Source organism: Ranitomeya variabilis, chromosome 3 (genome assembly GCF_051348905.1).
Source record: "Ranitomeya variabilis isolate aRanVar5 chromosome 3, aRanVar5.hap1, whole genome shotgun sequence".
NCBI lineage: Eukaryota > Metazoa > Chordata > Amphibia > Anura > Dendrobatidae > Ranitomeya > Ranitomeya variabilis.
In genome coordinates this window covers 16,605,882-16,677,970 of record NC_135234.1, presented here as the reverse complement: position 1 = coordinate 16,677,970, position 72,089 = coordinate 16,605,882, and the positions used below count along the sequence as shown (strand labels likewise).

Here is a 72,089-nt window from a genome sequence, read left to right as displayed (position 1 = left end):
AACTTCTGGAACAAGGTAATTTGGAGTGATGAGACCAAAATTTAACTTTTTGTACACAACGATAAACATTACTTTTGGAGAGAGGTCAACAAGGCCAATGATGAAAGGAAAACCATTCCTACAGTAAAGCACGGAGGTGGATCACTGATGTTTTGGGGATGTGAGAGCTACAAAGGCATGCTAGACAACCCAGGAATTTACAAGAACTGGAGGCTTTTTGCCAAGAAGAGTGGGCAGCTTTATCATCTGAGAAAATAAAGAACCTCATCCACAACTACCACAAAAGACTTCAAGCTGTCATTGATGTTAGAGGGGGCAATACACGGTATTAAGAAATGGGGGATGTGAACTTTTGATCAGGGTCATTTAGATGTTTTGGGTTGTCATTATGATTTACAAAGAGAAGACACAGTAGTTTAACAATAAATGGCTTCACCCAACCACTAAACATGAGCGGAGAAAAAGTTTTGGTGTTATCATTCATATTCTCTGAAAAAAGGCCAAGAAAGCCAACATTTTGCAGGGGTATGTAAACTTTTGAGCACAACTGTAAATGCTATGTGCAGCTTTGTAAGTTCATGACATTGTAATAGTGACTTACTGGCTACAATTAAAATGCCTTACTTTTCGTTCTGCAGACGTATATTACAATCATCTATGAATGAACAGTGCACTTTACTGTGTTACTTGAGGCCAGTTTGCTCTGAATCTTGCTTTCTGCTGCCTTCAGGTGTGTCCCATGTGTCTCATTATATCCCTCCGTTTACATGGATTTGTCATCTGGTTTGTCAGTAATACAGAGCCGGAGATAATGACAGAAGCCCTTGTATTGTTAGGAAGGACATGCGGTGACACCAGCTTCTATTATAACCTGCTCCTGCTCGAAATGCAGCAGATCAAAAGCTTCTTGTCACCAGAATAACTGACTTTTGAGGGCACAGCGACCTTTTTTCCTGGTCGCAAACTGGAAATATGCAGAAGATGGTATTTAAAGCAGCCTTTACCTCAATGACTTATTTATTTCCAATATTCTCTTGGATGAAAGGTGCTGAATTCTAATCATTGAATTTCTGATTTTTTAATTGCATTACAGGCACCTGTCTGGACCTCATGCATAATACCGCAATGTCCCCTGGGTGCTAGAGGATAAAATATTATTAAACGTTAAAGTAGTTTTATAGCATTATAGTAGTTATATCATTATACATGGGGTGGACAGTATTATAGTAGTTATATTCTTGTACATAGGGGCAGTATTATAGTAGTTATATTCTTGTACATGGGGCAGTATTATAGTAGTTATATTCTTGTACAAAGGGGCAGTATTATAGTAGCTATATTCTTGTACATAGGGACAGTATTATAGTAGTTATATTCTTGTACATAGGAGGCAGTATTATAGTAGTTATATCATTATACATGGGGTGGACAGTATTATAGTAGTTATATTCTTGTACATAGGGGCAGTATTATAGTAGTTATATTCTTGTACATAGGGACAGTATTATAGTAGTTATATTCTTGTACATAGGAGCAGTATTATAGTAGTTATATTCTTGTACAAAGGGGCAGTATTATAGTAGCTATATTCTTGAACATAGGAGCAGTATTATAGTAATTATATTCTTGTACAAAGGGGCAGTATTATAGTAGCTATATTCTTGAACATAGGAGCAGTATTATAGTAATTATATTCTTGTACATAGGGGCAGTATTATAGTAGTTATATCATTATACATGGGGTGGACAGTATTATAGCAGTTATATTCTTGTACATAGGAGCAGTATTATAGTAGTTATATTCTTGTACATAGGGACAGTATTATAGTAGTTATATTCTTGTACATAGGAGGCAGTATTATAGTAGTTATATCATTATACATGGGGTGGACAGTATTATAGTAGTTATATTCTTGTACATAGGGGCAGTATTATAGTAGTTATATTCTTGTACATAGGGACAGTATTATAGTAGTTATTGTCATGATCTCCATGGCCAGAGAACTAGCATAAGCCTCAATAGGAACAAGCTCTTGGAAGATGTAACTGTACTGACCATGAACTAAACCTACCGCATCATCTAGAAGTAGCCAGGTAGCATGTCCTACTTTTTATCCCTATATGCCCAGCGCCGGCCGGAGAACTAAATAATGCTAGCAGAGGGAAATATAAGACCTGACTCACCTCTAGAGAAATGCCCAAAAAGGAGACAGAAGCCCCCCACATATATTGGCGGTGATATGAGATGAAACAACAAACGCAGCAGGAAAATAGTTTTAGCAAATTTGAGGTCCGCTTTCTAGATAGCAGAAGACAGAAAGCATACTTTCATGGTCAGTAGAAAACCCTAACAAAACACATCCAGAAATTACTTTAGGACTCTGGCATTAACTCATAATACCAGAGTGGCAATTCCTGATCAACAAGAGCTTTCCAGACACAGTAACGAAACTGCAGCTGTGAACTGGAACCAAAATACAAAAACAAAACATGGACGAATGTCCAACTTATCTAGTAGATGTCTGGGAGCAGGAACAAGCACAGAGAGGCTTCTGATAACATTGTTGACCGGCAAGCATCTAACAGAGAAGCCAGGTTATATAGCGACACCCAGATCTAATCAGAACAGGTGAACAGGGAAGATGATGTCACAAGTTCAATTCCACCAGTAGCCACCGGGGGAGCCCAGAATCCAAATTCACAACAGTACCCCCCCCTCAAGGAGGGGGCACCGAACCCTCACCAGAACCACCAGGGCGATCAGGATGGGCCCTATGAAAGGCACGAACCAGATCAGAGGCATGAACATCAGATGCAGTGACCCAAGAATTATCCTCCTGGCCGTATCCCTTCCACTTGACCAGATACTGGAGTCTCCGTCTGGAAACACGGGAGTCTAGGATTTTTTCCACAACGTACTCCAACTCACCCTCAACCAACACCGGAGCAGGAGGCTCAACGGAAGGCACAACCGGTGCCTCATACCTGCGCAATAACGACCGATGAAAAACGTTATGAATAGAAAAGGATGCAGGGAGGTCCAAACGGAAGGAAACAGGGTTAAGAATCTCCAATATTTTATACGGACCGATGAACCGAGGCTTAAACTTAGGAGATGAGACCCTCATAGGGACAAAACGAGAAGACAACCACACCAAATCTCCAACACAAAGCCGAGGACCAACACGACGGTGACGGTTGGCAAAAAGCTGAGTCTTCTCCTGGGACAACTTTAAATTGTCCATCACCTGCCCCCAGATATGATGCAATCTCTCCACCACCGCATCCACTCCAGGACAATCCGAGGATTCCATCTGACCGGAGGAAAATCGAGGGTGGAACCCCGAATTACAGAAAAACGGGGACACCAAAGTGGCAGAGCTGGCCCGATTATTGAGGGCGAACTCCGCCAATGGCAAAAAAGCAACCCAATCATCCTGGTCAGCAGACACAAAACACCTCAGATATGTCTCCAGGGTCTGATTAGTCCGCTCGGTCTGGCCATTAGTCTGAGGGTGAAAAGCAGACGAAAAAGACAAATCTATGCCCATCCTAGCACAGAATGCCCGCCAAAATCTAGACACAAATTGGGTTCCTCTGTCAGAAACGATATTCTCAGGAATACCATGCAAACGAACAACATTTTGAAAAAACAGGGGCACCAACTCGGAAGAAGAAGGCAATTTGGGCAGGGGAACCAAATGGACCATCTTAGAAAAACGGTCACACACCACCCAGATGACAGACATCTTCTGAGAAACAGGCAGATCTGAAATAAAATCCATCGAGATGTGTGTCCAAGGCCTCTTAGGAATAGGCAAGGGCAACAATAATCCACTAGCCCGAGAACAACAAGGCTTGGCCCGAGCACAAACGTCACAAGACTGCACAAAGCCTCGCACATCTCGTGACAGGGAAGGCCACCAGAAGGATCTTGCCACCAAATCCCTGGTACCAAAAATTCCAGGATGACCTGCCAATGCAGAAGAATGTACCTCAGAGATGACTCTACTGGTCCAATCATCAGGAACAAACAACCTATCAGGCGGACAACGATCCGGTCTATCCGCCTGAAACTCCTGCAAGGCCCGCCGCAGGTCTGGAGAAACGGCTGACAAGATAACTCCCTCCTTAAGAATACCTGTGGGGTCAGAGTTGCCGGGTGAATCAGGCTCAAAACTCCTAGAAAGGGCATCCGCCTTAACATTCTTAGAACCCGGTAGGTACGATACCACAAAATTAAACCGAGAGAAAAATAATGACCAGCGCGCCTGTCTAGGATTCAGGCGCCTGGCGGTCTCAAGATAGATCAAATTTTTGTGGTCAGTCAATACCACCACCTGATGTCTGGCCCCCTCGAGCCAATGGCGCCACTCCTCAAACGCCCACTTCATGGCCAAAAGCTCCCGATTCCCAACATCATAATTCCGCTCAGCGGGCGAAAATTTACGGGAAAAGAAGGCACAAGGCCTCATCACGGCGCAGTCAGAACTTTTCTGCGACAACACTGCCCCAGCCCCGATCTCAGAAGCGTCGACCTCAACCTGAAAAGGAAGAGTCACATCAGGCTGACGCAACACAGGGGCAGAAGAAAAACGGCGCTTAAGCTCCTGAAAGGCCTCCACAGCATCAGGGGACCAATTAGCAACATCAGCACCCTGTCTAGTCAAATCGGTCAATGGCTTAACGACATCCGAAAAACCAGAAATAAATCGACGATAAAAGTTGGCAAAGCCCAAAAATTTCTGAAGACTTTTAAGAGAAGAGGGCTGCGTCCAATCACAAATAGCTTGAACCTTGACAGGATCCATCTCAATGGAAGAGGGAGAAAAAATATATCCCAAAGAGGAAATTCTCTGAACCCCAAAAACGCACTTAGAACCCTTGACACACAGAGAATTAGACCGCAAAACCTGAAAAACCCTCTTAACTTGCCGGACATGAGAGTCCCAATCATCCGAAAAAATCAGAATATCATCCAGATACACTATCATAAATTTATCCAAAAAATCGCGGAAAATATCATGCATAAAGGACTGGAAGACTGAAGGGGCATTAGAAAGACCAAAAGGCATCACCAAATACTCAAAGTGGCCCTCGGGCGTATTAAATGCGGTTTTCCACTCATCCCCCTGCCTGATCCGCACCAAATTATACGCCCCACGGAGATCAATCTTAGAGAACCACTTGGCCCCCTTTATGCGAGCAAACAAATCAGTCAGCAACGGCAATGGGTATTGATATTTAACCGTGATTTTATTCAAAAGCCGATAATCAATACATGGTCTCAAAGAGCCGTCTTTTTTTGACACGAAGAAAAAACCGGCTCCTAAGGGAGATGACGATGGACGAATATGTCCCTTTTCCAAGGACTCCTTTATATATTCTCGCATAGCAGTATGTTCAGGCACAGACAGATTAAATAAACGACCCTTTGGGTATTTACTACCCGGAATTAAATCTATAGCACAATCGCACTCACGGTGCGGAGGTAGCGAACCCAGCTTGGGTTCTTCAAAGACGTCACGATAATCAGACAGGAACTCAGGGATTTCAGAGGGAATAGATGATGAAATGGACACCAAAGGTACGTCCCCATGCGTCCCCTTACATCCCCAGCTCAACACAGACATAGCTCTCCAGTCAAGGACTGGGTTGTGAGACTGCAGCCATGGCAATCCTAGCACCAAATCATCATGTAGATTATACAGCACCAGAAAACGAATAGTCTCCTGGTGATCCGGATTAATACACATAGTCACTTGTGTCCAGTATTGTGGTTTATTATTAGCCAATGGGGTGGAGTCAATCCCCTTCAGAGGAATAAGAGTCTCCAAAGGCTCTAAATCATACCCACAACGATTGGCAAAGGACCAATCCATAAGACTCAAAGCGGCGCCAGAGTCGATATAGGCGTCCGTAGTAATAGATGACAAAGAGCAAATCAGGGTCACAGACAAAATAAATTTAGACTGTAAAGTGCCAATGGGAACGGATTTATCAAGCTTTTTAGTACGCTTAGAGCATGCTGATATAACATGAGTAGAATCCCCACAATAGAAACACAACCCATTTTTCCGTCTAAAATTCTGCCGCTCGCTTCTGGACAGAATTCTATCACACTGCATGTTTTCTGGCGTCTTCTCAGTGGACACCGCCAGATGGTGCACTGGTTTGCGCTCCCGCAGACGCCTATCGATCTGAATGGCCATTGTCATGGACTCATTCAGACTTGCAGGCACAGGGAACCCCACCATAACATCCTTAATGGCATCAGAAAGACCCTCTCTGAAAGTAGCCGCCAAGGCACACTCATTCCACTGAGTAAGCACAGACCATTTACGGAATCTTTGGCAGTAAATTTCAGCTTCATCTTGCCCCTGCGATAGGGACATCAAAGTTTTTTCTGCCTGAAGTTCCAAATGAGGTTCCTCATACAGCAAGCCCAAGGCCAGAAAAAACGCATCCACATTGCGCAACGCAGGATCCCCTGGTGCCAATGCAAAAGCCCAATCTTGAGGGTCGCCGCGGAGCAAGGAAATCACAATCCCAACCTGCTGTGCAGGGTCTCCAGCAGAACGAGATTTCAGGGACAAAAATAACTTACAATTATTTCTAAAATTCTGAAAGCTAGATCTATTCCCTGAGAAGAATTCCGGCAAAGGAATTCTCGGCTCTGATACCGGAGCATGAACAACAAAATCTTGCAAACTTTGTACTTTCGTGGCGAGATTATTCAAACCTGCAGTTACACTCTGTAGATCCATTATAGACAGGTGAACATAGAGCCATTCAAAGATTAGAAGGAGAGAGAAAAAAAAAAGAAAGACTGCAGCATAGACAGACTGGCAAGTGATCCAATCAAGAGCACACTAACTACTAGAGAAAAAAAAAAAAAAAAAAAAAAAAAATTTTCAGCAGACTTCTTATTTCTCTCCTTTCTCAGCCAAGGATTTTAACCCTTTAGTGGGGCCGGTCAAACTGTCATGATCTCCATGGCCAGAGAACTAGCATAAGCCTCAATAGGAACAAGCTCTTGGAAGATGTAACTGTACTGACCATGAACTAAACCTACCGCATCATCTAGAAGTAGCCAGGTAGCATGTCCTACTTTTTATCCCTATATGCCCAGCGCCGGCCGGAGAACTAAATAATGCTAGCAGAGGGAAATATAAGACCTGACTCACCTCTAGAGAAATGCCCAAAAAGGAGACAGAAGCCCCCCACATATATTGGCGGTGATATGAGATGAAACAACAAACGCAGCAGGAAAATAGTTTTAGCAAATTTGAGGTCCGCTTTCTAGATAGCAGAAGACAGAAAGCATACTTTCATGGTCAGTAGAAAACCCTAACAAAACACATCCAGAAATTACTTTAGGACTCTGGCATTAACTCATAATACCAGAGTGGCAATTCCTGATCAACAAGAGCTTTCCAGACACAGTAACGAAACTGCAGCTGTGAACTGGAACCAAAATACAAAAACAAAACATGGACGAATGTCCAACTTATCTAGTAGATGTCTGGGAGCAGGAACAAGCACAGAGAGGCTTCTGATAACATTGTTGACCGGCAAGCATCTAACAGAGAAGCCAGGTTATATAGCGACACCCAGATCTAATCAGAACAGGTGAACAGGGAAGATGATGTCACAAGTTCAATTCCACCAGTAGCCACCGGGGGAGCCCAGAATCCAAATTCACAACAAGTTATATTCTTGTACATAGGAGCAGTATTATAGTAGTTATATTCTTGTACAAAGGGGCAGTATTATAGTAGCTATATTCTTGAACATAGGAGCAGTATTATAGTAATTATATTCTTGTACAAAGGGGCAGTATTATAGTAGCTATATTCTTGTACATAGGGGCAGTATTATAGTAGTTATATCATTATACATGGGGTGGACAGTATTATAGCAGTTATATTCTTGTACATAGGGGCAGTATTATAGTAGTTATATTCTTGTACATAGGGGCAGTATTATAGTAGTTATATTCTTGGACATAGGGGCAGTATTATAGTAGTTATATTCTTGTACATAGGGGACAGTATTATAGTAGTTATATTCTTGTACATAGGGGCAGTATTATAATAGTTATATTCTTGTACATAGGGGCAGTATTATAGTAGTTATATTCTTGTACATAGGGGACAGTATTATAGTAGTTATATTCTTGTACATAGGGGCAGTATTATAATAGTTATATTCTTGTACATAGGGGCAGTATTATAGTAGATATATTCTTGTACATAGGGGCAGTATTATAGTAGTTATATTCTTGTACATAGGAGCAGTATTATAGTAGTTATATTCTTGTACATAGGGGCAGTATTACAGTAGTTATATTCTTGTACATAGGGGACAGTATTATAGTAGTTATATTCTTGTACATAGGGGCAGTATTATAATAGTTATATTCTTGTACATACGGGCAGTATTATAGTAGTTATATTCTTGTACATAGGAGCAGTATTATAGTAGTTATATTCTTGGACATAGGGGCAGTATTATAGTAGTTATATTCTTGTACATAGGGGACAGTATTATAGTAGTTATATTCTTGTACATAGGGGCAGTATTATAGTAGTTAATACTACTATTAGTATAGTTTGTCGCCACACAAAACTCATCTCACAAAAGTCGCTACATGCATGTTGCCACACGCAACTCAACACACACAACTTGACACACGAAACTCGCCCTAAAACACTCACAAGTCTGGTATTGTCCTTCAAAAATAAAAATCTGATTAATAAGCAGACAAACTACAAGAGCAACAAATGTACCATATAGGAAATACGGCAGCTGTCAGTCACATGACCTGTCTATTATGTGTATGTGTGAGCTAATATATACTGCCAGGGGGGAGAGCTTACTGTTGGCTGGGGATTTATCAGGCTGCCAATAGCAACCAATCACAGCTCAGCTTCTATTTTGCTACAGTTAATTAATCTGAGCTCTGATTGGTTAATATAGGCAAAAAAGACATTCTCAGTATAACAAAGCTAATATATGTTGTGAAATTCTTCTATTAGCTTAGTTTTTGCCTTTTAATAATTACATTTCTATCTATTTGTTTTGTGTTTTTTGCGTGCAGAATAAATTTTTGTTAACACATTCTATTTTGCTAACAGCAGTTATTAACCCGGGCGAAGCCGGGTAGTACAGCTAGTTGGATATAATTCCACACCAAATATAAAAAAGGGGGTGGACAAAAGTATTGGCACTGTTCGAAAAATCCTGTGATGCTTCTCTAATTAGTGTAATTAACAGCCCCTGTAACTTACCTGTGGCACCTAACAGGTGTTGGCAATAACTAAATCACACTTGCAGCCAGTTGACATGGATTAAAGTTGACTCAACCTCTGTCCTGTGTCCTTGTGTGCACCACATTGAGCATGGAGAAAAGAAAGAAGACCAAAGAACTGTCTGAGGACTTGAGAAACCAAATTGTGAGGAAGCATGAGCAATCTCAAGGCTACAAGTCCATCTCCAAAGACCTGAATGTTCCTGTGTCTACTGTGCACAGTGTCATCAAGAAGTGTAAAGCCCATGGCACTGTGGCTAACCTCCCTAGATGTGGACGGAAAAGAAAAATTGACAAGAGATTTCAACGCAAGATTGTGCGGATGTTGGATAAAGAACCTCGACTAACATCCAAACAAGTTCAAGCTGCCCTGCAGTCCGAGGGTACAACAGTGTCAACCCGTCCTATCCATCGGCGTCTGAATGAAAAGGGACTGTATGGTAGGAGACCCAGGAAGACCCCACTTCTTACCCCGAGACATAAAAAAGCCAGGCTGGAGTTTGCCAAAACTTACCTGAAAAAGCCTAAAACGTTTTGGAGGAATGTTCTCTGGTCAGATGAGACAAAAGTAGAGCTTTTTGGGCAAAGGCATCAACATAGAGTTTACAGTAGAAAAAAAGAGGTATTCAAAGAAAAGAACACGGTCCCTACAGTCAAACATGGCGGAGGTTCCCTGATGTTTTGGGGTTGCTTTGCTGCCTCTGGCACTGGACTGCTTGACCGTGTGCATGGCATTATGAAGTCTGAAGACTACCAACAAATTTTGCAGCATAATGTAGGGCCCAGTGTGAGAAAGCTGGGTCTCCCTCAGAGGTCATGGGTCTTCCAGCAGGACAATGACCCAAAACACACTTCAAAAAGCACTAGAAAATGGTTTGAGAGAAAGCACTGGAGACTTCTAAGGTGGCCAGCAATGAGTCCAGACCTGAATCCCATAGAACACCTGTGGAGAGATCTAAAAATGGCAGTTTGGAGAAGGCACCCTTCAAATATCAGGGACCTGGAGCAGTTTGCCAAAGAAGAATGGTCTAAAATTCCAGCAGAGCATTGTAAGAAACTCATTGATGGTTACCGGAAGCGGTTGGTCGCAGTTATTTTGGCTAAAGGTTGTGCAACCAAGTATTAGGCTGAGGGTGCCAATACTTGTGTCTGGCCCATTTTTGGAGTTTTGTGTGAAATGATCAATGTTTTGCTTTTTGCTTCATTCTCTTTTGTGTTTTTTTTCATTTAAGACAAATTAAATGAAGATAATAATACCAAAGAATTTGTGTTTGCAATCATTTTCAGGAAAAAACGAAGTATTATCTGACAGAATTGCAGGGGTGTCAATACTTTTGGCCATGACTGTATAGTAGTTATATTCTTGTACATAGGGGCAGTATTATAGTAGTTATATTCTTGTTTATAGTGGGCAGTATTATAGTAGTTATCTTCTTGTACATAGGAGCAGTATTATAGTAGTTATATTCTTGTACATAGGGAGCAGTATTATAGTAGATATATTCTTGTATATAGTGGGCAGTATTATAGTAGTTATCTTCTTGTACATAGGGGCAGTATTATAGTAGTTATATTCTTGTACATAGGAGCAGTATTATAGTAGTTATATTCTTGTACATAGGAGCAGTATTATAGTAGTTATATTCTTGTACATAGGGACAGTATTATAGTAGTTATATTCTTGTATAGAGGAGCAGTATTATAGTAGTTATATTCTTGTGTAAAGGAGCAGTATTATAGTAGTTATATTTTTGTACATAGGGGCAGTATTATAGTAGTTATATTCTTGTACATAGGAGCAGTATTATAGTAGTTATATTCTTGTACATAGGGGCAGTATTATAGTAGTTATATTCTTGTACATAGGGAGCAGTATTATAGTAGATATATTCTTGTATATAGTGGGCAGTATTATAGTAGTTATCTTCTTGTACATAGGGGGCAGTATTATAGTAGTTATATTCTTGTACATAGGAGCAGTATTATAGTAGTTATATTCTTGTACATAGGAGCAGTATTATAGTAGTTATATTCTTGTACATAGGAGCAGTATTATAGTAGTTATATTCTGGTACATAGGAGCAGTATTATAGTAGTTATATTCTTGTACATAGGGACAGTATTATAGTAGTTATATTTTTGTACATAGGGGCAGTATTATAGTAGTTATATTCTTGTACATAGGGAGCAGTATTATAGTAGTTATATTCTTGTATATAGGAGCAGTATTATAGTATTTATATTCTTGTACATAGGAGCAGCATTATTGTAGTTATATTCTTGTACATAGGGGCAGTATTATAGTAGTTATCTTCTTGTACATAGGGGCAGTATTATAGTAGTTATATTCTTGTACATAAGAGCAGTATTATAGTAGTTATATTCTTGTACATAGGGGCAGTATTATAGTAGTTATATACTTGTACTTAGGAGCAGTATTATAGTAGTTATACTCTTGTATATAGGGGGCAGTATTATAGTAGTTATATTCCTGTACATAGGGACAGTATTATAGTAGTTATATTCTTGTACATAGGAGCAGTATTATAGTAGTTATATTCTTGTACATAGGAGCAGTATTATAGTAGTTATATTCTTGTACATAGGAGCAGTATTATAGTAGTTATATTCTTGTACATAGGGGCAGTATTATAGTAGTTATATTTTTGTATATAGGGGCAATATTATAGTAGTTATATTCTTGTACATATGGGGCAGTATTATAGTAGTTATATTCTTGTACATAGGGTCAGTATTATAGTAGTTATATTCTGTACATAGGAGCAGTAATATAGTAGTTTTATTCTGTGCATAGGAGTAGTATTATAGTAGTTATATTCTTGTACATAGGAGCAGTATTATAGTAGTTATATTCTTGCACATATGAGCAGTATTATAGTAGTTATATTCTTATACATGGGGCAGTATTACAGTAGTTATATTGTTGTATATTGGGGCAGTATTATAGTAGTTATATTCTTGTACATGTGGCAGTATTACAGTCGTTATATTGTTGTCCATAGGGGCAGTATTATAGTAGTTATATTCTTGTACATAGGGACAGTATTATAGTAGTTATATTCTTGTACATAGGGGCAGTATTATAGTAGTTATATTCCTGTACATAGGGGCAGTATTATAGTAGTTATATGCTTGTACATAGGAGCAGTATTATACTAGTTATAGTTATACTCTTGTACATAGGAGCAGTATTATAGTAGGCATATTCTGTACATAGGAGCAGTATTATAGTAGTTTTATTCTGTGCATAGGAGCAGTATTATAGTAGTTATATTCTTGCACATAGGAGCAGTATTATAGTAGTTATATTCTTGTACATATGGGCAGTATTATAGTAGTTATATTCTTGTACATAGGGGCAGTATTATAGTAGTTATATTCTTGTACATAGGAGCAGTATTATAGTAGTTATATTCTTGTATATAGGAGCAGTATTATAGTAGTTATATTCTTGTACATAGGGGCAGTATTATAGTTGTTATATTCTTGTACATAGGAGCAGTATAATAGTAGTTATATTCTTGTACATAGGGAGCAGTATTATAGTAGATATATTCTTGTATATAGTGGGCAGTATTATAGTAGTTATCTTCTTGTACATAGGGGCAGTATTATAGTAGTTATATTCTTGTACATAGGAGCAGTATTATAGTAGTTATATTCTTGTACATAGGAGCAGTATTATAGTAGTTATATTCTTGTACATAGGGACAGTATTATAGTAGTTATATTCTTGTATAGAGGAGCAGTATTATAGTAGTTATATTCTTGTGTAAAGGAGCAGTATTATAGTAGTTATATTTTTGTACATAGGGGCAGTATTATAGTAGTTATATTCTTGTACATAGGAGCAGTATTATAGTAGTTATATTCTTGTACATAGGGGCAGTATTATAGTAGTTATATTCTTGTACATAGGGAGCAGTATTATAGTAGATATATTCTTGTATATAGTGGGCAGTATTATAGTAGTTATCTTCTTGTACATAGGGGCAGTATTATAGTAGTTATATTCTTGTACATAGGAGCAGTATTATAGTAGTTATATTCTGGTACATAGGAGCAGTATTATAGTAGTTATATTCTTGTACATAGGGACAGTATTATAGTAGTTATATTTTTGTACATAGGGGCAGTATTATAGTAGTTATATTCTTGTACATAGGGAGCAGTATTATAGTAGTTATATTCTTGTATATAGGAGCAGTATTATAGTATTTATATTCTTGTACATAGGAGCAGCATTATTGTAGTTATATTCTTGTACATAGGGGCAGTATTATAGTAGTTATCTTCTTGTACATAGGGGCAGTATTATAGTAGTTATATTCTTGTACATAAGAGCAGTATTATAGTAGTTATATTCTTGTACATAGGGGCAGTATTATAGTAGTTATATACTTGTACTTAGGAGCAGTATTATAGTAGTTATACTCTTGTATATAGGGGGCAGTATTATAGTAGTTATATTCCTGTACATAGGGACAGTATTATAGTAGTTATATTCTTGTACATAGGAGCAGTATTATAGTAGTTATATTCTTGTACATAGGAGCAGTATTATAGTAGTTATATTCTTGTACATAGGAGCAGTATTATAGTAGTTATATTCTTGTACATAGGGGCAGTATTATAGTAGTTATATTTTTGTATATAGGGGCAATATTATAGTAGTTATATTCTTGTACATATGGGGCAGTATTATAGTAGTTATATTCTTGTACATAGGGTCAGTATTATAGTAGTTATATTCTGTACATAGGAGCAGTAATATAGTAGTTTTATTCTGTGCATAGGAGTAGTATTATAGTAGTTATATTCTTGTACATAGGAGCAGTATTATAGTAGTTATATTCTTGCACATATGAGCAGTATTATAGTAGTTATATTCTTATACATGGGGCAGTATTACAGTAGTTATATTGTTGTATATTGGGGCAGTATTATAGTTGTTATATTCTTGTACATAGGAGCAGTATAATAGTAGTTATATTCTTGTACATAGGGGCAGTATTATAGTAGTTATATTCTTGTACATGTGGCAGTATTACAGTCGTTATATTGTTGTCCATAGGGGCAGTATTATAGTAGTTATATTCTTGTACATAGGGACAGTATTATAGTAGTTATATTCTTGTACATAGGGGCAGTATTATAGTAGTTATATTCCTGTACATAGGGGCAGTATTATAGTAGTTATATGCTTGTACATAGGAGCAGTATTATACTAGTTATAGTTATACTCTTGTACATAGGAGCAGTATTATAGTAGGCATATTCTGTACATAGGAGCAGTATTATAGTAGTTTTATTCTGTGCATAGGAGCAGTATTATAGTAGTTATATTCTTGCACATAGGAGCAGTATTATAGTAGTTATATTCTTGTACATATGGGCAGTATTATAGTAGTTATATTCTTGTACATAGGGGCAGTATTATAGTAGTTATATTCTTGTACATAGGAGCAGTATTATAGTAGTTATATTCTTGTATATAGGAGCAGTATTATAGTAGTTATATTCTTGTACATAGGGGCAGTATTATAGTTGTTATATTCTTGTACATAGGAGCAGTATAATAGTAGTTATATTCTTGTACATAGGAGCAGTATTATAGTAGTTATATTCTTGTACATAGGAGCAGTATTATAGTAGTTATATTCTTGTACATAGGGACAGTATTATAGTAGTTATATTCTTGTACATGGGGCAGTATTATAGTAGTTATATTCTTGTACATAGGGGCAGTATTATAGTAGTTATATTCTTGTACATAGGGGCAGTATTATAGTAGTTATATTCTTGTACATGGGGCAGTATTATAGTAGTTATATTCTTGTACATAGGGGCAGTATTATAGTAGTTATATTCTTGTACATAGGAGCAGTATTATAGTAGTTATATTCTTGTACATAGGGGCAGTATTATAGTAGTTATATTCCTGTACATAGGGGCAGTATTATAGTAGTTATATTCTTGTACATAGGGGCAGTATTATAGTAGTTATATTTTTGTATATAGGGGCAAAATTATAGTAGTTATATTTTTGTATATAGGGGCAGTTTTATGGTTGTACATAGCAGTATTACAATTACAGTATTATAATAATTACATGTTTATTCTTTTATATACTGGTCAATATGCTAGAAGAGATATACCGTTTATTTGTTTTCTCTTTAGAGAAGTATTATCACATTCTTACATGTTTTTTTTTGCCATTTTATATTATAATTTTGTGTATTCTCATATGATACTTTTGTAGTTGGATTGTTTTATATAGTAATTTGCATTTTAGTTTCTTTTTCTTGTAATTTCATACTGTATGATTTTTTACCTGATGACTTACGGTTTTTCTTGTCACATATTCGAGGTTACAAAGTTAAAACAAATTTTTAGCAATTTATTTTGAAATAATGTAGAAGAATAACATACCCAGTGTTTGTTCAGGATGATCACTTTTACTCTGTGGCTGAACATTTCCTTTTTTACAAATCATGATTTTCTTAAGTGCTCATATTAGCTTCTTTCATAGTGGAAATGTGTAATCTGGGGACTGACATTTGTAATGGGGCCGTGTAACAAAGGCTGCAGGACTCCATTATCGGTTATGGTAGATTTGTACATTGTTATGTAGGACAGGGCAGATGAAACGCGGCCGACCCCGGGCTATGTATGAGGAATGGATATACAGTATGTCATGTGCGCTAAATTGGAGCAGCCAGAATCTATCACTGTTATCTTTTCATTATTCTCAAAACTTTGCCTGTTTTTGCCATTCGAAATTTCCGTAGCCCTCTGTACTCCTAGAAAAGGGTACTCCTTCTGGAAACGTTGCATGTTTCCACCTGATTATGTTACTGTTTCTCATGAAGGATGTCGCTTCTCATTCCCACAGAGCAGAAGCTGGGAGAGATTTATTAAACCTTGACAGCTGTAGTGATCATTTCTTCCTCCGGGGGCGCTGTTGGTGGAGCTAGAGTGAAAAACTGAAATGTAGCAGCATTTATTGATAGGGAGGTTTCCTGACCCCATACTATATGTATATATATATGGTATATATATAGTATATATATAACTACTATGCAAGGGTCATTGATCAATATAGCAAGAGGAAATTTTATGAAAGTGGACTTTACTGTTGTGGGATTTTTTAGGACTATTTCGATGGATCGATGGTGTGTCCTTTAAATGGACAATAGGGGTTCAACTCCAAAGATTCTTCCCATATAGATGATCCCATTTTTGGGATTACCAGCCCCATAGATTTAGTAGCCGATCTTCCTATAAATGAGCCCCAAAGGTCCATGGGTTAGATGATAGCTAGTGGTCCTCTACCTATCTCACATTGATGATGACGACCTATTCTCAGAAAAGTCCATTAATACTGTAGTTTTAGAAAACCTCTTCTGATACAAAGCTCTAATTCTCCAAATGACCAGACATTAAATATTAGGATTCCGCCTTCCTGCAGCCACCACTAGAGGGCGCTATGTACTAAATATACATTGAACTCGGATATAACACTGGATACAGCAATTTTTTTTTCAACTGGAAGCTGCAAAAAAGCTGATATTTTCTGAGTGCTAAAAAAAAGGCATATAAAAAATGAATCCTGATAGATGTACATTTACAATGCATGGGGTGACTGGACTGAAATAAAGCATCTGGGTGAAATTCCCAGCAGCTGAATAGCTGCACTTCAGTATACAGCTCACGCTATCCTATAGAATTAATCCGGGTGACAAGTGCAGGGAAAACTCACAAGAGGTATTTTTCTTTCCGTGAGGTCGGCACATAAATACTTTTTAAATTTTTCCTGCTGTTTTGACTTTTAAAAAGCGAACTCTGCGGATTGGCGCGGGAGACGCCGCTGCAGAAATGATTTACTACCGAAGGTAATGGAGGCTCGAAAAGCGGCCATTAAATATTGAACGTGGACTCCGGGCTCGGCTCCTCTCCCGCTCTGATTAGCAGGTTTTTACAGTAACATTACGGCCGTGGATGGGAACGCTGTCACGGGGCGGCACTGGAAACAGATTACTATTTAGATTCTATTCTAGCTGCACGGAGGTTGCTAATTATTTACCAGACGTAGCAATTACTGGCCACAATGTATCCTCATTCTAGGGATTAGGCAGAGACTTCTAGATATTCGGAAGGGACATGTCTCTGTATTTTATTATATTATTCCCCATATCATTACATAAAGAACACCCTAGATCTGGTTCTTGAGACGCAATTTAAAGGGATTTTAGGCATTGACCAAGTTTTGTGACATTAACTCCTAAACTGGCATCATTATTTCGTTATTTGGTATTATAAACAGCTTGTCCTGAATTATAAATATTATAAATAATTATATATTTATTATTAATTATAATTTTTTTGGCTTTTTATTATTAAAACAGCGCCACTTCTGTTCACAGGTTGCGTCTGGTATTGCAGCTCAGCCCCACTCATTGCAATGGAGTGCAGGTGCAATACCAGATGTGACCTATGGGCAGGTGTGGCGCTGTTTTCGGAAGACCTTTGGAATAACTAGATCTTATTTATTATACTTTTAATCTATTCGAGGTGTTTTCCCTTCTTGTAAAGTGATGGAATAAAACTAGGATATATATGTGGATATGTATGTTCTGTGGGGGGCCAAACGGTGGGATCCTAAAAAATGAAGCATGGAGTTAATTTAAAGGATTTTTTGTATCTTGGCTCTTACTGGTTGTCCAATTACAAGGAATTAGGCGTGTGTTACACATCTCTTTACTGTACCATCATGGAGGACACACGGAGCTAAACGAGGGCTCGGACCCCTTTATTCTTGGGATCCATGAAGATCCTAGAGGAGGTTTGAGCCCCCGATAGTCATAAAGCAAATTTACGAGATGGGAATTTTTGCATTAAGCTGTCGTGTGCACATGAGGAACAAAGCTATCTCTTGCCATTATTATATGACTTGTATCCTTCAATTTCACCAGTTTCCCCTCTGCAGGCTCTGTGACTAATTTTCACTTGCCTCTGAGCTAGTGAGTAGAGACTAGCGGCTATATCTCCAATACACAGCACAAACAGACATGAGGGATTCCTGCTCTCTTTGTATTGAGCAGCATGAGCAGCATGTAGGACATTATACAGAAGTACTGAGCAGTGTAGCTGTGAATATAGCTCTGAGGTGAAATAAACACTTTGTGTGAGTGGAGACTAGCTGCTATGATGTCTCCCATACCTTTTACACAGACAAGAGAGATTCCTGCGTCCTGTGTCTATGTAGTATATGTTCAGAATAGCAGCAGCATGGAGGACATTATAAAGCGGTACTGAGCAGTATTGTTGTGAATCTAGCTTTTTGGGTGAGATAATACACTTAAAAGAAAACTGCAACATGGAGATTATTGTGCAACAGTACTGTGCTGTACAGTTGTGAATCCAGCTCTGGGTGAGATCAAAGGCAGAAATACCATTTGTGCAATCTTTGAGGCCCAATAGTTAAGTGGGACCACTTCCACATGCAAAATTATGATGTATTGGACTGCTATTCTTGCACTGTTCTGTCTCTGTCCATCCCTGTTTGAAATAATACTCTAATGAGAAAGCTGTAACAGAGACTATTATACTACAGTATTGAACAGTGTTGTTTTTAATATTCAGTTTTAAGGTTGAGATAATACACTTACCAGAAAGCTAAAACATGTAGGTCATTATACAACAGTACTAAGTAGTATAACTGTGAGTCTAGCTCTGGAGGGAGAAAACACACTTACTAGAAAGCTGCTGAACTATAGATATTATTATACAGCAGTACTGTGCAGTATTGCTGTGAACCCAGTTCTGTTGTGAGATCATACACTTACTAGAAAGATAAGACAAAGAGGTCATTATACAGCAGTACTGAGCAAGGTAGCTGTATATCCAGTTACCTGCTGAGAGAATAAATTTATTAGAATGCTGCCACAAGGAGGTCATTATACAGGAGCACTGAGCAAAGTAGCTGTATATCCATTTGGAGCGGCCCCCAGATGGAGGGCAGCGGGGTACTCGGTACCGGGTCTCTCGGTTCTGGGGATGTCACGGTGGCCTGACCCGGTCCGTGGCCCTGCTCTGGGGCGCCCAATTAAAGATGTAGGTGACGGTGTAGGTCGCAGTAAATGACGAGGACACAGGGTTGCAGTCTCTTTACCTCTTTACTGAAGGCTTCAGGATCCTCAATCCAGAGCACTGCTAACAGGGCTGGCTGAGACCGGCCGGTCCGAAGGCACATCCAGAGTTCCCTTTGCAGGTGGAAATCAGTGCCTACCTACTAGCGCCTGGGTGTTGTAGTACTTCCCTGCTGAGCACCATGGGATAGTCCTCACAACTGTCGTGCATGTTTCTGTTCTCTCTCCGTCCCCCAGATGGTTTGGATAGGACGCACCCGTATGACGGGGTAGGCCTGGAGTTATTTTATAGGGACCCTAGTGACGCCCCTCTCCCACAATTGCTTCTGTTGTCTTCATTAGGTGATTTAGGTGAGGCAGCCAACCTATAATTAACTGCTCTGCCGTTGGTTTGAAGTAATGCGTGGAGCCCAATACTTCCTCGGTGTTCCGGCCGCCGGCTACGCGCCTCAGAAGAATGTTGCCAATCTCGGGGCACGACTCCTTCTGGTTCTATCGCCTTTGTGCTGTGATCTCGTTTCTCACTTCTCCACAATATACTTTGCTTCGTGTCCTTTCTTAAGATGCCGCCGCAATGAGGTGCAGGCACGGCTCCGTAACGATCTGTCCTGTGCTAGGCCACTGTCAGGATCCCACCCCTGACAGGGACCCCCCTGTGTTTTTCCAAGCAACCTCTTCTCTCACTAGATGTTACCTGGGCAAAACCCAGTCAGCTTCTCCCTAACTTCCTATCCAGCCCCCAGTTTTACCAGAGTGTGAGGAGTGGCCTAATACATAGAACCTTTTGCTCCCCCTGGTGGCCGGAGTGTGAAGTGTAATGTGTGACTGTGATACCTGGTCAGGTGAACTCCTTTAGTGCCATCAGATGTACCATCACTCCCCTTAGCGGCGGAGCGACAGTACTGCAACGACCAGGACTCTGGGGCGCTGCACTCCCCCCCCCCCGTTAAATCCAGTACTCCCGAACTGGGAAAAGAAGAACAACAATACATGTTAGCAAAAGACATACAAAATTTTGAAACGCTGTAAACAAGTAAATTTAACAGTGCTTCCCTTTATGGGAGGTGAGAGCACTTGAACATTACAAACAGAAACATATTTACATTGTGTTGAAGATTTTAAATAACACTTATTAAATATCTAGCTATAAATAACTATCATTACCCAGCCGGGTATACTATCTACTATCTACTGAGTGCAACCTTTTCTGGAACAATAATTTAACTTCTCCTTTAAGGGCGTATACTGGACCCACTAAAGGTATACTATAAGACTAAAAGTGCAAATCAACATTTCTCTCTAATTCTCTTTCTCATATGCAGGACTCTCTTGTCTACCCCCACAGGCCTACTGCATCTTTCCTTGGCTCTCTATCATCAGTTCTAGTAATCACTTTAACTTCAGTTTTATTCAAATAACATTATCAACATTCCTATTTCTTATCACTATCTTTCTAACTACATACTACTACTATGTAAAACATTATTACGGTCTAACTACTTAAGGCACATTATGGTTTAAACTAAGTGTAACAACTAAACATTCCCTTTAAGAGGGACACCAAGTTTCTTCTGAGGTAGTGCAACCTCTCAAGTTGCAAGTCTGATTAAAGCAACAACTTCTGCGCTGTAATCAGGAACAGTCTCTTCAAAAAGCTCTTCTTTTTGTAAAACCAGTAGGGGGCACCTTTAAGAAGGTGCAAACTATATACAGCAACAGTTTGTGAATCATTCACCGTCCATGATTCGGCAGTCTTTTAGAACAATGATGAACTTGTGCAAAAACATAAAACAATAGGGATCCCGGGTAAACGAAGGGATCCCTGTAAGAACTAACCCTGGTCGGGTTTTAGCAGCAAAACAGCAGGAAAACAAACAGTTAACTATTTACATACTTGTGGTTCCGAGGTTTATTCTCATAGTAGGTTGCAAGGCATCAGTTGGTAGGGAACACTTTCTGACTGGGAAAGCTTCGATTCCGTGTCCTCATCTGATGCGGTGTCAGTACCAGTGGTTCGTCTCTCCGGTGCGGCCAGGTCACCAGGGGTCTGAATTCGAATGTCAGCTTTGGTAGCAAGTTCAGTAGCGGCAATAATGCACACAGTGGTGATAGTAGTAGAATTTGTCAAGTCAGAGTTAGCCATAGTCAGGGCAGCAGGTGGCGCCACTGCAGGCTCGCATCGTTGGACGTTCCGAGCGCACCACCCTTTGCTTACTCCGATGGCAAGTGTAGGTCACCTGGTCCCCTTTACATAGTAGTGGATTGTCACATCTGTTGCGGAACGGGGTCTTCACATTGTAACTGGTAAAGAAGACTTCAGTCGGCAGTCCCGGTTCCTGTATAGAGCCCCAGCCCTGTTTCGGGTGAAAGGCTAGTACAGTCCCCTGTTTTACCAAGTTCTTCTTACCGCGTTCAGTCTTTGGTTCTTGTACTTTCGGTGGGTCACTTTGTTCTGTCTCTTTTCAGTTTTTCCAGTGTAGAATTAAGCATTGTTTATATTGTTCCCAGGTGAGCACAGCAATGCTGAGGCCCTCCTGCCTGGCCCCGTCTGGCCCAATCCTTGGGGTATCCCATTGGAAGATCACCCCCTCTGAGCTCACATCTAGCGGTTCCCCCATAGTTGTCGGTAGCGGAGGCACAAGCTTCTCCATAGTGTCGGGGGTTATCACTACCAGCTCAGCGGCGAGAAATCGGTCATTGTTGGGACGGGGAGCGGTCACGGGAGCAGGATCGGTCGGTGGGGCAGGGGCGCTTTCCATACCTGCGTCTGATGTGGTTCCACCGATGCCGGTCCGTTCCATTGACGAGGACACTGGAGTCGGCAGCGGCTCGGACCGCAGTTCTTCCAATGCGACCCTCTGGGACAGCTCTGACTTCCATTGCTTCACGTCTGCTGGCTCCGTGTTCGGGATAGGTGGACTCGGCTCCTCTGCCCGTGGCTCCGAGAGGTCTGGATCCTCCAGCTTTGGTGGGTTCGGATCCGCCTCCGGTCGGCGGGGATAGTCCGGGATCACTTCGTCGTCGTTCAGGTACTCGCTGGTCACCCTCGCTGTTTCGCGATCGGCAGCTGTCACACACATGGTTCCGCCATTTTCTGAGGGTGGAGCTCCTTCTCTTCTTGGTTCCCGCCGTTGCAAATCAGGGGGCGGTTCTCCTGTACTTCGGGGCATATCGTCTTCTCGCAGCAGTAGTCGGAGGGGGCGGTCGTCACTTTCGGCGCCACTTGGGTACTTCCCTCCCATGGCACGCCCTTCTTCTTCCCCTGCGCTCCTCGTGGCGCTGTAATGGCGGTGGTTTTGGTGGGAATTTTTGGCGGCAAATAGCAATACACAGTCTTTGCAATAAATCACGATTCAAGCACAATTCAGTCACAGTTCCAAGGCACACATGACCTGATTCTCAGGCTTAAGTAGATCCTGTTCGTGACGCCAAGTTGGAGCGGCCCCCAGATGCAGGACGGCGGGGTACTCGGTACCGGGTCTCTCGGTTCTGGAGATGTCACGGTGGCCTGACTTGGTCCGTGGTCCTGCTAAGGGGCGCCCAATTAAAGATGTAGGTGACGGTGTAGGTCGCAGTAAATGACGAGGACACAGGGTTGCAGTCTCTTTACCTCTTTACTGAAGGCTTCGGCATCCACAATCCAGAGCACTGCTAACAGGGCTGGCTGAGACCGGCCGGTCCGAAGGCACATCCAGAGTTCCCTTTGCAGGTGGAAATCAGTAGCCTACCTACTAGCGCCTGGGTGTTGTAGTACTTCCCTGCTGAGCACCACGGGATAGTCCTCACAACTGTCGTGTATGTTTCTGTTCTTTCTCTCCGTCCCCCAGACGATATGGATAGGACGCACCCGTATGATGGGGTAGGCCTGGAGTTATTTTATAGGGACCCTAGAGACGCCCCTCTCCCACAATTGTCTCCGTTGTCTTCATTAGATGTAAAGGTGAGACAGCCAACCTATAATTAACTGCCTTGCCGTAGTTCAAAGTAATGTGTAGAGTCTATTACTTCCTCGGCGTTCCGGCCACCGGCTACGCGCCTCAGTAGGATGTTGCCGATCTCGGGGCACGACTCCTACTGGTTCTATCGCCTTTGTGCTGTGATCTCGTTTCTCACTTCTCCACAATATACTTCGCTTCGTGTCCTTTCTTAAGATGCCGCCGCAATGAAGTGCAGGCACAGCTCCGTAACGATCTGTCCTTTCGCTAGGCCTCTGTCAGGATCCCACCCCAGACAGGGGCCCCCCTGGATCTTCCCAAGCAACGCTCTCCTCTCACTAGATGTTACCTGGGCAAAACCCAGTCAGCTTCTCCCTAACTTCCTATCCAGCCCCCAGTTTTACCAGAGTGTGAGGAGTGGCCTAATACATAGAACCTTTTGCTCCCCCTGGTGGCCGGAGTGTGAAGTGTAATGTGTGACTGTGATACCTGGTCAGGTGAACTCCTTTAGTGCCATCAGACGTACCATCACTCCCCTTAGCGGCAGAGCGACAGTACTGCAACGACCAGGACTCTGGGGCGCTGCACAGTCATCTGCTGAGAGAATAAATGTATTAGAATGCTGCCACAAGGAGGTCATTATACAGCAGCACTGAGCAAGGTAGCTGTATATCCAGTTATCCGCTGAGAGAATAAATTTATTAGAATGCTGCAACAAGGCGGTCATTGTACAGCAGTATTGAACAGTGTAGCTGTAAATCCATAATTCAGGTGAAATAACCACTTACTACAAAGCACTATCACGGAGGACAATATACAGTAGTACTGAATATTGTAGCTGTGAATCCAGCAGTGGTGTGAGATAAAACGCTTATTGAAAAGTAGCAGCACAATCTATATATGTCTGTGCCTCTCTAAAGACTTCTTGAAGGGGCTGAAATCTAATCCCTCATTGAGCTAACAATTACTTTGTGTAAGTCTGACTTTAGCAGTTTTGAAACGGAATGATGAGTTCAGGAGAAGTGGCTCATAAATGGAGAAAGCAGTAGATTTCTCTTAATACATACATTACAAAGTTTCTTATTCCTGTGTGATCAATCCATTAGGTATATAATTGATAACATATAAAATCCAGTACAGAAGATAAACTCTCCACTCTACTTTTAAGATCGCATCTCACCACCTGTGCACTTGACCCGATCCCTTCCCACTTCATCCAAAACCTCGCCACAGTCTTCATCCCAACCCTAACCCATCTCTTCAACCTATCACTAACAACTGTTTTTTTTCCCCTCAAGCTTTAAACATGCCTCCATCACACCTATCCTCAAAAAGCCCTCTCTTGACCCATCCTCTGTATCTAGCTATCGCTCTATATCACTTCTCCCCTATGCCTCAAAACTACCGGAACAACACGTACATCTTGAACTGTCCTCCCATCTCTCTTCTTGCTCCCTCTTTGACCGCTTACAATCAGGCTTCTGGTCACACCACTCCACTGAAACTGCCCTAAATAAGGTCACCAACCGCCAAGAGCAAGCGACACTACTCTATCCTCCTCCTCCTGGACCTGTCGGCTGCCTTTGACACAGTGGACCATTCCCTATTATTACAGACCCTCTCATCCCTTGGCATCACAGACTTCCCTATCCTGGATGTCATCATACCTACAGACCGGACATTCAGCGTCTCCCACTCATACACCACCTCCTCACCTCGCCCCCTATCTGTCGGAGTCCCACAAGGTTCAGTCCTAGGGCCCCTGCTCTTCTCCATTTACACCTTTGGCCTGGGACAGCTCATAGAATCTCATGGCTTTCAGTATCACCTCTATGCTGATGACACACAGATCTACATCTCTGGACCAGATATCACCTCCCTACTAACCAGAATCCCTCAATGTCTATCCACTATTTCATCCTTCTTCTCCGCTAGATTTCTAAAACTTAACATGGACAAAACAGAATTCATCATCTTTCCCCCATCTCACGCGACCCCCCCAACGAACCTATCCATTACAGTAAATGGCTGCCCACTCTCCCCAGCCCCACAAGCTCGCTGCCTCGGGGTAATCCTTGACGCTGATCTCTCCTTCAAACCACATATCCATGCCCTTTCCGACTTCAAACTCAAAAATATTGCACGAATCCGTTCATTCCTCAACCAAGAATCTGCAAAAACCCTAGTCCATGCCCTCATCATCTCTCGCCTTGACTACTGCAACCTCCTGCTCTGTGGCCTCCCCTCAAACACTCTCGCACCCCTCCAATCTATTCTAAACTCTGCTGCCCGACTAATCCACCTGTCCCCCCGCTATTCCCCGGCCTCTCCCCTCTGTCAATCCCTTCACTGGCTCCCCATTGCCCAGAGACTCCAGTACAAAACCCTAACCATGACGTACAAAGCCATCCACACCCTGTCTCCTCCATACATCTGTGACCTCGTCTCCCGGTACTTTCCTACACGCAACCTCCGATCCTCACAAGATCTCCTTCTCTACTCCCCTCTTATCTCTTCTTCCCACAATCACATACAAGATTTCTCTCGTGCATCCCCCCTACTCTGGAACCCTCTACCACAACACATCAGACTCTCACCTACCATCGATATCTTCAAAAAGAGCCTGAAGACCCACCTCTTCCGACAAGCCTACAACCTGCAGTAACCACCGATCAACCAAACCGCTGCATGACCAGCTCTATCCTCACCTACTGTATTCTCACCCATCCCTTGTAGATTGTGAGCCCTCGCGGGCAGGGTCCTCTCTCCTCCTGCATCCTCACCCATCCCTTGTAGATTGTGAGCCCTCGCGGGCAGGGTCCTCTCTCCTCCTGTACCAGTCGTGACTTGTAATATTTAACCCCTCCTCACATGTAAAGCGCCATGGAATAAATGGTGCTATAATAATAAATAATAATAATAATAAAGTCCTCTCTTGGCAGATCTGCCATATCTTGAGCTCGACCTTCTCATTCCATCAATCGACACAAAACGTTCCTTTCCGGATTCTTTCTCGTTTACGTATCAGACATAATTACATCAGTTCCACTTTAATGAGCAGGAAATCCATGGTGCTAATTACTGGACGATCTTCTGATCTTGCAGACGACACCAGAACAAAGGCTTCTCGTGGACCGCGCCTGCTGGTCTGTGACAAGTGTGTGGTGCCACAAGGTAACTAATTGTGTCGGACAGACAATGGAAGCAGAGCGGAGAGGCGGTGGCTACATCAGTGGCTCTCGGGGAATCTAGGGCGACCTTTCCCCCATGAGATGAACAAAGCTCTTTCTTCCTAAATCAAACAGAATTCATATCAAAAATCTGAAAAAAAAAGACCAAATCTTTGAAGCGTTTTCTTCTTTTGGTGGCTGCCAGTGTTTGATGAGATATTTTTAAAGTGTCTGTCAGGGGTGAAGACGTTCTGTGCATTCTCCAGTCCCGCCGGCTCGGGTGCGTTCACATTGTGCTCTGTGTCCCCATCATGGCATATGTCCGAAATCCCCCACAAAACGGGGTCCGGACGGAGTTTACTACACGGTAGAGCGCACGTTGGCTCTGCAGTCAATATTTAAGTCTATAGCTCCATCAGCGCATGCGCCCAGACCCTGTTTTGCTGGGGATTTCGGACATATCCCCTTATGGGGACAGCACTCTCTTCCCTATGAATAGTGAGAACCAGCTCATACCGTCCTCCTCTATAGAAACTATTCTGATCTTTGCCAACCTTAAAGGGAATCCGTCAGAAGGTTTTTGCTATGTAATCTAAAAGCAGCATGATGTTGGGACAGAGACCCTGATTCCAGCGATGTGTCACTTGCTTGTCTGCATACTATCCTTTTGATACAATTCCTGTCTTCTCAGCTCAGAAATCTGAGCTGTATATCACCTCTCCCACACCACTGATTGGCAGCTTTCTGTATATACTGTGCATAGGAAAAAAGCTGCCAATCACTGCTCAGGTCGGGGTTACACAGAAGAGATGACCAGGAAACACGACCCACCTAGTCCAATAGTGATAATCTCCTGCTGATAAAACTATGACTTTTATTGAAACAGTAAAAAAGCCCAGTAAGCGACAAATCGCTGTTAGGCCGGGGTCACACTAGAAAGAAATACGGACGTATGAGAGGCGCATAAGCAACGCATTACACTCGGACCAACGATTCTCTATGGGGCAGCTCCCATCAGCCGTATATTTCTTGGCCATATTTTACGGGCATAGAAAATCGCAGCATGCTGTGATTGTCAGTGTACTCCGAGAAAAATCCGCCAAGGAAAGTCTATGGGGGCGAGAAAAATACGGATTACACACGGACCATCCATTTTTGGATTAATAATGGATAGGTGTCTTATTGACGCCTCTCCATTATTAACCAGGCTTAATGTCACCTTCCAATAGCAAGGTGACATTAACCCTTCATTACCCCATATCCCACCGCTACAGGGAGTGGGAAGAGAGTGGCCAAGTGCCAGAATAGACGCATCTTACAGATGTGCCTTTTCTGGGGTGGCTGGGGGCAGATGTTTGTAGCCAGGGGGGGCCAATAACCATGGACCCTCTCTAGGCTATTAATATCTGCCCTCAGTCACTGGCTTTACCACTCTGGCGGAGAAAATTACGTGGGAGCCCACGCCAGTTTTTTCCGTGATTTAACCCTTTATTTTAAAACCTAGAGCCCCCAAATTTTGCACATACACACACACACACTACTAACAGTAGTGAGGAATATGTAAAAATATAACGGATATGAAATGGTTAACTGCATGTAATCATGTCTCATATGCATATCCTGTCGGGTTTGGGAATTATTTAGCAAAAGCCAACAAATGAATCAGCGGCTTTTTTGCTAGCTAGCGCTGTATGAAATATAAAAATATATATATATATATATATATGTGTGTGTCTCACTGATATATATATATATATATATATATATATATATATATAGACTGTATACATGTTTTCACAAATATTTGAGCCCATAGATCCATTCTATGTGCATCTTGCAAGCCGGCGAGAAAATCTCGCATCTCGCAGTACGGATGCCATTTGGAGGTTTACATGTGCAAAATATGCAGCCACACCTTGCCAACGGATGACATACGGATCACTGTTCAGGGAACATTTCTGCATATTTGGTCTGTTAAAAACGGACTGTATTTTTATACGTTGTGTGTGACTCCAGCCTTATCGGGTCTCTGCCCCTCCATCATGCTGCTCTCAGATTACATGCCAAAAACCTGCTGACAGATTCCCTTTAAGAGGGTTTTCCTACACAGGCTGCTTCCTCCAGAATACCAATCCAAAAAACAAGCAGATTCCTCCTTGTTTGGCTGCTAAAGATCACGGAGGAGGGACAAGAGCAGAGGACAACCATACACCACATATCAATCAGTGGATAACTAGAGTCTGATTGACCCCAGTGCAATATGTTCACCTGGGCCCCCGCTTCCGTGTTGGCCAGATGTATGGGCCCTTATAGCATTCTAGATGTTATATACAAATACGTGTTCACCCTCCATGTAATAATGTCCCCAACCTGATGCATCCCTGCAATAATGTATCGCATCCTAGCCCCTCTCTGTAATAATGCACCCCAACCTGGCACCTTCCTGGTATAATTTCCTCTTCATTGACCCCTTCCTGTAACAATGTCCCCCATCCTGGTATAATGTCTTGCTTTCTGGGCCCCTTCCTGGTATAATGTCCCCCATCCTGCACCCCTTCCTGTAACATTGTCCCCATTCTGGTATAATGTCCTTCAGAAAGATAATGGTTGATCAGGAATGGTTTGAGAACATGACAAAGGAACATATCTCCGAACTGAACAGAAAAAATCAGAGCAGAGAATCTTATTTCTCATAGTCTGGGAGTCCTTCATGTGTTTTATAGCAAACTCTATGCGGCTTTCATATGTCTTGCACTGAGGAGAGGCTTCCGTCGGGCCACTCTGCCATAAAGGCCTGACTGGTGGAGGCTGCAGTGATAGGTGACTTTGTGGAACTTTCTCCTATCTCCCTACTGCATCTCTGGAGCTCAGCCACAGTGATCTTGGGCTTCTTCTTTACCTCTCTCACCAAGGCTCTTCTCCCACGATTGCTCAGTTTGGCTGGACGGCCAGGTCTAGGAAGACTTCTGGTGGTCTCAAACTTCTTCCATTGAAGGATTATGGAGACCACTGTGCTCTTAGGACCCTTGAGTCCTGCAGAAATTCTGTTGTAACCTTGGCCAGATCTGTGCCTTGCCACAATTCTGTCTCTGAGCTCCTTGGCCAGTTCCTTTGACCTCATGATTCTCATTTGGTCTGACATGCACTGTGAGCTGTGAGGTCTTATATAGACAGGTGTGCGCCTTTCCTAATCAAGTCCTATCAGATTAATTACACACAGCTTGATTGCAATGAAGGAGTAGAACATCTCAGGGAGGATCACAAGGAAATGGACAGCATGGGACTTAACCCCTTCCCGACATCGGACGTACTATACCGTCCGATGTCGGGTCCCCTGCTTTGATGTGCGCTCCGGCGGTGAGCGCACATCAAAGTCGCGACATGTCAGCTGTTTTTTACAGCTGACATGTGCGCGCAATAGCGGCGGGTGAAATCGCTATTCACCCGCCGCTATTAACCTGTTAAATGCCGCTGTCAAATGCAGACAGCGGCATTTAACTACCGCATCCGGCCGGGCGGCCGGAAATGAGCGCATCGCCGACCCCCGTCACATGATCGGGGGTCGGCGATGCTTGTATATTGTAACCATAGAGGTCCTTGAGACCTCTATGGTTACCGATTGCCTGTGGCTGTGAGCGCCCCCCTGTGGTCGGCGCTCACAGCACACCTGCATTTTAGCTACATAACAGCGATCTGATGATCGCTGTTATGTAGCAGAGCCGATCGGGCTGTGCCTGCTTCTAGCCTCCCATGGAGGCTATAGAAGCATGGTAAAAGTTAAAAAAAAAGTAAAAAAAAATGTGAAAAAAATAAAAAAAATATAAAAGTTTAAATCACCCCCCTTTCGCCCCAATCAAAATAAATCAATAAAAAAATAATCAAACCATATTTGGTATCGCCGCGTTCAGAATCGCCCGATCTATCAATAAAAAAAAGCATTAACCTGATCGCAAAACGGCGTAATGAGAAAAAAAATCGAAACACCAGAATTACGGTTTTTTGGTCGCCGCGATTTGCATTAAAATGCAATAACGGGCGATCAAAAGAACGCATCTGCACCGAATTGGTATCATTAAAAACGCCGTCTTGGCACGCAAAAAATAAGCCCTCAACCGACCCCAGATCATGAAAAATGGAGACGCTACGAGTATCGGAAAATGGCGCAATTTTATTTATTTTTTTTTTGCAAAGTTTGGAATTTTTTTTCACCACTTAGGTGAAAAATAACCTAGTCATGTTAGGTGTCTATGAACTCGTACTGACCTGGAGAATCATAATGGCAGGTCAGTTTTTGCATTTAGTGAACCTAGCAAAAAAAACAAACAAAAAACAAGTGTGGGATTGCACTTTTTTTGCAATTTCACCGCACTTGGAATTTTTTTCCCGTTTTCTAGTACATGCCATGGTAAAACCAATGGTGTCATTCAAAAGTACAACTCGTCCCGCAAAAAATAAGCCCTCACATGGCCAAATTGACGGAAAAATAAAAAAGTTATGGCTCTGGGAAGGAGGGGAGTGAAAAACGAAAACGGAAAAACAAAAAATCCCACGGTCATGAAGGGGTTAAATATGAGTGTCTGAGCAAAGGGTCTGAATACTTATGACCATGGGATATTTCAGTTTTTCTTTTTTTAATAATTATACAAAAATTTCTACATTTCTGTTTCAGTCAAGATGGGGTGCAGAATGTACATTAATGAGGAAAAATGAACTTTTTTGAATTTTACCAAATGGCTGCAATGAAACAAACAGTGAAAAATTTAAAGGGGTCTGAACACTTTCCGCACCCACTGTAGATATATAAACCCCCTGCACTCCAAAAGACCTGATGTATCCCGCATACACTCCACAAGACCCTCTGTATCCCACGAACACCCCGATACCCGATCACTCAGATACACCGGCCGTTCTGGAGATCGCAGTCATCACAATTTGACCCTTGACAGAATTGCTCAGTTCATTACATTTGCTCCTTTTTCCTGCTCCCAACACATCAACCCCAAACCTTTCCCATTCTCTTGGATTTTGCATTATTCTACTCTGTAAACAATGAAACAAACTTTCAGTAATATCAATAATCCATCTGCCAAACTAGAACCAATATCTACAGAGAAAAGGTAATAAATTGCAGAATTACTTCTATCACAATCCACAGATTCTCCAGTTCTATGAAATGAAACACTTTTCGGTTTCTTATTATTCCGAGTAGAATTTCTATTATCCATAAAAAACAATTTCACTTACTGGAAACTAAGAAATGTTTCTTCACTATCAGACAATTATGTCTATCATTCTGACTAATGATCACATCGTAATTACCTTACAAGCAAAGGGCACAATAAGAAAGTCCGGGAAACTGATTTTGACCCCAAAAAATCCACAACATAAAATGCCGCATCCGACAAGGGTTTATTTGATCAAGCAAAAAAGAGTATGAAAAAGAGTAGGACTGGGGATGTAAATTACAGGATAAAGAAGCAAGGGGCATATAATAATATCAATGTACAAGCCACAATGTTACAGATCACATTTCAATGACTGATAACACCTCTATATACAGTAGATAACACAGGATCCACCATTCACTATAGGTGATGTCACAGCTCACCTCCTCCTCCTCCTGTACAATGACTGATAACATCTCTATATACAGTAGATAACACAGGATCCACCATTCACAATAGGTGATATCACAGCTCACCTCCTCCTCCTGTACAATGACTGATAACACCTCTATACACAGTAGATAACACAGGATCCAGCATTCACAATAGGTGATGTCACAGCTCACCTCCTCCTCCTGTACAGTGACTGATAACACCTCTATATACAGTAGATAACACAGGATCCACCATTCACAATAGGTGATGTCACAGCTCACCTCCTCCTGTACAATGACTGATAACACCTCTATATACAGTAGATAACACAGGATCCACCATTCACAATAGGTGATATCACAGCTCACCTCCTCCTCCTGTACAATGACTGATAACACCTCTATATACAGTAGATAACACAGGATCCACCATTCACAATAGGTGATATCACAGCTCACCTCCTCCTCCTGTACAATGACTGATATCACCTCTATATACAGTAGGTAACACAGGATCCACCATTCACAATAGGTGATGTCACAGCTCACCTCCTCCTGTACAATGACTGATAACACCTCTATATACAGTAGATAACACAGGATCCACCATTCACAATAGGTGATATCACAGCTCACCTCCTCCTCCTGTACAATGACTGATAACACCTCTATATACAGTAGATAACACAGGATCCACCATTCACAATAGGTGATGTCACAGCTCACCTCCTCCTCCTGTACAATGACTGATAACACCTCTATATACAGTAGATAACACAGGATCCACCATTCACAATAGGTGATATCACAGCTCACCTCCTCCTCCTCCTGTACAATGACTGATAACACCTCTATATACAGTAGATAACACAGGATCCACCATTCACAATAGGTGATATCACAGCTCACCTCCTCCTCCTCCTGTACAATGACTGATAACATCTCTATATACAGTAGATAACACAGGATCCACCATTCACAATAGGTGATATCACAGCTCACCTCCTCCTCCTCCTGTACAATGACTGATAACACCTCTATATACAGTAGATAACACAGGATCCACCATTCACAATAGGTGATGTCACAGCTCACCTCCTCCTGTACTATGACTGATAACACCTCTATATACAGTAGATAACACAGGATCCACCATTCACAATAGGTGATGTCACAGCTCCCCTCCTCCTCCTGTACAATGACTGATAACACCTCTATATACAGTAGATAACACAGGATCCACCATTCACAATAGGTGATGTCACAGCTCCCCTCCTCCTCCTGTACAATGACTGATAACACCTCTATATACAGTAGATAACACAGGATCCACCATTCACAATAGGTGATGTCACAGCTCACCTCCTCCTCCTCCTGTACAATGACTGATAACACCTCTATATACAGCAGATAACACAGGATCCACCATTCACAATAGGTGATGTCACAGCTCACCTCCTTCTCCTGTACAATGACTGATAACACCTCTATATACAGCAGATAACACAGGATCCACCATTCACAATAGGTGATGTCACAGCTCACCTCCTCTTCCTCCTGTACAATGACTGATAACACAGGATCCACCATTCACAATAGGTGATGTCACAGCTCACCTCCTCTTCCTCCTGTACAATGACTGATAACACAGGATCCACCGTTCACAATAGGTGATTTCACAGCTCACCTCCTCCTCCTGTACAATGACTGATAACACCTCTATATACAGTAGATAACACAGGATCCATCATTCACAATAGGTGATGTCACAGCTCACACTGTCCTCCCTCTTCACAATGATTTTTGCACACGCTTATTAGATGCTTCTATACAGTAGATAGTGTCCTGTCGGTCTACTCTGACTAATGTACATGTGGATTTTCTGAATGAAAAGGATACGGGTGTGTAAATTAGCCCTAGTGGGAAGATTGAAATATTTCTGTATTTTTTATATACAGATTATATGGGGCGCGGCGATGCACTGACAGCTCCTCAGCCTCTGCTGTGCTCCTGAACTAGCAGCGCCCTTTCCTGGCTGATTGACAGGTCAGTGGTCAGTGAACCAGAGCAAAAGACTCGTCAATCAGCCAGAATCTGGTACTTGTAGTTCAGAAATACAGCTGAGGCTGAGAAGCTGTAAGTGCATCCCCGCGCCCCAATGCACTTCCCGACAACTTAAAAGCACAATTTCTCACTGCTAAAGAAGCACTTTCGGGTTATGATGGGATAAACTGACTAATCTTTTAAAGGGCTTCACAGCCTTATTCATGGTTTTGGGTGGTAAAAGTAGTGTGTGAGAGGTTCCCCTCAGCCCTCACTCCAGGAGCTCTGTTATACAGAAGTGTCCAAAATGTGTGAGATCCCCGCCATCACCACCGTGTCCATGGCAGACTGTAACCCTTTCCCCAGGCTTCAGTATGTGATACATAAAGTGGGTTAATTATTCCTCGACAAAACCTGTATCTGTATGTTATGTAGGACACAAAGCCGAGACTGTAATTACAAGAGCAGATACATCGGCTTCCGGCCGTTTAATTAGTGTAAACATGTAACAATGACTCCTAATACCTGGGCTGTGCCGCCTGGCTCTGGAGATTACACCAGTTAATGCTCAAGTCGAATGTTGGCAGCAATTCCTTTAAGTGAGCTATACTGTGAAGATAAACTGCGTCTGCACAAATGTATTTCTTGAATGGAATGAAACATAGTTATTAGCCGGTAGCGGAATAATACAGATAAAAGGCTTTGGAGACTAGAGCGGCAACTTAGCGATAGAGACGGCAGAAGAAAAGTGGGACGACCGCAGTACCTGAAGGTGATTCCTCAAATAAAATCCAACCTGTACTTATGAGAAGGCACCAAATAATGCACAAAGAGAAGTAGTCGTGGGAGAAAATCGACACTTTATATCAAGGTCAGTGGTGGCCGAAGTGTTGTCTGCCAGCTCCGTACGGTGGTGGCCCGTTGGCCCAATTGGAGCCTTGTATAAAGATAGTCACAGAGCTAAAGACTAAAACCTTGAAGACCTGATGAAGGAAGTGAAGGATTCTAGAGGTCATCTCATCACATCAACATATTGTTAGATGCAGAGAAAGGGAGGACATGATCGTACGTGCCAGATATTCACAGAAGACAGATCCGGAAGAGCGAGAGCTGATGTATCAGTAGTGTAGAGGAAATCCCTCAAATCCATCTACATTCTCTAAAAAGACTTAATGGGAGAGGTTGTATGCTTGAGCGGATCTGGGGCCAGTACTGGAGGCAACATCTTATGTTTTTGTTAGGCTTAACTTAAAGATTATGCAAAAAAGGGCTGCGCGGAACTCCAATATTAAGGGGTGCACGAATGGGACACTACTCCAAAATTTGCAAACAATAAATTCAGCACTCCCGATTCATGCGAGAAGCAAGGAAACAATTTTAATCTCCTGCGCAGCAGTGCGTATCTCCAGCGTTCCATTCGGTCTCTTCAATACTCCATTGCTCAGGTGTCCCTGATTTCTGTGTTCGTTCTCAAGAGCGCAAGATAATTTCTGATGAAGGCCTAATTGTATGGCCGAAACGTTAAAGTGTTCATTCAGTGGATGTACCTGAAACACCATTAAAATTGTTTCCTTTTTTCTCGGGAGTAACTTAAAGATTAAATATTAGAATTTTTTTTTAGCTAGTGAGGGTGATCAATGAGTGGAACAGGCAGCCACGAGAGGTGGTGAGTTCTCCTTCAATGGAAGTCTTCACACATCTGTCTGAGATGGTTTAGTGACTCATGCATTGAGTGTTGGACAAGATGACCCTGGAAGTCCCTTCCAACTCTAATATTGTAGGATTCTAGGATTCTAAAGGGCTCAATTTGGGCTCCAATTCCAAATTTAGGCTCATTGGGAGTAACATTTGAGAAAATATGAGCATTCCTATAGACAAAGGTCAGCACCATGGTCAGCAGCCGGCCAGTTATCTACAATAAGTCAACTACTGTAGACACTTAGGCTCTGATACCTCAAGGAATTTTTGCCAGAATTCTGTTGGAAAACTCTTTGAAATGTCAAAAAAACATTTTGCACAACTCAAAAATGTACAAAAAATATACAATTTTTCACATTTCTATGCCAGTCCTGGTCAGCTCTACCAAAGAGGACAAAGCCACCGAACAAATTCATCATATTTTACTAAAAAAGTGGCTGAAATAACGGCAAAAACGTACGGTATGTATTTATGGCAGTGGTGCACAGCAGTGGTAAGATCAGTAAGAGGTGTGAACCTCCTAATGGATTTGGAGCATCTCGCTTGAGAGAAGTCAAGGAGAAATAATTTGGTCGCCCTAATCCATGTCCAATGGCGGTCTTCTATCTAGAATCCATTAGTCAAATATTTTACAAAAGTAATAAAACCTTCGCACTCGTTAAATTAATGGGGTCACTTTATTCGCAGGAATTGTGCAGATGCAAAGTCTGATTTCATCTTCTAACATCATGTGTCTTATCCATTAGACTTAATAATTTGCTATTAGTGAGGAGCGAATCTGCAGAAATGTAGACGTTCATCGGCCCTCTCAGATTTGGCCAAGAAATGTGTCTCATGTTGGATTTATTAGACAACAGTTGAGTTTGTCCTATTATATTCTCTCCAGATCCCAGAGCATAATAAAGTTCTGGGGAAAAAAAATCACTAACCTTACTGCTTACGTCTCCACCTGGTCCTCCCAACTCTCCCTGCAGCTTCGATGTCTTCTTTTGGACAGGTGTGGTGGCAGATGTCCACTTCCAGGACTTCTTTGCCGTCCATACTTCTGGCAATAGCCATTATGGCATCCTGTTATTATGATGTTATTATGACATCACAACATTCGTCACACCAGATCTATTCAGTGCCGGAAATGCAGACGATCCGAAGCGTGGAGAGATCAGATGAACTGACGAGGAACTGAGCCGTAAGGACAGGGGTGAGGTTCAAGAAATCCAGAAAAAGCACCCAAAGGGTATTGCATAAAATCTGGATGCGGATAAAGTAGAATTCTTTGGAAAACTATTATTTGATTTGACTCAAATCTATTTGCTCATCCGTACTTGATGTAGATGCTGAGGTTTTTGGATGGGTCGCAGTTGTATGCTGCAGCATGTTGCTATCTCAAAAAGTCCAGAAAAACCTTTACATGGCCTAAGTTGATATGTAAGTGAGACTGATGAGCTAAAGAGCTATGGTAGATCTGAAGCCTTTGTCACTCCAGCTCTATTCCCCGCTTAATGCCACCCCCTAAACGACTGATGACTCATTTGCCTAAAGTCACAGAGCAAGGAAGCGGCCAGGCGCTGGGTGGAGAATAGAACTGGAGGGACAGAGGCTTCGGATCTACCGTAGCTCTTCCATTTTTATATATCAATTTAATTGTGATTTCTCAGTAATGGAGGAGTGGACTGGCCATGTAAAGGTATTGCTGGACCTGTCTTTAACAGACCTAAATTGTTCGGGTGGTCCGCAGAATGGTTTTGTGCCGGTATTTGGACATGTTTCTGGATGGAAGTGACCAAGTTCTTCTCTCTCTGGACAAGTCCTTCGCTCAAGTCTAATTTTTGGCTTTGAGTTTGAGTCTTCTCTTCTAGACAGACTGCTTAATACTCATCCTCATGGAGTTGCCCAAAGATGGAGATAATTTCTGAACCTAAAGTATAGACTTCTCCTCTGACTGTGCAGAGCCCATTAATTCCTGCTCTGGTCCAGGGCTTCCCGATTGCTCTGAACAATGTTTTTGCAGCATTTTTCTCTTTTTCCCATCCGATGCGGTGATATTCAGGAGGGACGCACCGTGTGTCGCTCGGAGAGGTTAAAGTGTTAACAGGATTCTGTCAGGAGTGAAATGGGAGAGTAAATAGCGATGACTTCCGCTGATTAAGCGGTCACGGCGCCAAGCCTAAATGTTTAAGCAAACGCATAAAAGTAGTTGATCCCGGACTTGTGTTTGAAGGTCCTGTGATTCCAAGACCGATAAATGCAAATGATTGCAACAAAGTCGGCACTTCTGCCTAGCAGGGACTTATCAAGGAGCGCCAGCCTGACCTGCCCACCTACAAGATTACTTTCCTCTTGCTGGGCTGAAATCAGGCTGTGGAGCAAAGTGTAGGTTTATAAAAATGTGTAGACATAGAGATACTGTATAGCAGAGTCGGATTTGTCATTTAAAGGGATCTTGTTGTTGGCTGATGCAGTCTGATCTGCAAAAGAGTGAAAGAAACTGAGTATATATATATATATATATATATATATATATATATATATATATACATACATATAGTTATATGGGTAAAGATTTCTTTATTAAAATTCCTCTATCTATGATTAAGAGTCCAGTGGGCGGTCCTAATCAGTGACAGACAGCTATCTTTGAATGCACTGTCTGCATACAGGAAAAGCTGATAGCAAAAAAAAAGTTGGATCACAAGTATCCATACACACCACTCAGAAAGAGGTATAATAAAAATATAGGTTTTTATTCAAATATATATTCCAAAAAATTCATTTAAATATTTAACAGACATAAAGTAAGAGGGAAAGAGTATACTCAAGTAAGAGCACACATGGTAAAGTGGGAAAATACCGGGTTATGGGATGAACAAGGATTTTAAATAACACATGTCTCATATAGAGATCTTGTATCCTGCGTCCTACTCATGCCCAAAGTAGCAGATAGTAAAGTGCTCACAGTGCAAAAAAAGTGCAAGTCAGAATGTCACATGTAAACTCTAGGACATACCCATATGCAAGTCAGAATCCCGTCCACAGTACCACTGACGCCCCGACGCGTGTTTCGCGGAAGTGCTTTCTCAAGGGGAAAAAGCTGACAGTTAGGCCTCCTTGACACATCCTGATGATTCTTGTACAGGAAAAACCAGTACTGGTGAGATCTGTGGTCCGTGTGAGTGTGCCATCCGTACTTACATATGTGACGTCTGTGTATCGGTTTGCTGTTCGTGTGGCATCCATGTGCTGCCCGTGTTTCCATATGACACGTACCGGCACCAGTGAAAAGCAGTTCGGTCATCTGTTCCTAGGAGACGGCTGCTGAAGGCAGCTCTCATCATTGTCACTTTGTCTCCCTGCTGAGATCAGCGCGACCAGGCTACAATGATGGGAGTTGTATTCAACATCCTGAAAAAATGGACAATACCCCATAAGGTTCCCAGTATATTAATAACAACTCACAGCACAGCTGTTTGCTTAGCCATTACTGGTTAATTTACTCGGGACCCTAGAAAAAGATGATGTAGGGTCCCTATATAAATTGAAACCAGCAAAGGCTAAACAAACAGCTGCGGGTTGATGTTAATAGCCTGGGAAGGAGCCATTAAGGAGTTATTACCCCCCTCTCAGCTCATAGCCACCCCAGAAATGGCACCAAATCTAGTGCTTAGCCTCACTCTTCCCACTTGCCCTATGGCGGTGGCAAGTGGGGTAATATAGTTGGGCTTTATGTCACCTTTCCATTGACAGCTGATATCAAGCCCAGGGGTTAGTAATCGAGAGGCGTTTATCACTAACCCCATAGTGAATTTTGAAATAAACACACAGCAAGAATAAAATCCTTTATTTAAAATAAAACTCAACACCCTGTTTTACATATTTATAAAAAAATAAAAAACAAAGTTCTACTTACCTTAACACCTAAAATCCATTGAAGCCCATGTCCCCCGTAGAAAAAGAAAAAGATAAACAACCTTATTCCTCACCTGTCCAACACAAAGACAAACCTCTCATGGCCATGCCCCCTGTAAAAAACAAAAGTGAGTATAACTTTGTTTTTTATTGTTTAATAAAAGAGGGTTTAGAGTTTTAATTTAAATAAAGGATTTTATTCTTTTTGTGTGTTTATTTCAAAACATACTATGGTGTTAGTAATCGAGGCGTCTTATAGCACAATTTCTTGGGCAGCTGAGGGCTGATGTTGATAGCCTGGAATGTGGAGGTTATATCTCTCGCCCCTTCCCAGGCTATTGATATGAAACCACAGCTGTCTGTTTAGCCTATGCTGGTTTGAATTTATGGGAGGACACTTTGAGAGCTGCCCTCAGCAGTCAGCGCCTGGGAACAGCACGAGCTGTACCGCATCTTCCCAGGCACGGGTACATGTCATCCATGTGTCATCAGTGTGCACTTGTGCGGCATGCATCTTATCTATGCTATGCAAAACAAAACTGACATGTCGGCAGATTTTTCCCATGGTCTGTGTGAAAAACCTGACATGTGCGCACCACAGTTGAAAACACTGGGTGTGAGTATGTCCATATTTGCGGTCCTTAAAAAACGGACCGCATAGGGACATAAAAAATGGACGTGTAAAAGGGACTTTAGTAAGTAGGACTGACTCTAAGAAACTAATAATCAGATTGATCCAGCATTGTGGCTATGGGGCCGTGCTTCCATGTGCTGGGGAGGGGGTGTATAGACTTGTAGTTGGTCACAGAGACTGCCTTGACCCCAAGCACGTCCCGGTTAAATTACTACTTTATTGATCTGTAAATATTGTCATGTATACCTTATTTGTCTGGATAAGATCATTTTGCCCTGTATGCTGAACTCCTTGTCCTCATGTTGATATTATCTTGTTCGTGTAATTGAATATATAATAACATGATGCTGCTGCTATATATGTTGTGTATATAGGGAGAGTGCAGTACCAAGTTAGCCCGCTAGAGGGGGCACATTAGGATTAAATAGTAGAAGGATAGGAATAGAAGCTTGGGATAATAAATAGTTAACATAGGAAGTGCCAACTGTGGGATAAGATAGTAAGCTTCCTGGCTTTTAGTGAGTAGAGCCAGAGAGCCCAGGCAGTCCTGCAGGGTCCTAGAGCCCAGGGCAACACAGTGGGTCCCGTAACGTTTGCAAGATAGAAGTCCAGTCGTCCAAGGCCAGGAGAAGTCAAAAGCAGAACAGGAACGCTGGTGGATCTATAATGTAGCACCTTTCTATGTGAGCAAATGACCTTATGTCTGGGTTAAAGCAGACAGGGGAACATCCTAAGAGTAGTAAAGCTGGACAGGGAGGATGCTGCGGTACCGGTCAAGACGGTATGATCCGGGAATGTGCTGAAGGAAATGAGGGAGAGCACAGGGAAAGTGAAGGATATAAGCTGTGTGGAGCCCTATGTCGATGCTGTAATTGATTTGGACATGCTGAGGAAGGAAACCAGTAAAGTTATCTGTTTTAAGTTGAACTTGGACTCTGTCTCTTTATGCATAACAGCGCCAGCAGCAGAACTTCAGCAGCCCCGATGGGACCCTGACGGTGCAGAAGGTGAAGCAGAAGGTATGCTAAAAAGAGGACATTGTATTCATGTGATGGGGGACCAGGGCACAATTGAGCAATATATGTCAGCCATGACTACAGCCCTGGCGCTCCCCCACTGACTGACTAGTCTTTTTACATTCAGGACTAGAGTAGCAATATTAACTTATAGATGCAGTTAGAGTAGATCAAATTAAAGTCAGCGCATTACATAAAAATACATGCTACTGCAATAGCCACAGTCGTGTTTACACTTGCACATCCTTGCATCGATTAGGTACCGTATATACTCGTGTATAAAGCTGAGTTTTTCAGCACATTTTTTTGTGCTGAAAATGCCCCCCTCGGCTTATACACGAGTCACGGTACAGAAAGCCGGCGGGGGAGGGGGGCGTCAGAGCAGCAGGTGCCAGGAGCCGACGCACACATCATACTCACCTACCTGCGCACCCTCGGTGCTGACACTGCATCTCGTTCTGGCTCCCACCTGCCTGCAGCTCTTCCTGTGCTCAGCGGTCACGTGGTACGGCTCATTAAGGTGATGAATATGGACGCGTCTCCACTCCCATAGGCATAGAGCGCATATTCATTACCTTAATGAGCGGTGCCACGTGCATGCATACAGGGATGGAACGGGGGAGGCATGCATACCTGGATGGAACGGGGGAGGCATGCATACCTGGATGGAACGAGGAGGCATGCATACAGGGACGGAATGGGGGAGTCATGCATACAGGGACGGAACGGGGGAGGCATGCATACAGGGATGGAACGGGGGAGGCATGCATACAGGGAAGGAACGGGGGAATCATGCATACAGGGATGGAACGGGGGAGGCATGCATACAGGGATGGAACGGGGGAGGCATGCATACAGGGATGGAACGGGGGAGGCATGCATACAGGGATGGAACGGGGAGGCATGCATACAGGGATGGAACGGGGGAGGCATGCATACAGGGAAGGAACGGGGGAATCATGCATACAGGGACGGAACGGGGGAGGCATGCATACAGGGATGGAACGGGGGAGGCATGCATACAGGGAAGGAACGGGGGAGGCATGCAGGCAGGAACGGAATGGGGGAGGCATGCATACAGGGACGGAACGGGGAAGGCATGCATACAGGGATGGAACTGGGAGGCATGGATAGAGGAACGGAATGGGGGAAGAATGCATACAGGGATGGAACGGGGGAAGCATTCATACAGGGATGGAATGGGGAGGCATGCATACAGGGAAGGAACAGGGAGCCATGCATACAGGGAATGATCGGGGGAGGCATGCATAAAGGGACGGAACAGGGAGACATGCACATGGAAGGAACGGGGGAGGCATGCTTACAGGGACTTAACGGGGAGACATGCATTCAGCGAAGGAATGGGGGAATCATGCATACAGGGACGGAACGGGGAAGGCATGCATACAGGGATGGAATGGGGAGGCATGCATACAGGGATGGAATGGGGAGGCATGCATGCAGGGATGGAACAGGGAGCCATGCATACAGGGAAGGAATGGGGGAAGCATGCATAAAGGGACGGAACAGGGAGGCATGCACACAGGGAAGGAACGGGGGAGGCATGCATACAGGGACTTAAAGGGGAAGGAATGCATTCAGGGACGGAACGGGGGAGGCATGCATACAGGGATGGAACTGGGAGCCATGCATACAGGGAAGGAACTGAGAGCCATGCATACAGGGAAGGAACGGGGGAGACATTCATACCAGGACAGGGAAGGGGGAGCCATGCATAGCAGGACAGGCATGAGGGGACAATACATACCCGGCTTATACTCGAGTCAATAAGCTTACCCAGTTTTCCGTGGCAAAAGTAGGTGCCTCAGCTTATACTCGGGTCGGCTTATACTCGAGTATATATGGTAAGTTTAACCTTTCTAATCATTTTATAGTAAATCTGGATAGTGAGAAAACGTCACAACACACAGCTCAGCCATATAGATAGGGAAAGTCATAAAACACTGAATGAACATTTTTATAACGCTCAATACCATGCAACATTACGTACATTCATGTCTCTTCTATTTTATATGATGACCTATTTGCTGCCATTACTCTTTTTTTTGACTGTGGCACTGCTCTAACTTTAAAGAACCCTTTACTATATTGATGTCAAAATTGACTTACACGGGTAAAGAATGTCACCCAGTCCTTGGAAAGAATTGCCGGTTCATATAGAATTGTATAAATGTTTTTTTTCCCAAGCAGAACATCCCCATTTTCTTTACTTTTTATTATAAGAGTCCTCCCATCCTAGATGATTATCTAGTCGAACACTCAAGTTCATATTTCACTTTACTACAATGTTGAGCCTAGAATTTAAAATCTGGTCACAAAAGGTGCAATATTACATTGGGTGACAGATTTTTTTTTACCTTTCTGACTAAATGCGATAAAATATTATTGGCTTTTGCAGCTGCTGCTTGACATTGAGTCAAAATAATGTAGTAAATTTACCTGCATTCCTATTAAAAAGCACAGGTTTTGCTTTTCGGTATCAGCATGAATGGTGACAAATAAAGATCTGGATTAGGGACGCCGGCACTGTGCTATATCTCTAAAGGGAAACATAATTATTTGGTCTCTAATTGGTTCCTTGCAAAATGTTCAAGATGTAGCTGTTTTTGTGTTTTCCTCGATTTTGTGTTAGTAGTTGACAACAACCAATGAAAAGAAAACATTGTTTTAATTTTTGTTTCATAAATTAACAGAGGACATGAAAATAAGCAACTTTGTAATAAATCTTATCGGAGATATCTTCTTCTTTCTTCATCGTTCACTCTCAATTAATGGGTGAAATCTGAAAAAATCTGCATTCAGTAAAGATTGAGCTAGGAAATGGCTGTTGGTGCTCATAAAGTTCTATGGAGAAGGGAGGGAGGAACAGCTGGAGGCAGATACTAAACGAAAATTACATTTCTCCATAGAATTTTATGAGCACCAATTGTCATCTTCTATCACAGTAATTGGAAGATCTGTTTTCACTGAAGACACATCTGTGCCACAAATTTCTGATCATTTGATCATATTAATAGTAAATGCTTTATTAAATGTACTTCTATTAGACATGAACTCATCGATTTGATGCAGATAGAATTTGTGTAATTTTTTTAGAAATTCATTGGATCCAGCGAATCCGAACAATTTCCAATTCACTTTATCATTTTACACATTGCAGAACATTCGATCAGCCAAAGAAGGCTCACATGACCTTCAGCATAGCCGCATGGGCTTTCCCATAATTCCCTGCAGCTATGATATCACATGGTATATTATAGCCAATCAGGAGGGACTTTCATAGCCTGTATAAAAGCCGAGGTTGGGAATGCAGCAGCCATTTTATAGTGAATTTAGATAACGAGAGGATGTCACAGCTCAACTTACCCTCTTAGAAAGAGAAAGTCATAAAACACTAAATAAACTTTACAGCTAGTGTGCGATAGCTCAGCGGTGAAGAATAGTTCCCATCCATTTACCCACAGCCAGATGTGTCGTGGTTACTTGGATATTACTAAAGCTGTGTTTTTGTTACAGAGATCCAGTGGTCCTAGGAGACCTCAGAGTGTTACATACATCTTGTTAAGATAATTGCATTACTCGTAATTTACGGGGAATCAATTCTCAGCAAATTGAGTTTTTGTGAAAAATTCAGCAAATCTGTGGGATTTAATTTTGGAAAGATTTGCCGATTTCCCGTTTCCATCCTCTCCAGGGTTATACTTGACACCCCGATAAGTGCTCTCCCGCCCCACAGTGTGTTATTCTCCTCCTGCCTCTAGGATATTACTTAGTGCTGGATACAGTCACTATGCTAATAACTGTCTGTTCTGACTCTGCATCTCCGCATGCGGCTGATTCCTGGCAGCTTCCCAAACCAGACTAAGCTCTAATTAAAGGCTTAACTCACCTTCATCCTTTTAGTTTCCCATGTGGAAATGTAAAGTCAGACAGTAATTGGTCTCTGAACAGACAAGTCAACATTCCATCAAGTAATAGTATTTACTTCTTTTACAAATTGGGAGATTTCGGCAGAGAAATCTGCTCACTTTCCGCTCTCCCCGGGCTATGTGCTCTACTTTTTTTCATGCCGGTGTCTTGTGTACCGTCTCTGTGCCGCCCTAGTCACTGCACTCTCTACTTTGCTCCCCCAGTATCAGGCCATCTCCTGTGCTGCCTCGCACTCTCCACCGGCTCGGCTCCTAGACAATCTCCACCTGGCTATAGGGAGACACGGCCACATCCTACAGGAATCTATCCCTGCCGTGTCCGTCAGGGGCAGCCTATCCCTAGGCAGCAGTGGGTTTATTAGGCAGATCCTCCCACCATTCCTTGCCTGATCGTAGGTTCCTACATGCAGTCTATCTCTAGGTTTCCGCTTTGGTGCATGTTTGCTTTGGCTTTCCTGCTATTGACCATTTATGCTGACCTCGGCTACGTATACTGAACCTGTGCTGCCTGCTCTGACCCCAGATTGTCTGACCACATCTTTGCTTCTGTCCTCCTGTACCTCATACCCATGCCTCTGACCCTACTGTAAGCTGCCTCAGAGCCAGGGACTGCCCTGGAGTGGTACCTAGTGACTACCGACAGCAAAGCCTATCCTCACCATCATAGCTTGTATTGAATACCCTGTAGACAAGTAGTTACGCCCCTCCAGGGTAAGCCTGGCCCGTGGCGCAGTGGGTCCACACCTTCCAACATTACAACTTTATGAAATAATAGAGAGACAGCAACTTGAATTGGAAACTGAGTTCAGTTCCTGGTTAGGGGTTGTAAATGTCCCACACCCTCGATCATCATAAGGGCTGGGCTTGGATACAATCATGGAGTAATGGGCAATTCTGAGTGAGTGGTGAAATTACTGAAGGGATGGGCCAAGCTGAGGTTTAAGTGGCATCAAGTGGCATCAAGATAGGATATCTATCACCGATGGGCAGAGATCAAGCTTGGAGTGGGAGAACTTCGGGGAAAACTAGAGTTCCTTAAAAAGGATGATTTCCCTTAGGACATCCAAGAATTGGTCCACTGGTCCGAGTCTGCAGGAATCCTTTTTGAAGGCATTGTGATCTTCATCTACAACATTGGATGTGGAAGTTAGATGCTACATGAATGGAAACTCTTGGGACTGTTTTGAACCTGGGACTAGAGCAAAAAATGTTTGCTGTTAATCTGTCATGATGCCCATCATGAGCCAGGGCATCAGTTAGATAGCAAATCAACTTTCCAATGCCATACATCGGGAACCAAATGCCAGAACCAACACTTAAGTGAGGCTTAGGTCTGGTCCATGAACTCAACATTGTAAGGACATTGCTGACGGTGAAAACTTTTGGCCAGATGCATCAAGAACTGGAGTAAGATTTGTGGTGTAGCAAATACCGCCAGTCTTGCCCCAGCTTTGCCCATCTTGTTGGAGCTGAGAAGAACTGGTGTGAGAACGTCAAAAGTCACAAAATTGTGGCGCAATTTCAAGTTGTGTCTAGATTTTGTGACCTTTTGAAGCTTTTGAATTCTTGCATGAAATCTTTGATGTATCGAGCCCTTTTGGAGAGTGGCTAACATCTTTGCAGATTTTATTAAATTTACTACTGGGCAGATTTAGGAATATGGTGACATATTTCTGAACTGGAGAAGACCATCAAAATGTTAAAAAAAAATCCTTAGACTCGTCTTATCACTCTCTACCACGGCCTCTCTGCTTCACCTGTCTGGTCCTCGCACAAACAAGCGAATTTGAGTTTTGCCTGATCTGCTCATCTCTATAACCAACCCATTGGTCATGATGAGCAGCGTGTCGTGCATGATTTTTGGACTCTTGCTACCAGGTTCTATTCCTCATAGATGATCATTGGTGGTCCGAGCAACAGGACAACTTTTTGAATTTCTTATTTTCAGAAGTTTTTACCTATCCAAACTGCTGATCACTGGAGGTCCCCACCAGTCTGGAGAATGTTGTCCTGGTATCGTCCATTGGAATAGCTGCACATATTGAATATCTTCGAAAATAAAGCTCCGGGGTCCTGATGCAAAATTTGTAACAGAGCATCCGACCTACTGAACCTACTGAACCATTGGCCATTTTTCTCCTCTGTTATTTTCAAGTACACATCTCATAATTAGAGATGAGTCAAATTATTAATATAGAATACAATTCTCTGCAAATTTTACCAAAATTTTTCACTTTTTTTTTTTCAATTTGCTTCATGCGGATTCATTATGGCAGGCAGCTGTGGTTGCTAATTTGCTGAACCGTAGAGGGCTTGAACAAGTTTAAGAAAAATGTAATGTTTACTTTATCGTTCACCTGTCTGACCGCCCCTGCAGCCAGCCATCCGGTTCTCCGTGCCTTTTTTATGCTACATCCCCCATCGATGGATCTTCTGCCCCCAACAAAATGCAGTGATGTTAGAGGAGTAGTTGGAGTTGGAAGACCCATCATATAGCGACAGTGGATGCCCACAGTGGGGAAAGGTGAAACGAAGAGGTTTGGAGAACCAGGGCAGCCAGATGGGTGAGCAGTAAGATGAGTATTGATTTCCTTTCTTTACACTCTACGTATATTTTACTCCGGGGTTTGGAGAAACCACAAGCCATAATCAGGAACATTACAATCTGCATCGAATAATTTCCCTGTAAAATCCGCGAGATTTGGCCAATTGGCAGATTTGATCGCCTCTACTTATAATGTGAATGGGACTTGTAAGAACCATTGCAGTGCAGCTCTATACTTCTGTGACATGTCTTAGGGCGAGGCATCAATCCTAATCATCCTCATCGTCTCCCTGTCACTTCCTCACGATGGGAAAGTGATTGTCATTCTCCGGAGAGAGTAAACAGCCTTGTGACTGAACTTTCTCGAGTGCTCTGCACATTGTTGCCTTCCATTTTTCATCTCATTTTTTTCTTTTCCTCACCCATTAGCCGGAGATTCATCTCTCACTTTTGTTTTCTCTTGCAAAATGCATCCGGTCCCTGAAGACCAGCAGTCAGCATCTCAGCTAATCGCTGCAGAGGTCAAGCCGGCCAACGGGCATCCAACGTCCCGACTTCAACCCCAATTAATGCGCTGCGTCGGGGGGACGCAACCTTGTTTACTGCATAATGACTTCAGAGGATCACAGTTCTAAGAGTGAGATTTAATTGAGTAAAAGTTGCTGTTCCCTTTGTTTAACCTCGTAGAGTAGATAGTAAAATACAGGTATAAACACGTGCGGCACGTTCTGCTGGACAATGTGGAGACCTTTTTTTTCTTGCCATGATTTTGCAAAATGGGGTAAAACTATTCCGACTCCAATTGGCATCATTGGACCCCTTATAGAGGAGGGGTAGCGTCAGCAGATGTGTATGAGTTTTTTGAAATGATACAATGTATCAAGGAAAGCATTCTTTGAAAAGACGGCCGGGGACTACACGCCATGGATGATGGGTCTCAACTGACGTCTCTCTTCCTACAGTCACATATTGAGGGACCTGTCAGTCTAGATATTGGGGTGAAGCCACGGGGACCTGCCCTGAACTAGCGACAATCAACTAGTCCCCAATTGGCTTCTCACAGTATTTTCTCTGAAATCTCATGGTTCAGGCAGCATGAATCAGCAGACAGGTTCCCCTAAAAGTCCACTCTTCTCCCATACAGAAGTTTTAATTACATTGTAATCTTTTTTTCCATCACTGTACAACCAGAACCAATGATCAATACCAGGTTATATACGTATATAGGTTATATATGTATCATTTCATTACAAAAAATATCCTGGCACCAAATGATTGCGTCAAAATCATCTTCAAAAAAGATCATCTTCTGAAGGACCTTGTGTCAATCAATACCTGGGTCACTAGAGGACACTCTGGTCCTACCATGACTGACTCTAAATAGATGCGGCACTGATCCAATGACCCAAATACTTTAAGGTACCTGTGGTCTCCATCCAGCTGCTATCACCAAGCACAGAGCAAATAGAGCAACACTTACAGAAACTGTTTTTTAGCAAATACCGTCTCCATTTCTCTTCTTCTATGTTGCACTGATGGATTACTCATGTGCCCACTTTTACATTTACTTGAATTCCCCAAAAAAGTTTGTTTTTTACAGCAGGTCATTTTGTGCCAATCATCTTCAGATGTGTAGAGCTAAAGAGATGAGACAAGGAAGGTTACTTTTGTAAATGCTTACCAGAATTTCTATCTTTTAGTTCTATATTTCCATAGCATGGTTGAAAAAAGACACATCTTCCATGTTCTCCTGAGGAATGGGCGAGGATAATAAGAATGGGGTATCATGCATGATCCAGGCAATTTTATTTAATCTTTATTCTGAGTGTGCATTGACTGGATCAACATTAAAAACAAGAATTAAATATATTTACATAAGTATTTATATTGTGTTCTTCTAAAAAAAATCTACGGTAAATCTTTTTTTAAATCATTGACAGTTCCTGTTGTGACCGGCTTCCCTAGGTCGGCTGCTCCCCTGTCTGCTGCATGTTCCCTCCATCTATACTTTCCCTCTGCAGTTTTTTGATACTCTGCTGGGAGTTGTTTATGCTATATGTCTCTATATGTAATCCCCTAGTGGATGCAATGTGAATCACAGACTGGTGAAAGCTGTACTAATATGATACAATTACAATTAGAATTTATATCATAAAACATAGGGGTTCTTAAAGGGCTTATTCAGGACTATTTTTTTTTTACTATTGGCTTTAAAACTTACAAGCAGATAGATGCTAAGAAAGCGCCAGCTCAGAGCGGTCACCAACCGCTCCTGCCGGAGATTCAGCTGCTCCATGTCAACATAGCAGCTCTTCTTTTTCCAGGCTGCTCTGTAGATGGGATGTGACTGCTGACATAATACTGATTGAAAGCTGACTCCCCGCAGTTAGGTAGTGGGGAGCCAACTGTCAATCAGCATGACATTGACAGTCACACCCCGTCAACAGAGGAAAGTGGAAGAGAAGCCACTGTTCTGTCGATGTGATGTCATCAGAAGCCTCTGAATCGCTGGCTGGAGCGGTCAGCGAATCGCAGGCAAGTGGTTAGGAATTACAGAAAAATGTAGTAAAAAATTCTTCTAGATAACCCTTTTAAGCAAATGATTGAGAAGTTTTGAGTGGACAAAAATTTAGCAAATTGAAATATTTGTGAATTTGATTTGTGTGAATCCTTCAAAATGGTGTCCTCCTGGCTGCTATTATACTGGATCCATAGGGGCTGGGAAGGGGTTAGAAAACAATAAAATCTCATACTCACCGAGCCTTCGCATGTGCCTGATGATGCAGCTCCTCGCTGGTCCTCTGCAGAGGTGTATCTAGGGTTTCTGGCCCCTGGGGCAAGAAGACGGACTCCTCTGCTGGTCTCCTAAGGCCCATGTTCCCTCTCTAGTCTCCTTCCTTTGGCGCCGGCTAGACCTTGACTCATGTTCTGACATTATCCCATGTGTCAGGTCTGTAAGTGAAGAGGCGCTGATCTGCTTATTATTTTTGGGGTAGGGAGACCTCAGCATGTAATAAATGGCATTTTAGCAACAATCAGGGCTCATTAGATTAATATTTTAAAAAATTTGATACAAATCGAATTTCCATTCCAAGTCCGAGTCAATCTGCAGAATTTGGGTTTTGACAAGTTGGCTCATCTCTAGTGCAGACAATGGACACCATGATGTGGCCCATTTCATCCTGCACTTGGACCGGCGCTTTAGGATCCTTGCCCCATACTTCCCATATAACAGAGGAGAAGAGGACATGGGGTGAAGTGTAGAATCCGGGCGCAGCAGCCACCAGTCATGGACGAGTTCTCCTAATTTGCAGGCTTGGTCCGTGCTGCTCTCAGAAGATCATGGCGACATAAATCTGCTCCATGGAGCCGGCAGTATTTTATCTTGTCAGGACGAGGAACGTGACCGTATAACCGCTCCCGTATTTCCAGCCGTTTCCTGTAACGAAATGTCTACAGGTTGACTCATATTTTCTCGCCTCTCGGATTCCCCGTCCAAATCATGTGTCGTCTGATTGAGATTCGGTGCCAGAAACATATTATTTATCGCCTTGTTTTCCCCAAACTTAGCACATTTCCTGTTGTCTCTGGAGTTGCAGCTTATAACGCACACAATTAAATGCAAGCACGGGAAAGCGAGAGGACGAGGTGAGCTAAGCCGTTAATTAGAGTCCGGCGTCCTGCCTAATCCTCTCTTCTACAGGCCAAGGAACAATGTTACATCTCCTTGTGCTGTGCAGGGACAGATTACCAGAATGTGCAGCCATGTCATGCGTTCTCCCTCCTTGGCTTCATTCCCACATTGAAGGTGAAGAATCATCACCAAATGCAAAGATATAATGGGGGATTCTGGCCGAGCTTTTCGGATGTGCCGGTCGTAGGCTGCGAGTAGGAGAAGGGTCAACAGCAGCACAGAGCATTACAGGAAAGGCGTACACGGGATCACAGACTAAGATTGCTACCAGTCACTTGGGTCTTATGTGATTTTCCTATTATTTTCCTTGTAAAATATAAAAAAAATGGAAATATTCTGTGAGAGCAGATGTAGAGCGGCCCCTTACCTCGCCTCCATTAATTAACTAAGCTTGTTATAAAGTGTCCGGGTTCTCTTTGATGTGAAGTGAGATTTATCCTCAAACGCCTGAAGAACAGTGAGATGTGGAGGCCGCACTCCGCTAATCAGGGGCTACAATGCTGAGAATTAGGAAAAATCACTACAGGGGACATAGACTGAGGGGAGAGGGCACCATGGGAAGATTAGGGAAGACTGGGAGGGAGGAAGGAGGGTAGGGAAGGAGGGAGGAAGAAAGAAAGGAAGGGAGGAAGAGAGGAATGAGGGAGGGAAGAAAAAAGAAGGGAGTTAGGGAGGAAGGAAGGAAGGGAGATAGCAAGGAAAGGAAGGAGGAAGTAGGTGAGGAAGGGAGGGAAGAAGGGAAGAAAGAAGGAAAGGGGGATGGAAGCGAAGAAGGAAGGGAGGAAGGAGGGAAGGAAGGGAGATAAGGAGGAAGGAAGGAAAGTAGAAGAGGAGGGAGGAAGGGATAAAGGAAAAAAGGAAGGAAAGGATAGAAAGAAGGAAAGGAAAATGGAATAGAGGGAAGAGGAAAAGGAGGAAGAAAAGGATAGAGGAAGAAAGGCATGAAGGATGGAACTGAGAAAGTAATGAAGGAAAGAATGAAGTGAGAAAATAAAGGAAAGGATGAAAAAAAAGAGTTAAGAAAGTAAGGAAAGAAAGATGGAAGTAATGGTGGGAGGCAATATGGGATGGAGGGAGGAAGGAAGGGAAGAAGGAAGAACAAAAGAAAGAATAAAAGAGGAAGAAAGAAAGAAAGAGAAAAAGAAAGAATGAAAGAAAGAAAGAAAGAGGAAGAAAGATATAAAGAAAAAGTAAAGAAAGATGACAAAGAAAAAGTAAATAAAGAAAGAGAAGAAAGAAATGAAGAAATATAAAAGGAAAGAAAGAAAAAGAAAGAAAAAGGAGGAAAAGAAAGTGAGGAAGAAAGAAGGGGATGGAAGGAGGAAGGAAATGTGCAGCAGTGTAGGAAGAATGAAAGGGAAGAAGATAGAGACGAAGTAAGGAATGAGGGCAGAGGAAAGAAGAAAGGGAAGGAAAGGAGAAGAAAGAGAGAAAGAGAAAGGGAGGAAGGAAATGAAATAATAATGGAGGAAGAATGAAATGGAGACCGAGATGTAGAGAGAAAGAAAGCAAGGAGATGGACGCTGGGACAAAGGAAGAAAGAGAGGTGGAGAAAAGGAAGAAGAGGGCGAGAAAAGATAAAAGGTAAAAGAAGGAAGGAAAGATAAGATGAAGTAAAGACAATGAGGGAGGAAGTATTATTATTATTTATTTATATAACACCATTAGTTCCATGGTGCTGTACATGAGAATGGGTTACAAGTAGAGATGTAAAGAGATGAATGTGAATACAAAGGAAAGTTAGAAAGATAGATAGATAATAGATAGATTATAGATTATAGATAATATATAGATGATAGATAGACAGATTATAGATTATAGATGATAGATACATAATAGATAGATACATGATAGATAATAGATCGATAAATAATAAATAAATAGCTAAATAATAGATAATAGATACTGTAGATAATAGATATATAACCGATAGATAATAGATAGATAATAAATAGATAATAAATGATAGATAATAAATAGATAATAGATGATAGATAGATAATAAATAGATAATGGATAGACAATAGATAGATAGATGATACATATTTGATGGACTGAGAACACAGGTAACATTTTTCTATTTAATGATCTTTCTCTCTCTCCAGACACTTCTAAGACTCGGATCTTCCTCTCTGTATCTGCGGCTTCTTTGCTGCTTTCTTTCCATTGATTCTTACATTCGTTTTCTTTTGTATTTCACTGTTTTCTATCAGAATACAGAACTTTGCTTTCTCCCGGTCACATAGCGGGTATTGTCTGCCACCATATTATTAGTGCCCCCGGTTCCTTTTTGCATCGTGTGCTGCCAGTTTTTGAAGCTTTTGGTTGAAAAATAAAAGTAATAGTTCACTACATAGATTTCTTTATCCTCAACCTGGATAGAAATCACAGGAAACCTCAGCTCTGGGGAGAAGCCACGTGTAATGAGGAAGGATTTTTTTTAATTTTTTTAAGGTTTCAAAGGGTTTTCGAAGATTTTAAACCTATTACAAAATAGATGGTCAGTGGAGGTCGTTACTGCCAAGTGGGTGGAGCTTGTACCGCTCGGGAAAACAAATGTTCTCTATAGCACGACGCAATTGACCAGTGGAGGTTGTGATACAAATATTTGGAAATGTTGGTATCTGGATGATAGAATGGGTTGGGGGGATAAATATACATTTTATGCACAGACTGACCCCATCCATCAAAACTATCAGGCTCCTTCTAAGGCCATATGGAAATTTACGAAGGCTTGAGGGGGCATCTACGCAGGATTAAAGGGGGCATTGCAGAGGGTAGCTGCAATTTCTGACCATCATGTTCCAGATTATGGGATGTTTTCTGTTTGCCCCTTACTTGCATTGACTTGTTTGATTTCTCGGCCCCCCGCAGTGCCCCATGTAGATTTAGATGATTCATTAACTCTAAACTTCACAAGTTTCTTTCCCATAAACTATTGAAGCTAAGAAGTAAATTTCATGCAAAAAGCCTTTGAAAATATCCATAAATGACAATGTTATTTATAATCCCCCAAGCCGGGGCCATAAATAAAGATGAAGCAATGTATTATGAAGACAAATGAAATTTCGTGTTGTTCTAAGGAATGTATCAAGCCGATACCGTTTACTGCTTCTCCGGCGTGGCGGGAGAGATAGAGACGGGCGCTAAGGATGAATGTTAACAGCTTGAAGGGTAAGGACTAAGACGGCAGAACGAGAGGGGGCAGTGATACTGACAAAGGTAGAGGGGGCCAATACATCAAGCTAAAGAGGCCCCCCGAATGAGAACTCATCTTCTAAAGCTGGCCTAGTCTGGTCTCTGGGCTGTGTTCCGGGTATTCGAGCTGTTACTTTACTCCGTACTGTGTGTTGTGGTTGTTTCTAAGCTCAGATCCCATTGAACTGAATAGGAGCAGAGCTGCAGTACCCGAGAACGACCACTACACAGTACATGGCGCGGTTTAAATAAAGGGGTTTTTCAATTTTCAGGTTCAATTAAAGGAGTTGAACAAAGATATCCTGTAAAACGTTTAGGAATTGCAGACATTTTTATACAAAGTCTCCTCCTTTCAGGGTCTGATAAGTAATTGGATATATTAAGTTTCCCATCAATAAAATATTAATTTTTAATAGGGGTGAACGGACTCATGGAAGTTCGGGGACCTGAACTTTGGTGCTGTAAAATGGTCGTAATAAGGGATATGGGTCAGCAAATGAGGAAAATGGAGATAAGAGCAGGACAATTACCCTGCAGACAAACGTGGAATTACTTAAAATAACTAATAATCTTGAATGAGGAGGCGAAGGTCTAAGTGGAGGAGTGCGTGCCCTGCCTGTGTAGTTTGCTGCATTTCTGTTGTATACTGTATGGGTGGGCCATTTATATGGATACACCTGGATGGGTCATTTATAAAGTTGCATCCAAAATGGCCGACTTCAAAATGGCCACCATGATCACCACCCATCTTGAAAAGCTTTCCCCCTCCCAAATACTAATGTTCCACAAACAGGAAGTTGATATCGCCAACCATTCCCATTTTATTTCGGTGTATCCATATACATGGCCCACCCTGTAGTTTACTGCATTTCCCCCATGAGACATTACCTCGAGTCACCTATGTGGCCTCACGAACGAGGATCCATAAGTCACTTGTGGTCATGTTTTACGGGCAATGACGTTACTGATGACATCGCTCATGAGACATGACCTCGAGTAACCTCCATAGGATGCAGGAGAGAATCGCTGTAAGCGATTACACCGATTAACAACACACCATGGCAATCGGGAAGAGCTGAGACTAATCCCCAGAATTGGCGCATCAAATGGATGCAACATTTCTGGGACAACTGATGGCGGGTCTTATTAGGCTGGGAAGGGGCCAATATCCATTGTCCTTCCCAGCCTATTAATATCAGCCCCCAGCTGTCTGCTTTGCCTTCCTACACCCTTCCTCCACTTGGCACTATAAGATCATATTGATTATAGAACTGGATCTTAAATATGTTTCAGTAAACGGATAAAATGCCAAAACTTGTGTCACTATCCAAGTATTTCTGAACCTAACGGTAGATCAGAATAAACTTTGGGTGAGAAAAAAACAACTCTGCTTCCGTGACCCACCAAGCAGACCCCTATCCAGTCCTTCATGCAGCTTCTTCTGCCTCTTCTTCATGGCACCACCTTTAGTCATGACCTTTTCCTCCGTCTTCACTGTGTTCCTTGGCTTCTGACACCTTGTAGGACAAACGTCATGGGTGTCTCAGGGAACACATGTCATGACGTCAGAGCCTTGTTGGGCCCCGGAATCCATGGAATAAAGTAAGGATGGATGGAACTGCGTGGAGATCCACGTGGGCGAGCAGAGAGGTCATTTTTCATTGAACCCTTTCTGGCTCTCTAAAAAATAGCAAAATAATAAATGAATTCACATAAAAAGAAAAAACAAATTAAAATCAGGATAATCCAATTTTTTGGGGAAAAAATTGAGGCAAATTAATTTAACTTCAAACCAACTTTCTCATCTCTAGTAACTATTTTGGAAGTCCACAAATGATTTGTAGCGATGCCTGATTTTATTTGCTATCGATATATATCCTTCTTTCTCTAACTTTACGTATGACTCAATATATTTTGAGATAAACAATTGTTCAGAAAAACAAACAAAGATATTCTATGAGACTCTGTCAAGTGATATTTCTGCTAAATTAGCAGCTTGTTAAGGGATTGTAGCAAAATTGTGTTGAATGAATATGATACAAAATTGAAGTCCTTCTTATTGATTTTAGGAAAAGGTAAAGGTGGAAGTATCGGCACCACCCTACTTCTAGTTACAGAACGTAACCTTAGACACAATCCAGTTACACCCCAACAACTAATCCAACATGATTGTCCACAAGACTGGAAATTAACCAAGGATGGAATCTCACCCACCCATAATTTATTAAGTCTCTGTAGCAGCAAAAAGCTATCATTATTATTTGAGAATCAGAACCAGAATTGAGTCATTCACCGCAGCCCCATCAGGTCCTCGAACAAAAGCAGAACATCATGTGTGGTCGGAGTAATGATACAAACTAATGTTTCATTAGCTGCCCTGACATCTGCCTCACACAGTCTGTCATGCTACAGGATGAAGCCAATTTATCAAGATGTATCACTCGCATCTGTCATCCTCTATCAGGACCGATGACACAAGCTGCAAACGTTGTTATGTGTTTGCCCTAAAAGTAACAGCGTCTGACAGAAGAGCACTAAAGAGATGACAGAGGTTTGTTTATAACGGGACTGAGCTCAAAAACACAAAGAGAGACGACATCATGTATCATAGGAAGCTCAGACTGACCGTGATGTATGACCGGAACAGGGATGTCTGATCTGCTTCCTTCTCTGCACTGTGATAAAGAAATAAAGTAAAACAAGGCAGTATTATAGTAGTTATATTCTTGTACATAGGAGGCAGTATTATAGTAGTTATATTCTTGTATATAGGAGCAGTATTATAGTAGTTATATTCTTGTACATAGGGACAGTATTATAGTAGTTATATTCTTGTACATAGGGGCAGTATTATAGTAGTTATATTCTTGTATATAGGGGCAGTATTATAGTAGTTATAATCTTGTCCATAGGGGCAGTATTATAGTAGTTATATTCTTGTACACAGGAGCAGTATTATAGTAGTTATATTCTTGTATATAGGGGCAGTATTATAGTAGTTATATTCATGTAAATAGAGGCAGTATTATAGTAGTTATATTCTTGAATATAGGGGACAGTATTATAGTAGTTATATTCTTGTACATAGAGGCAGTATTATAGTAGTTATATTCTTGTACATAGGGGCAGTATTATAGTAGTTATATTCTTGGACATAGGAGCAGTATTATAGTAGTTATATTCTTGTACATAGAGACAGTATTATAGTAGTTATATTCTTGTACATAGAGGCAGTATTATAGTAGTTATATTCTTGTACATAGGGGCAGTATTATAGTAGTTATATTCTTGTACATAGGGGCAGTATTATAGTAGTTATATTCTTGTAAATAGAGGCAGTATTATAGTAGTTATATTCTTGTACATAGGAGCAGTATTATAGCAGTTATATTCTTGTACATAGGAGCAGTATTATAGTAGTTATATTCTTGTACATAGGGGCAGTATTATAGTAGTTATATTCTTGTACATAGGGGCAGTATTATAGTAGTTATATTCTTGTACATAGGGACAGTATTATAGTAGTTATATTCTTGTACATAGGGGCAGTATTATAGTAGATATATTCTTGTACATAGGGGCAGTATTATAGTAGTTATATTCTTGTACATAGGGGCAGTATTATAGTAGTTATATTGTTGTACATTGGAGCAGTATTATAGTAGTTATATTCTTGTACATAGGAGCAGTATTATAGTAGTTATATTCTTGTACTTAGGAGCAGTATTATAGTAGTTATATTCTTGTACATAGGGGCAGTATTATAGTAGTTATATTCTTGTACATAGCGGCAGTATTACAGTAGTTATATTCTTATACATAGGGGCAGTATTATAGTAGTTATATTCTTGTATATAGGGGCAGTATTATAGTAGTTATAATCTTGTCCATAGGGGCAGTATTATAGTAGTTATATTCTTGTACACGGGAGCAGTATTATAGTAGTTATATTCTTGTATATAGGGGCAGTATTATAGTACTTATATTCATGTAAATAGAGGCAGTATTATAGTAGTTATATTCTTGTATATAGGGGACAGTATTATAGTAGTTATATTCTTGTACATAGAGGCAGTATTATAGTAGTTATATTCTTGTACATAGGGGCAGTATTATAGTAGTTATATTCTTGGACATAGGAGCAGTATTATAGTAGTTATATTCTTGTACATAGAGACAGTATTATAGTAGTTATATTCTTGTACATAGAGGCAGTATTATAGTAGTTATATTCTTGTACATAGGGGCAGTATTATAGTAGTTATATTCTTGTACATAGGGGCAGTATTATAGTAGATATATTCTTGTAAATAGAGGCAGTATTATAGTAGTTATATTCTTGTACATAGGAGCAGTATTATAGCAGTTATATTCTTGTACATAGGAGCAGTATTATAGTAGTTATATTCTTGTACATAAGAGCAGTATTAAAGTAGTTATATTCTTGTACATAGGAGCAGTATCATAGTAGTTATATTCTGTATATAGGAGCGGTATTATAGTAGTTATATTCTTGTACATAGGAGCAGTATCATAGTAGTTATATTCTTGTACATAGGGGCAGTATTATAGTAGTTATATTCTTGTACATAGGAGCAGTATTATAGTAGTTATATTATTGTACATAAGAGCAGTATTATAGTAGTTATATTCCTGTACATAGGGACAGTATTATAGTAGTTATATTCTTGTACATAGGGAGCAGTATTATAGTAGTTATATTCTTGTACATAGGAGCAGTATTATAGTAGTTATATTCTTGTACATAGGGGCAGTATTATAGTAGTTATATTCTTGTACACAGGAGCAGTATTATAGTAGTTATATTCTTGTACATAGGGGCAGTATTATAGTAGTTATATTCTTGTACATAGGGGCAGTATTATAGTAGTTATATTCTTGTACATAGGGGCAGTATTATAGTAGTTATATTCTTGTACATAGGAGCAGTATTATAGTAGTTATATTCTTGTACATAGGAGCAGTATTATAGTAGTTATATTCTTGTACATAGGGAGCAGTATTATAGTAGTTATATTCTTGTACATAGGGACAGTATTATAGTAGTTATATTCTTGTGTATAGAGGGCAGTATTATAGTAGTTATATTCTTGTACATAGGGAGCAGTACTATAGTAGCTATATTCTTGTACATAGAGGCAGTATTATAGTAGTTATATTCTTGTACATAGTGGCAGTATTATAGTAGTTATATTCTAGTATATAGGAGCAGTATTATAGTAGTTATATTCTTGTACATGGGAGCAGTATCATAGTAGTTATATTCTGTACATAGGAGCGGTATTATAGTAGTTATATTCTTGTACATAGGAGCAGTATCATAGTAGTTATATTCTTGTACATAGGGTCAGTATTATAGTAGTTATATTCTTGTACATAGGAGCAGTATTATAGTAGTTATAATCTTGTACATAAGAGCAGTATTATAGTAGTTATATTCTTGTACATAGGAGCAGTATCATAGTAGTTATATTCTGTACATAGGAGCGGTATTATAGTAGTTATATTCTTGTACATAGGAGCAGTATCATAGTAGTTATATTCTTGTACATAGGGGCAGTATTATAGTAGTTATATTCTTGTACATAGGAGCAGTATTATAGTAGTTATATTCTTGTACATAAGAGCAGTATTATAGTAGTTATATTCCTGTACATAGGGACAGTATTATAGTAGTTATATTCTTGTACATAGGGAGCAGTATTATAGTAGTTATATTCTTGTACATAGGAGCAGTATTATAGTAGTTATATTCTTGTACATAGGGGCAGTATTATAGTAGTTATATTCTTGTACACAGGAGCAGTATTATAGTAGTTATATTCTTGTACATAGGGGCAGTATTATAGTAGTTATATTCTTGTACATAGGGGCAGTATTATAGTAGTTATATTCTTGTACATAGGGGCAGTATTATAGTAGTTATATTCTTGTACATAGGAGCAGTATTATAGTAGTTATATTCTTGTACATAGGAGCAGTATTATAGTAGTTATATTCTTGTACATAGGGACAGTATTATAGTAGTTATATTCTTGTGTATAGAGGGCAGTATTATAGTAGTTATATTCTTGTACATGGGGAGCAGTACTATAGTAGCTATATTCTTGTACATAGAGGCAGTATTATAGTAGTTATATTCTTGTATATAGTGGCAGTATTATAGTAGTTATATTCTAGTATATAGGAGCAGTATTATAGTAGTTATATTCTTGTACATAAGGGCAGTATTATAGTACCTATATTCTTGTACGTAGCAGCAGTATTATAGTAGTTATATTCTTGTACATAGGAGCAGTATTATAGTAGTTATATTTTTGTACATAGGGACAGTATTATAGTAGTTATATTCTTGCACATAGGGGCAGTATTATAGCAGTTAAATTGCTGTATATAGGGGCAGTACTATAGTACTTATACTCTTGTACATAGGAGCAGTACTATAGTAGTTATATTCCTGTACATAGTTGGCAGTATTATAGTATTTATTTTCTTGAACATAGGGGCAGTATTATAGTAGTTATATTCTTGTACATAGGAGCAGTATTATAGTAGTTATATTCTTGTACATAGATGTAGTATTATAGTAGTTATATTCTTGTACATAGGGAGCAGTATTATAGTAGTTATATTCTTGTACATAGGGAGCAGTATTATAGTAGTTATATTCTTGTACATAGAGACAGTATTATAGTAGTTACATTCTTGTGTATAGAGGGCAGTATTATAGTAGTTATATTCTTGTACATAGGGAGCAGTACTATAGTAGCTATATTCTTGTACATAGAGGCAGTATTATAGTAGTTATATTCTTGTACATAGGGGCAGTATTATAGTATTTAAATTCTTGTACATAAGAGCAGTATTATAGTACTTATATTCTTGTACATAGGGGCAGTATTATAGTAGTTCTATTCTTGTACATAGGAGTAGTATTACAGTAGTTATATTCTTGCACATAGGAGCAGCATTATAGTAGTTATATTCTTGCACATAGAAGCAGTATTATAGTTATATTCTTGCATATAGGAGCAGTATTATAGTAGTTATATTTTTGTACATAGGAGCAGTATTATAGTAGTTATATTCTTGTACATAGGAGCAGTATTATAGTAGTTATATTCTTGTACATGGGGCAGTATTATAGTAGTTATATTCTTGTACATAGGGGCAGTATTATAGAAGTTATATTCTTGTACATAGGAGCAGTATTACAGTAGTTATATTCTTGCACATAGGAGCAGTATTATAGTAGTTATATTCTTGCACATAGAAGCAGTATTATAGTTATATTCTTGCATACAGGAGCAGTATTATAGTAGTTATATTGTTGTACATAGGAGCAGTATTATAGTAGTTATATTCTTGTACATAGGAGCAGTATTATAGTAGTTATTTTCTTGTACATAGGGGCAGTATTATAGTAGTTATATTCTTGTACATAGGAGCAGTATTATAGTAGTTATATTCTTGTACATAGGAGCAGTATTATAGTAGTTATATTCTTGTACATAGAGGCAGTATTATAGTAGTTATATTCTTGTACATAGGAACAGTATTATAGTAGTTAAATTCTTGTACATAGGAGCAGTATTATAGTAGTTATTTTCTTGTACATAGGAGCAGTATCACAGTAGTTATATTCTTGCACATAGGAGCAGTATTATAGTAGTTATATTCTTGTAAATAGGGGCAGTATTATAGTAGTTATATTCTTGTACATAGGAGCAGTATTACAGTAGTTATATTCTTGCACATAGGAGCAGTATTATAGTAGTTATATTCTTGTAAATAGGGGCAGTATTATAGTAGTTATATTCTTGTACATAGGAGCAGTATTATAGTAGTTATATTCCTGGACATAGAGGCAGTATTATAGTAGTTATATTCTTGTACATAGGGGCAGTATTATAGTAGTTAAATTCTTGTACATAGGAGCAGTATTATAGTAGTTATATTCTTGTACATAGGAGCAGTATTATAGTAGTTATATTCTTGTACATAGGGGGCAGTATTATAGTAGTTATATTCTTGTACATAGGAGCAGTATTATAGTAGTTATATTCTTGTACATAGGGGCAGTATTATAGTAGTTATATTCTTGTACACAGGAGCAGTATTATAGTAGTTATATTCTTGTACATAGGGGCAGTATTATAGTAGTTATATTCTTGTACATAGGGGCAGTATTATAGTAGTTATATTCTTGTACATAGGGGCAGTATTATAGTAGTTATATTCTTGTACATAGGAGCAGTATTATAGTAGTTAAATTCTTGTACATAGGAGCAGTATTATAGTAGTTATATTCTTGTACATAGGGAGCAGTATTATAGTAGTTATATTCTTGTACATAGGGACAGTATTATAGTAGTTATATTCTTGTGTATAGAGGGCAGTATTATAGTAGTTATATTCTTGTACATAGGGAGCAGTACTATAGTAGCTATATTCTTGTACATAGAGGCAGTATTATAGTAGTTATATTCTTGTACATAGTGGCAGTATTATAGTAGTTATATTCTAGTATATAGGAGCAGTATTATAGTAGTTATATTCTTGTACATGGGAGCAGTATCATAGTAGTTATATTCTGTACATAGGAGCGGTATTATAGTAGTTATATTCTTGTACATAGGAGCAGTATTATAGTAGTTATATTCTTGTACATAGGAGCAGTATCATAGTAGTTATATTCTTGTACATAGGGGCAGTATTATAGTAGTTATATTCTTGTACATAGGAGCAGTATTATAGTAGTTATAATCTTGTACATAAGAGCAGTATTATAGTAGTTATATTCTTGTACATAGGAGCAGTATCATAGTAGTTATATTCTGTACATAGGAGCGGTATTATAGTAGTTATATTCTTGTACATAGGAGCAGTATCATAGTAGTTATATTCTTGTACATAGGGGCAGTATTATAGTAGTTATATTCTTGTACATAGGAGCAGTATTATAGTAGTTATATTCTTGTACATAAGAGCAGTATTATAGTAGTTATATTCCTGTACATAGGGACAGTATTATAGTAGTTATATTCTTGTACATAGGGAGCAGTATTATAGTAGTTATATTCTTGTACATAGGGGCAGTATTATAGTAGTTATATTCTTGTACATAGGGGCAGTATTATAGTAGTTATATTCTTGTACATAGGGGCAGTATTATAGTAGTTATATTCTTGTACATAGGAGCAGTATTATAGTAGTTATATTCTTGTACATAGGAGCAGTATTATAGTAGTTATATTCTTGTACATAGGGAGCAGTATTATAGTAGTTATATTCTTGTACATAGGGACAGTATTATAGTAGTTATATTCTTGTGTATAGAGGGCAGTATTATAGTAGTTATATTCTTGTACATAGGGAGCAGTACTATAGTAGCTATATTCTTGTACATAGAGGCAGTATTATAGTAGTTATATTCTTGTACATAGTGGCAGTATTATAGTAGTTATATTCTAGTATATAGGAGCAGTATTATAGTAGTTATATTCTTGTACATAAGGGCAGTATTATAGTACCTATATTCTTGTACGTAGCAGCAGTATTATAGTAGTTATATTCTTGTACATAGGAGCAGTATTATAGTAGTTATATTTTTGTACATAGGGACAGTATTATAGTAGTTATATTCTTGCACATAGGGGCAGTATTATAGCAGTTAAATTGCTGTATATAGGGGCAGTACTATAGTACTTATACTCTTGTACATAGGAGCAGTACTATAGTTGTTATATTCCTGTACATAGTTGGCAGTATTATAGTATTTATTTTCTTGAACATAGGGGCAGTATTATAGTAGTTATATTCTTGTACATAGGAGCAGTATTATAGTAGTTATATTCTTGTACATAGGGGTAGTATTATAGTAGTTATATTCTTGTACATAGGGAGCAGTATTATAGTAGTTATATTCTTGTACATAGGGAGCAGTATTATAGTAGTTATATTCTTGTACATAGAGGCAGTATTATAGTAGTTATATTCTTGTACATAGGGGCAGTATTATAGTAGTTATATTCTTGTGTATAGAGGGCAGTATTATAGTAGTTATATTCTTGTACATAGGGAGCAGTACTATAGTAGCTATATTCTTGTACATAGAGGCAGTATTATAGTAGTTATATTCTTGTACATAGGGGCAGTATTATAGTATTTAAATTCTTGAGCAGTATTATAGTACTTATATTCTTGTACATAGGGGCAGTATTATAGTAGTTCTATTCTTGTACATAGGAGTAGTATTACAGTAGTTATATTCTTGCACATAGGAGCAGCATTATAGTAGTTATATTCTTGCACATAGAAGCAGTATTATAGTTATATTCTTGCATATAGGAGCAGTATTATAGTAGTTATATTTTTGTACATAGGAGCAGTATTATAGTAGTTATATTCTTGTACATAGGAGCAGTATTATAGTAGTTATATTCTTGTACATGGGGCAGTATTATAGTAGTTATATTCTTGTACATAGGGGCAGTATTATAGAAGTTATATTCTTGTACATAGGAGCAGTATTACAGTAGTTATATTCTTGCACATAGGAGCAGTATTATAGTAGTTATATTCTTGCACATAGAAGCAGTATTATAGTTATATTCTTGCATACAGGAGCAGTATTATAGTAGTTATATTGTTGTACATAGGAGCAGTATTATAGTAGTTATATTCTTGTACATAGGAGCAGTATTATAGTAGTTATTTTCTTGTACATAGGGGCAGTATTATAGTAGTTATATTCTTGTACATAGGAGCAGTATTATAGTAGTTATATTCTTGTACATAGGAGCAGTATTATAGTAGTTATATTCTTGTACATAGAGGCAGTATTATAGTAGTTATATTCTTGTACATAGGGGCAGTATTATAGTAGTTATATTCCTGGACATAGAGGCAGTATTATAGTAGTTATATTCTTGTACATAGGGGCAGTATTATAGTAGTTAAATTCTTGTACATAGGAGCAGTATTATAGTAGTTATTTTCTTGTACATAGGAGCAGTATCACAGTAGTTATATTCTTGCACATAGGAGCAGTATTATAGTAGTTATATTCTTGTAAATAGGGGCAGTATTATAGTAGTTATATTCTTGTACATAGGAGCAGTATTACAGTAGTTATATTCTTGCACATAGGAGCAGTATTATAGTAGTTATGTTCTTGTAAATAGGGGCAGTATTATAGTAGTTATATTCTTGTACATAGGAGCAGTATTATAGTAGTTATATTCCTGGACATAGAGGCAGTATTATAGTAGTTATATTCTTGTACATAGGGGCAGTATTATAGTAGTTAAATTCTTGTACATAGGAGCAGTATTATAGTAGTTATATTCTTGTACATAGAGGCAGTATTATAGTAGTTATATTTTTCTACATAGGGGCAGTATTATAGTAGTTATATTCTTGTACACAGGAGCAGTATTATAGTAGTTATATTCTTGTACATAGGGGCAGTATTATAGTACTTATATTCTTGTACATAGGAGCAGTATTATAGTAGTTATATTCTTGTACATAGGGGCAGTATTACAGCAGTTATATTCTTGTACATAGGAGCAGTATTATAGTAGTTATATTCTTGTACATAAGGGCAGTATTATAGTAGTTATATTCTTGTAAATAGGGGCAGCATTATAGTAGTTATATTCTTGTACATAGGAGCAGTATTATAGTAGTTATATTCTTGCACATAGGAGCAGTATTATAGTAGTTATATTCTTGTACATAGGAGCAGTATTATAGTAGTTATAGTCTTGTACATAGGGGCAGTATTATAGTAGTTATATTCTTGTACATAGGGGCAGCATTATAGTAGTTATATTCTTGTACATAGGAGCAGTATTATAGTAGTTATATTCTTGAACTTGAATCAAGTCACTTGCTTTTTCAAAATTGTACAATTTCTTAATAAGAAAAAGTATGATAAGCCCGTGTTTTCTCATGTAACCTTTTCCTTATTTAAACAAGGCTTGCTTGGGTTTAGACAAGGTTATATCACAATTTCTTCACATTATAATTAGGAATGGAAAAAGGTCACTCACTTATTATCATCTCATATTACTTTAAAACATTAAACATATTCAGTGGGTACGGAAAGTATTCAGACCCTTTTACATTTTTCACTCTTTGTTTCATTGCAGCCATTTGGTAAATTCTATAACGTTAATTTTTCCTCATTAATGTACACTCTGCACCCCATCTTGACTGAAACCCCCCCCAGAAATATTGAATTTTTTACAAATTTATTAGAAAAGAAAAACTGAACTATCCCATGGCCATAAGTCTTCAGCCCGTTTGCTCAGTATTGGGTAGAAGCACCTTTTGAGCTAGTGCAGCCATGAGTCTTCTTGGGAATGATGGTACAAGTTTTCCTCCCCTGGATTTGGGGATCCTCGGCCATTCTTCCTTGCAGATCCTCTCCAGTCCCATCAGGTTAGATGGTGATCGTTGGTGGACGCCATCTTCAGGTCTCTCCAGAGATGCTCAGTTGGGTTTAGGTCAGGGCTCTGGCTGGGCCGGTCAAGAATGGTCACAGAGTTGTTCTGAAGCCATTCCTTTGTTATTTTAGCTGTGTGCTTAGGGTCATTGTCTTGTTGGAAGGTGAACCTTCGGCCAAGTCTGAGGTCCAGAGCCTCTGGAAGAGGTTTTCATCCAGGATATCTCTGTACTTGGCCACATTCATGTTTCCTTCAATGACAACCAGTCGTCCTGTCCCTGCAGCTGAAAACACCCCCATAGCATGATGCTGCCTCCACCATGTTTCACTGTGGGGATTGTATTGGGCAGGTGATGAGCAGTGCCTGGTTTTCTCCACACATACCGTTTAGAATTATCACCAAAAAGGTCTATCTTCGTCTCATCAGAACAGAGAATCTTATCTCTCATAGTCTGGGAGTCCTTCATGTGTTTTTAGCAAACTCTATGCGGCTTTCATATGTCTTGCACTGAAGAGAGGCTTCCGTCAGGCCACTCTGCCATAAAGGCCTGACTGGTGGAGGCTGCAGTGATAGGTGACTTTGTGGAACTTTCTCCCATCTCCCTACTGCATCTCTGGAGCTCAGCCACAGTGATCTTGGGGATCTTCTTTACCTCTCTCACCAAGGCTCTTCTCCCACGATTGCTCAGTTTGGCTGGACGGCCAGGTCTAGGGAGACTTCTGGTGGTCCCAAACTTCTTCCATGTAAGGATTATGGAGGCCACTGTGCTCTTAGGAACCTTGAGTACTGCGGAAATTCTGGTGTACCCTTGGCCAGATCTGTGCCTTGCCACAATTCTGTCTCTGAGCTCCTTGGCCAGTTCCTTTGGCCTCATGATCCTCATTTGGTCTGACATGCACTGTGAGCGGTGAGGTCTTATATACACAGGTGTGCGCCTTTCCAAATCAAGTCCTATCAGTTTAATTACACACAGCTGGACTCCAATGAAGGAGTAGAACCATCTCAAGGAGGATCACAAGGAAATGGACAGCATGTGACTTAAATATGAGACATTTGTATATTCTTCTGAAATTTTCCACTGACTACTGATTAGTTTTCCTGATGATTTTTAAGCCTTTTTTTTTAATTTATTTTTATAAGAAAATGACCTATTGTTTAAATAAGGTTTTTTTTTTATTTTTTTTTATAATGTTTATTTTTTCATATAATAATTTTTAATATATATAAATCAGACATGCTGCTATTCTCACATTGGCAATTGAGGCTTCTTTTAGACTTGAACTTCCTTTGGTTCTGGACGTGCACATGTTCATTAGCAGCAATGAACAGACCGTGGCACTATCTTTTGTAATGAAGCATCTCATGAGCATGTGCAAAGGTCATTGTAAGGGGAGGGAAACTATTACCTGGCCGTTTGTAATTGGTGGATTCTGTATTTATCACCTGTCCATAAAGGTGTTATTTGTCATTGTGGTCCTACCTCTGCTGATAATGAGACCTCTGAAAACTGTTCCTAAAAGGATGTCAAGTTTGAGTCCAAAACTGCCTCAGTACCCAGTATGTAAATTGCGAGACTTCTAATGATGTTTTTTAATAAATATTGTCATACGAAAAAAAAAATATATATATACCGTATATATATACTGTATATATATATATATATATATATATATATATATATATATATATATATATATAACAAAATCAGAACAGCATCATATTACCACAATTGTAGTGCAAAGCTTTCCAAACCAATAGTCCAATGGCTTCAATCATAAGAGAAAAAAAGGAAAACAGCACACAAAAAATAGAAAAAAGTGGGCTTTTAATGCCTGTATGGCGTGGCAACGTTTCGGATATAATATCCTTTTTCAAGTATATATATATATACTAGATGGTAGCCCGATTCTAACGCATCGGGTATTCTAGAATATGTATGTAGTTTATTTATGAAGATTTTAGAATAATACATTGAATACACAGGATTGTTCGCGGCCGGCCATGTAGTATATAACAGCCCACGTAGTAAATAGCACAGCCACGTAGTATAAAACAGCCCACGTAGTAAATAGCACAGCCACGTAGTATATTAAACAGCCACGTAGTATATTGCACAGCAACGTAGTATATTGCGCAGCCATGTAATATATAGCACAGCCCACAGAGTATATAGCACAGCCCACGGAGTATATAGCACAGCCACGTATTATATAACACAGCCCATGGAGTATATAGCACAGCCACGTAGTATACAGCACAGCCCACAGAGTGTACAACAGCCCACATAGCATATAACACAGCCACGTAGTATATAACAGCCCACGCACGCAGTATATAACACAGGCCACGTAGTGTATAACACAGGCCACGTAGTGTGTAACACAGCCTACGTAGTATATAGCACAGCCACGTAGTATATTGCACAGCCCACATAGTATATTGCACAGCCCACGTAGTATATTGCACAGCTCACATAGTATATTGCCCAGGCCACGTAGTATATTGCACAGCCCACGCAGTATATTGCACAGCCCACGCAGTACATTGCACAGCCCACGCAGTACATTGCACAGCCCACATAGTACATTGCACAGCCCACGTAGTACAATGCACAGCCCATGTAGTATATTGCACAGCCACGTATTATATTGCACAGCCCACGTATTATATTACACAGCCCACGTAGTATATTGCACAGCTCACGTAGTATATAGCAATGTGGGCATCATATCCCTGTTAAAAAAAATAATTAAAATAAAAAATAGTTACATACTCACCTTCTGTATAACAGCCCACATAGCATATAACTCAGCCACGTAGTATATAACAGCCCACGCACGCAGTATACAACACAGGCCACGTAGTGTATAACACAGGCCACGTAGTGTATAACAGCCCATGTAGTATATAGTACAGCCACGTAGTATATTGCACAGCCCACGTAGTATATTGCACAGCCCACGCAGTACATAGCACAGCTCACGCAGTATATTGTAAAGCCCACGCAGTATATTGCACAGCCCACGTAGTATATTGCACAGCCCACGTAGTATATTGCACAGCCCACATAGTATATTGCCCAGCCCACGTATTATAGTGCACAGCCACGTAGTATATTGCACAGCCACGTAGTATATTGCACAGCCCACGTAGTATATTGCACAGCCCACATAGTATATTGCCCAGCCCACGTATTATAGTGCACAGCCACGTAGTATATTGCACAGCCACGTAGTATATTGCACAGCCCACGTAGAATATTACACAGCCCACATAGTATATTGCACAACCCACGTATTGTATTGCACAGCCACGTAGTATATTGCACAGTCCACGTAGTATATAGCACAGCCCACGTAGTATATTGCACAGCCCATGTAGTATATTGCACAGCCCACGTATTATATAGCAATGTGGGCATCATATCCCTGTTAAAAAAAAAAAAAGAATTAAAATAAAAAATCGTTATATACTCACCTTCGGTTGGCCCCGGATCCAGGCGAAGAGGATACAGACCCTCCTCGCGCGCTCCGGTCTCAAAAGTGCATTGCGGTCTCGCGAGATGATGATGTAGCGGTCTCGCGAGACCGCTACATCATCATCTCGTGAGATGGCAATGCATGGAGCGGTCACCGGAGCGTCGCGAGGAGCGGGAAAGGCCTCTTCTGGATCCGAGGGGACGACGGACGGTGAGTATATAACGATTTTTTATTTTTTTATTATTTTTAACATTAGATCTTTTTACTATTGATGCTGCATAGGCAGCATCAATAGTAAAAAGTTGGTCACACAGGGTTAATGGCAGCGTTAATGGAGTGTGTTACACCGCGGCATAACGCGGTCCGTTAACGCGGCCATTAACCCTGTGTGAGCACTGACTGGAGGGGAGTATGGAGCGGCCATTTTGCCGCCGAACTGTGCCCGACGCTGATTGGTCGTGGCTGTTTTGTCGCGACCAATCAGCGACTTGGGATTTCCGTGACAGACAGACAGACAGAAAGGAAAACAGACAGACAGGCAGAAAGACAGACAGACAGACTGAAGTGACCCTTAGACAATTATATAGTAGAGATATATATATATATATATATATATATATATATATATATATAGTACAGACCAAGTTTGGACACACCTTCTCATTTCAAGAATTTTCTGTATTTTCATGACGATGAAAATTGTACATTCACACTGAAGGCATCAAAGCTATGAATTAACACATGTGGAATTATATACTTGACAAAAAAGTGTGAAACAACTGAAATTATTTCATATTCTAGGTTCTTCAAAGTAGCCACCTTTTGCTTTGATGACTGCTTTGCACACTCTTGGCATTCTCTTGATGAGCTTCTGGTAGTCACCGGGAATGGTCTTCCAACAATCGTGAAGGAGTTCCCAGAGATGCTCAGCACTTGTTGGCCCTTTTGCCTTCACTCTGCGGTCCAGCTCACCCCAAACCATCTCGATTGGGTTCAGGTCTGGTGACTGTGGAGGCCAGGTCATCTGGCATAGCACCCCATCACTCTCCTTCTTGGTCAAATAGCCCTTACACAGCCTGGAGGTGTGTTTGGGGTCATTGTCCTGTTGAAAAATAAATGATGGTCCAACTAAACACAAACCGGATGGAATAGCATGCCGCTGCAAGATGCTGTGGTAGCCATGCTGGTTCAGTATGCCTTCAATTTTGAATAAATCCCCAACAGTGTCACCAGCCAAGCCCCCCCACACCATCACACCTCCTCC

The 72,089-nt window shown here is 40.7% G+C and overlaps 1 long non-coding RNA gene across 1 annotated transcript; it reads left to right on the top strand.

The window, feature by feature from the left end:
* Positions 1–37,051: 37,051 nt before the first annotated feature.
* Positions 37,052–57,568, top strand: LOC143814970 (uncharacterized). Its single transcript, XR_013223647.1, has 3 exons — positions 37,052–37,128; positions 41,424–41,486; positions 56,940–57,568. It is a non-coding gene; the product is annotated as an uncharacterized LOC143814970 (long non-coding RNA).
* The last annotated feature ends 14,521 nt before the right edge of the window (positions 57,569–72,089 follow it).